The sequence below is a fragment of the Panthera pardus genome, unplaced genomic scaffold (assembly GCF_024362965.1).
Source record: "Panthera pardus isolate Hobbes unplaced genomic scaffold, ASM2436296v1 HiC_scaffold_11, whole genome shotgun sequence".
NCBI classification, from domain to species: domain Eukaryota; kingdom Metazoa; phylum Chordata; class Mammalia; order Carnivora; family Felidae; genus Panthera; species Panthera pardus.
The window spans coordinates 17708013-17780101 of NW_026526666.1; the positions used below are offsets into that span (position 1 = coordinate 17708013).

Here is a 72089-nt window from a genome sequence, read left to right on the forward strand (position 1 = left end):
GTCTGGAGATTCTTTTGTATAACCTTTTAACAAGTCTAAACACAATTGAAACTACTTACATAATTTGATATCTACTTGGGTAGTTTAGGAAACTAATATACAAAAGGTAGTAAGTTAACTTATTCAAGATCGCAAATGCAATAACAAATGAATGATATATACATTCTAGGCATATTGACCATTCTAGTTTTGTTGCTGTTATCTTTATATAGTTCTTGGTTGAACTAATTACCTGCAGTCTACTTTGGAATACTAATCTCAATCATCTGAAATGATGTGAGAAATGTTATGTATGTATACATAATCAAAATATTAGCTTCAGGCAAGGTTTGTGGACTATAAGTAACAGAATTCAAGCAAAGGTAAGGAAGGAAAACATATTGAAATATCTCTCATAATTCAAATATAATAGAGTCTCACAAATGACAAGAACTAGAAAATCATCAGAAAGCCAGAACCCAAGCTTTTTTCTCTTTAAGGATTATGTTTTTATTTCTACTTTATTATTTCTCCCAGCATTCATGATGTAATTCTTCTCCTTATACATGGGAAAAATGTAAGCAGAACATAGTGTCTGGTAACAGTCCCACTAGTTTTTATCATCAATTTCTGCAATCTATCCCAAACCAATTTCAAATTTCCAAAAGAAAGAATCTGATTTGGACTGGCTCAGATGAGATAACTTCCATGCTCAATGAATTGCAGCTAGGGAGTTTGCTGTAAGGTCTAAACAAGATAGTTCATCGAAAATTCATAGTTTGCTGTCTGGTAAAAAGTAAACATTGGGGATGAGGGTGGAAAATGAATAGAGAAAGAATAGGATTTTTAGAGCAGTGGAAATACTCTGTATAAAATTATAATAACTTTTCATTATACATTTGTTCAATCCATAAAATATATAACACCAAGAGTGAACCTTAAGGTAAACTATAGGCTTGGTGTGATTATGATGTAAATCTAGGTCTATCCTCGGTAAAAAAAAATATAATAATGTACCATTCTGGTGAACGATGTTGATAACAAGAGGAGGTCATGCTTCTGTGGGGGCAGAAGCTGTAAAGGAAAAATCTGTACCTTCCTCTTAATTTTGTTTATAAACCTAAAACTGCTCTAGAAAAATAAAGTATTTAAAATATAATTAAAAATGAACCATAAATCCTCACTATTATCATCTTATTGCCACCATCATACTCACACCTAGTTAGAGGCAATCCTTCTAACTCTAACTTATGAGTTTATTTTAAGGTACATATGCAAACCCAGTATTCTAAATGGTCTCAGAAATAGAAAAATCCAAAAGGTAATACTCCAGTACTATGCTCTAAAAAGTGAACTCTGCAAAACATGTTCAGAAAAATATCTCAATAATGATCAAATGTAGATAATTTCAATTTATCAAACAGATACCAGTTACTGCTAGGATCATATGAATGTATAATCAATAATATCTATCATCCTTGAGGATAGGAATTCAGTCTTGACTTTATTTTCTTCTTACTGTCTGTTATTTGGTTTCTGACTCATTACAGTCTTTGGAAAAACCTTAGCAGAAGTGTTTGTACTTAACCCAAAATAAGATCTGCATATCATAAGTGTCCTAGGCAACGTGCTGTTTAAAAGTTAAAAGATGGCTAATTATTTGAGGATGCTCACATGGTTGAGTCTGAATGTGAAAGTCAGTGCTGCTGCTCCACAAAGCACTGAGACAGTATGAACAATTTTGAAGGATAGAATTGGAGGACCCAGAGCATTTGCAGCCTAAGGCTATGGCACAAAGCAGCCACAACATTACCTTGCCTAGAAACCACCAAACAGTTTAAAGTATTGTTGTGGGAGTATGGGGAAAAAGTGCTTAGAAGTGTTTGATTTTTAATATTTCTGAGTACACAAAAGATAAAAAGTATTGAAATGCAGCATTACCATATCTGAATCAATTTAGTGTCTGTATTACAAAATCTCTTTGGGTTTTTATAAGAGAAACAGTAGTGGAAACATCAAGGGAAAAGAGTATCACTTTTTTTTCACATTAGAACATCCTGAGAGTTTACAACTGAATATGTATTTTTTTTTAAATTCAGAAACACATAGATACAGGGACAAAGACTAGCTAGTGCCTTGCTTTCAAATTTAATGGCATATTTAACAAAATCACATCCAGTAAAACAGGATATGAAGCTCCATTCCTCTGAATTGCATGATTATATCTCATTAAACGATGGAGATCAGTTATGCTTTTTTAGTATTTGTGGCTTCAGTCTTTTCAGTGAGTTGCTGGCACCATATAGTCTCTGTCGCCCTGGAAGCTTTCTTAAAATGATTGCAACTTAATAGCCCTCACTTTGGAGTTGTTTACTGCCAATATTTGAAATTAACTGTAGTGCCTGTTAGTCCAAGAGAAACACATTTTTTTAAATTAGAGCCTCAGCACTTTTCATTTCTCATGGAGCGCTTACATCAAACATATTCATAAAGAGGTATAGAAGGCACTGAGAGGTTCAAATTGCAGTCAAGTTTTAATAGGATACTATTGCTGTCTCCTTTCTGTAAGTAAGATTTCAACAGTAGCCAACAAGGACAACAACATTAAAACTCAACCCCTCTTTCATTAATATTCAATCTGGTGTGCAGATTGAATCCTCACAGGGCAGAACTTTTTTTTTTTAACTTAGAAAACAATGCTGGCAACTTTCTAGTGTTGAGTGAGAAAAATATACAAGATCTGACAGGCAGAGTTAGATGAAGCTCCTTTTGTTTATTACAGAAAAAAAAAATGATGCAGGTTCAAGAGGCCAGTTTTATTTTCCTAGAGAAAGACATACCAAATATCTCAAGCAGATTTGATACCATTAACTGAATCATTACTATTTGCTAGAAAAGATACAACCTGTTTTACCTACTTTATCTCCATGGGCTCTAATTCATCATTTCAGGGCAGGTTACGTACAATTACCTACATTTTATTTATTTATTTTATTTTATTTTATTTTATTTTGTTTTGTTTTGTTTTTTAAATTTTTAATGTTTATTTTATTTTTGACAGAGAGAGAGAGAGACAGAGTGTGAGCAGGGGAGGGCAGGGAGAGAGGAAGACACAGAATTTGAAGCAGGCTGCAGGCTCTGAGCTGTCAGCACAGAGCCCGACAAGGGGCTCAAACCCACCAAACTGTGAGATCACAACCTGAGCTGAAGTTGGACGCTTAACCCACTGAGCCATCCAGGTTCCCCATACCTCGATTTTAGAGATGAGAAAACTAAGGTGCAGAGAAATGAAATAAATCGTTCAAGGTAAGATACCCAGTTGATGGTGCAGCTGTGACTGGAACTCAAGTCCACCTCACTCTAAAGCCATAAAGCATGTGTTCTCTTTTTATGTCAAACTATTTTATATCAATTTTCTTCTATCAAAATAGCCATGTTTTGATGTATTTGAATTTGGTGTATTTATAGAATTCTAAAGGCATCACCACATATTACCAAAATCAAATTTTAGAACATCTCCATCATCCTAAAAAGAAATCTTGTGCCCACTTAGTATCACACTTCATCTCTACTCCTCTTCCTAGGTAACCATGTTAGACTTGCCTTTCCTGGTCAGTTCATATAAATAAAATCATGCAATATATATTCTTTCATGTCTGACTTCTTTCACTGAGCATAGTGCTCTAAGAGTTTTTGAAGGTTAATTTACTTTTACTATCTGTGCTTAAATATCTCATAGAGTAATATTCAAAAACTGAGTTCAGAAACATTAAAGTTGCAATCCTTTATGTATGCAGTTTTATCTCTCTAGGGATTTAAAATAATGTGTAGCATTAAAATTTAAAGATAGAGTTTATGCATTTTTTTCTCTAATTACATTCTTATAGTCAGTCATATTTAGCTGTTAAGACACTTGATTGAAGTGTACTAGAGACCAATGAAACCTAGGAAAATGAGAATCAATAGGATAGAATGAGCAGAAATTAGATAAAATAATCCTTATGTTCTTCTTATTACCATAACATATATAAAGTTTCCTTCTAATTATAAAATTATGTATTTCCTTAAAATATTCCTCTTTTGTTATGTAAGCTCTTAAAGTTACAAAACCTAAAAAGGTATCTTTTAACATTAATTTATTTGAAATGTATGTGGGTGGGACTGAAAACAATGAAGGTGGGTGGTATTGAGAAATTGGCATTTATAGCTATGTAGTAAGAAAAAAGCACAAATGTCAAAGCAATCTTGAAAACAAGGAACAAAGCAGGCTGGTATCACAATCCTTGACTTCAAACTATACTACAAAGATACAGTAATCAAAACAGTATGGTACTGGCACGAAAACAGACACATAAATCAATGGAATAGAATAGAGAACCCAGAAATAAACCCACACATATATGGTCAATTAATCTATGATAAAGGAGGCAAGAATATACAATAGGAAAAAGACAGTCTCTCCAATTAATGGTATTGGGAAAACTGGACAGCTACATGCAAAAGAAATGGACCACTTTTCATACCACATACACAAATAAATTCAAAATGGATTAAAGACCTGAAATGATTAAAATCTTAGAAGAAAACATAGGCAATAAGCTCTTTGACATTGGTCTTAGCAATGTTTTTTTGGACCAATCTCCTCAAGGAAAGGCAAAAAAGATAAACAAATGAAATTATATCACACTAAAAACCTTTTGTACAGTGTACCATACACAAAATGAAAGCAACATATTAAATGAAAGAAGATACTTGTGAATCATATATACAATAAAGGGTTAGCATCCAAAATATATAAACAACTTATACAACTTAATATCAAAAAACCCAAATAACCCAATTAAAATATGGGTAGATGAATTCAAAATATATCCCCCCCTAAAAAAAAACATACAGGTGTCCAACAGACACATGAAAACATGCCCAACATCACTAATCATCAGAAAAATACAAATTGAAACCGTAATGAGATATGACTACATCTGTCACAATGGCTATTATCAAAAAGATAAGAAATAACAAGTATTGGCCAAGATGCAGAGAAAAGGGAACCCTCATGCACTGTTGATGAGAATGTAAATTGGTGTTGACACTATGGAAAACAGCATGGAGGTTCTTCAAAAAATTACAAATAGAGCTACCATTTGATGCAGCAATTCTGCTTCTGAGTACTTAGCCAAAGAAAATGAAAACACAAATTTAAAGAGGTATATGCAGCTCTATGTTCACTATAGCATTATTTACAACAGACAAGATATGGAAGCAAACCTAGTGTCCATTGATACATGAACAGATAAAGAAAATGTGAGATATATGTAAAAGAAAACAGAAAAAGACAAATAACCTATGATTTAGCATATATGTGGACTCTAAATAGCAAAACAAGTGAACAAACAAAACAAAAATGAAACAGATTCATAGATACAGGGAACTATTGGTTACCAGAGTGGGGAGCAATTGGGGTGAGCAAAATAGATGAAGGGGATTAAGAGGTACAAACTAGTTATACAATAACAAACCAGTTATACAATAAGTAATTCACGGTGATATAATGTATAACATAAGGATTATAGTCAATAAAATTATAATAACTTTGTATGGTGACAGATGGTAACTAAACTTTCCATGGGGATCATTTTGTAATGTATCAAAACATCAAATCACTATGATGTACACCTGAAACTAATAGGATATTGTGTGTCAATTATACTTCAATAAAAAAGAAAAAAGGCATAATTGTTTTAGTCAAAAATATTGGTTAATTGTTCTTCATTAAAAATTATGAGTAAAGCATATTGGTTGCTTCTAATTCTCAATTCAGCAAAACTTTAATTAAATGGAGGTTGCAGTTCTGATAACTGCAGCCCCAAAATCATCACTGTTAAATACAAAAAGATGAAGAAAAATACTGACAAAGAAATATAAATATATTCCAAAGGAAAACAAAATACAAAAGACAAAAAAAGAGACATAACCATTTTCAAAATCAAGAAAAAGATATTCACCAGACAAAACAAACAAAAAAAAAATTAAGTGGAATGAAGCTTGAGGCCCCAAAGCAAACAGAGGTAGCTAAGAGCTAATGGCTTCATTGTCAAAGAAATAAGAAATGCATATAGGTGATGAAGGTTCACTGCAAGAAACTGGGACAGGACTCCTGTCCAATAACAAGAGGCCGAACGAAGCTGTGACCATAGCCTAGGATTACGGATTCTATAATGCTCCAATTTAGGGAGGGTACAATAACACAGACATGGTCTTAAAACCAGTATTGGTCAGGTGTCCTGGATTTAGGGGGTATCCTGTGGTGTTCAGTAGATTTAACTATAAAATAAATCTTGTAAAGCTTGCTTATTCTGTAGGAAGATGTATCAAATGAGATAAAATATTTTTTGACTTGGACTTCCAGGTATCAAAGGAGTCAGTTAAAACAACATGCCAAAGGGGCGCCTGACTGGCTCAGTCAGTTAGGCGTCCGACTTTGGCTCAGGTCATGATCTCATGGTCCGTGAGCTCGAGCCCTTCATCGGGCTCTGTGCTGACAGCTCAGAGCCTGGAGTCTGCTTAGGATTCTGTGCCTCCCTCTCTCTCTGACCCTCCCCCGTTCATGCTCTGTCTCTCCCTGTCTCAGAAATAAATAAACATTTTAAAAAATTAAAAAAAAAAAAAACATGCCAAAATGAGAGTTAAGCCTTTACTCACTTCCTGCAATGGTGTAGGCAAGACCCTTAAACCAAAGAACAGGCTCCTCCTATGCCATTTTTCCCCATGGAACTTTGCACTAGTCAAGCGTCAGATGAATCAGCATGGAAGTAGAGGTAAAAGAGTTATCATAGGTGTGCCTGGGTGGCTCAGTTGGTTAAGTGTCAGACTCCAGCTCAGGTCATGATGTCAAGGTCTGTGAGTTCGAGCCCTGCCTTGGGCTCTGTGCTGACAGCTCAGAGCCTGGAGTCTGCTTCAGATTCTGTCTCCCTCTCTCTCTGCCCCTCCCCCACTCACACTCTGTCTCTCTCCCTAGCTCAAAAATAAATAAACATTAAAAAATTAAAAAAAAAAGAGTTATCAAATACCATGCATACATCCAGATTCCCTTATTATGTTTTGGAACTTTTATGGGATACAATTGACAAATAAAATTGTATGTATTTAACACTTACATGTGAAGATTTGATATACTATGTATTCGTTGTGAAATGATAACCACAAGTAAATTAACACATTTATTAGCTCACACAGTTACCTTTTTGTGTGTGTAAAAATGCTTAAGATCTATTCTCTTGGCAAATTTCAAGTACAAAGTGGAGTATTATTAACTCTCGTAACTATGCTGTACATATTGAGGTTTTGACTAGAATGTACCTATGTGATATTCTGACTTCACCAGAAGTTCTGTTTTCATTAATTATTTAATCATCTCAAAAAGATTTGAGGAGAAAAATATGTGGTTTACCTTTTTTTTTTTTTTGCTTTTTTTTTTTTTTTTGGTAGCAAAACCGAAATCGTGTAGCTGAGACTCAAATCTAGAGCCATCTTCTTCTATTTACATGTTTTTAACAACTATAAAATAGCTTCCTCCTAAGTAGAAACACTCTCAGCTTTTTGTATAACTGCCAAGTTTTTTTTCTCTTTTTTCCAGAATACTGTATTTGCCACTACTACCTGGTAGAAAATAGGAAAAGAACATGCAGAGTTATGTGATAAAGGCACTGGATGTCAGAGCAAAGTCACTCCCTGGAGAGATTCATGATGGGCACAAAGCCCAGCAAAACGAAGAAGCTCATTCATTCATTTATGCATCCTTGACTATTTATTAGGTGCACACTAAGCATCATCTTGAGTGTCAGAAAAGTGTGAAGAGTGACTAAGCCATCTTCCAGATGCGCCACAAAATATTTAAAGCACTGCATGTCTGTCTAATTACTTTCTTCTAGTCTTCAGGCCTGCAGGACTATTTTCTGATATAATTAACTTTTAAGGAGAAAATATTATATTTCCAAAATTAGGGAGAAGAGATTATTATGAGATGTGTCAGGTCTAGATAAATAAACACTACACTTGTGTTTTAGTATAAATAAGGGCCATTAAAAAAGAAAATGGTTTGCTACAAAACACTGAATGTTGCATTCTTTTAAGCAAGGTTTTCTCTGGTTCCTTAAAGCATCTTAAAAGATTGTGGATTCTATTTATGTAAGCTGTTTCATAAGCGAAAAACATATGCACTGTTTGTTAGAATGATGTATGTCTTCTTCCTTGTGTATTTGTAGAGAAAATGTTCACAGTCAACAAATACAGTGTATTATAATTTTTTCTACCCCTAAAAAAGTTAAAGACAAATGCAACTCAAGTTAATGAGTCCCAAACAAAGAATACCCCCAAACAGGCCCTGGAAATGTATGCAGATTTTTAATAGTTCACTTTGAGTGTAAGGAGACTGATATCTAGTTAAAAATCTATGCGAGGTTTCTCAGGCCTGACCACAGACTCATACAAAGGCTTTCCGAACAGGCTTCCCAAGGGGAAGCTGCACATCCCACACCAGATCTGGTGCACAGTCACCCACTCGAGTCTCTTAGAGTCACAATCAAGGACACAGACCCTTCTGTGAATTTGTATATCCACATATTTGCACTCTTCACCCATGCAGTTTCATTCCTATGTCTCTTTATCTGGGTCCTCCAGAGGCCTCTTTGTGAGATGCAGGGAGGGGAGGAAATGTTGAAGATATCGTTCTCTTCTCTGATCCAGTACTCGGTACTTTCCCTCTCCAAGGCCTCTCCTGTCCCTTAGCCCCATCCCAGGATCCATAAAACTACAGGAGTCTTTTGTTCGGAATTCCCTGGTCAGTGAGAGGACCCCTACATCTGTGCTGACCCACCTGACCTTCACCTGTGCACTGGTTCATGTTCATGGGGTGGGGGAGATGGGACAGGGCAAGTAGGTACAATCTCTGGCTTTAGCTTTTGCTTATACTATCAAAGTAATTGATTAAAGTTTTGCTTGTTACTTTCATTTTAGATTTCTTTCTCTGATCAGCCACCTGAACACCTGAGAATTCAGCTCTTTTCAGTTCAGCAAAGCATCTCACAAAGTTATACACATATTCTTCAGAGGTTTTAAAAAGTCATTCTAAAAGTATCACTCTTGTAAGTTTTCTGTTTTCACTGAGCAGATATTTATTTATAGAGCACATCCTGTGGCCTGCACCCTGCTAAGTGCTGGACCACAAAATAGAAGAAGGCTATATCCCTACTTGGGAATTGGAAAAGCCAGTTTTCCCAACTTGGGAAAGTGGAGAAAAGTGGAGAAAAGACCTCACAAAGGAGGATATGCTTATAAACCCTGGAGCCAACTTATCCAAGAAAATGTAACAAAGAAGGAAAGTCAGATTAACAGTAAAGGGAATATAGTGCTGTTTCATAATTGTGATTGGGATACTTTTACCCAGAGAATGTTTTGCACATTCATGTTTTGCACAGGAAACCGACGCTGTCATACATGGGTAAAAAAAATCAAATGCAGACTTCTCTTCTGCTCCAATGCAGATTACACAGTCTCCATGGATTTTCTGACCTGTGACTTGAAATGTTTCTATAAAGATATTTATTCCTTCCTTGAATAAAGATGCTCTTCATTGTGATTATTTCAGTGAGGTTGGTCTTACTAAAATGTGTATAACTGGCCTTCACTTTATTTAATGTGAAGACATGTTTAATCAAATGAATACTAGTTAAGATAAAGGATTAGAACTATAGTCTGGTGAGGAGAAGAGCTTTATATCTGGATATAAAGCTGGGTGATTGTGGAAAGCTAGCATTGGATGAAGAGGGGCAAGGGAGTCAGCACTTGACCGCTGTTATTTGGAGAAAAGTCAAGGGGCAGCAAGCAAAGCATAGGAAGCATGCATGGAGAGGAGGCAGAAATCAAAGGGAATTCATTACTCTACAATTTTAATAGTCCCCATCTTGTTTGTAGCAAATAATATGGCCTCAAAATGCCAGTTACTACAGGGCTAAATCTAAGAGTTGCAGAGTGCTCACAGGAGTTCAGGTATTCAATGTCAAGTTTGCTCTAGTGGTTACCTACATTTATATGCTACACATGAATATATAAATATTATGTAGGTATGTATTCTTATATTCACGGGGCTGGGAGAGAAGAAACAGGGAAAATAGGCACAACCTCTGGTTTCAGCTTTTGCTTATATTATCACAGTAAGTTGTTAAAGGGAAGTTACACACACACACACACACACACACACACACACCACACACATAAATATTTAACTATGAGTAGCCATAAGGCTTATAATGAGAGTTACCCCAAAATAGCAATATCATACTGGCACCTTGTTTTCCTTACTTATAAGGAAAACTCTCTAATTGATGAGTCATAACCTGCTAGAATTCTCAGACTCATATGATCCAAGAAAGTTTTCTGGAGTTATGTGTTTGGGTGCTTATGCTGCCAACATTCACAGCTCCCGTTACAGCTGGTATATCCCAGCTCTCCCAGACACCCTGTCAAAATAATGAGATGGTGAAAATGCAAAGTGTGCATCTCAGTGTTCAAGACCCAAATCTGGCACTTGAGCTTCTTTGTGCAGGTGTCACAGAGAAGCTGTGTCCAAGGAATGATTTTTGATTTGACAGAAGTCTTCCACCTGCTTACCCATCACCACTTCAAAAGTACAAGACCACTCTGATGGTATATTTGAAAGTTCTAGGCCAAAGAATACAAGTTGGGTGTACCTGAATGTAGACCGTAAGTAAATGCCCATAATTTACAGAATGGAAAAATGCAATTTAAATAACAATAAGATATAGAGGAAAATTTTCAGCCATTAATGTACATTTTGGGAGGTATTATAAATCATAACACCACATGCCAAAATTTTACTGTCTCAGATTCTTACTCCTAAGAAATACATTTCCATATAATCCAAAAATATTTTGGAACTATTTTTAGAAGCATTCTATTTCTCTCATGATTTTCTTCCAATGAATTATTTCCCTCTCTCACATCTTTACAGCCCATAGAAGTGCTTACGTACAAGATCTTCTTCAGTAAGTCTTTTACAATTGATTTAGGTCTTCCAAAATTTGTCAAAAATCTATCTATTCTTGGTCTATGTCTCCTCACTATACTTTCAAAACTGTCTCTTTCAAAAACTTGGTTGTATTCCTAGCACTTTGATTGCTTTCTTGATAGTTACGCCTTGTCGTGGCCAACATTTAAAAAAAAAATTTCACATTCTTTAGCTTTGTCTTGATATTTAATGATATTGCAGGCACATCTCAGTCTTTCAAAAATAATATTTATTTTGCCCTTCTGCCTTTCCTCTACATGATGTGGATTCTCCTGTCCTTTAGGTTGATTCCCTGCATTTATTATTAGGAAAGGATTGGGTCCTTATTACCAGTCCAACTCTGATCACTGAAATGAGCCAGTTTATGGTGCAGCCACTCTGGAAAACAGTGTGGAGGTTCCTCAAAAAATTAAAAATAGACCTACCTTATGACCCAGCAGTAGTACTGCTAGGAATTTACCCAAGGGATACAGGAGTACTGATGCACAGGGGCACTTATACCCCAATGTTTATAGCAGCACTCTCAAGAATAGCCAAATTATGGAATGAGCCTAAATGTCCATCAACTGATGAATGGATAAATAGTGGTTTATATACACAATGGAGTATTACGTGGCAATGAGAAAGAATGAAATATGGCCCTTTGTAGCAACGTGGATGGAACCGGAGAGTGTGATGCTAAGTGAAATAAGCCATACAGAGAAAGATAGATACCATATGGTTTCACTCTTATGTGGATCCTGAGACACTTAACAGAAACCCATGGGGGAGGGGAAGGAAAAAAAAAAAAAAGAGAGAGAGGTTAGGGTGGGAGAGAGCCAAAGCATAAGAGACTCTTAAAAACTGAGAACAAACTGAGGGTTGATGGGGGGTGGGAAGGAGGGGAGGGTGGGTGATGGGTATTGAGGAGGGCACCTTTTGGGATGAGCACTGGGTGTTGTATGGAAACCAATTTGACAGTAAATTTCATATATTAAAAAAAAGAAAAAGAAAAAAATAAATATTAAATGTAAAAAAATAAAAAAAATTTAAAAAGAAAAAGAAATGAGCCAGTTTATCTGGTTTTATTTTTAGTAAAACATATCCAATCATGCGCCATTTGTGCTCTTTCCACATCTTTCCAGATGATCTTATCATTCATTTGTTCCAAGTGCTAGAACATGTTTCTGCCTCCCTATTATTTCCATGTCTTGGTACTCTGGCTCACCAGCTACATTTCAAGCCATGCCTTTTGGGTTATCAACCTTGGTATTCTTGGATTGTTTATTTTCTGAAGTTTTGGCTCACACCCAGATCCAGACAAGTCATTCTTCTTCTATAGATTTGGCTTTAGAGATCAAGAATGTGAGACATTTTTGAACACTGAAGGACTATCCTAAATGAAGACCACAAAATCTGTATGCCTACTTTAGTGTTTAATATGAGTAAACTTAAAGAAGTTCCACAGTATTTCTAAGAAGTCAGCTGCAGCACAAATTGTTTTGCTTTTGTTGCTTTCAAAATTTTCTGTCTCTGTCTTTCAACAGTTTGGGCTGTCCAGCTGTGTATGTCTTATGTCATCCTCTATGGTGTCTGTTGATTTTCTTAGATGTGTACATTAATGTTTTCTTCAAATTTAGAAAGTTTTCCATCATCGTTTCTTCAAATATTTCTGTGCCCTTCTCTTTCTCCTCTTCCAGTCTATCCACTATGGGTGTGTTGCCATGCTTCCTGGTGTCCCATAGTTTCTGAGAAACTATTCAGCTTAATTATTTCCCTGTTCTTCAGATTGCATAACTGCTTCTTGTCTGTCCTCAAGTTTACATTATTCCTTTGCCAGCTGAAATCTGCTGTTGATCCCCTACAGTGATTTTTTTTTTTAATTTAAGGTATTGAACTTTTCAACTTTAGAATTTTCATTTGGTTCTTTTTAACATAATTTTTGTCCCTTGCTGATATCATTAATTTCTTGAGTCACTGTCAACAAACTTTCCTTTAAATCTTAAACACGGTTTTCTTTGAATATATTTATAGGATTTTGTATTACACTAGTACTATATTATTTGTACTTTGAACATATTTATAATAGATGCTTTGGTTTCCTGCTAAGCCTAACATCTGGGCTTCCTCTGAACAGTTTTTCAAAAACAAACACAGATTTAGCTTAAAAAAAAAAAGAAGTGATTTTTAGCTAAAAAAAAAAAAAAAAGAAGTGATTTTAGAGATAACTAAATAAGCATAAAGTCATCTATCCTAAGAACTGAGATACAGGAATAGTGTGTTCGTAGGGAAAAAAACTTTTTTTTAACCATTTTAGGGATTTTTTTTTTCTCAGCACATTTTTATGTATTCACTTTCCTTTTGTGTACCATTGAAAGAATCAGAAGAAATAGAAAATCTTTAATCTCCTCTCCACAAAACTGTTCCTGTGACGCCTTCTACTTTTTTGCCATTCTGTGCTGTGAATCATGCTATGATTAAATATACAGATTTGTATATATCCACAGTTTCTAGATACCTTATTTTGGATCAGGCAAACATATAATTGAAAATAAGAAACAAACTAAAAAATATAAAATGTGTAATGTGTAGATATACGAATGCTTTATATATTATAAATAATTAAGAATAAGCCATGTGTTTTGTTTTCTTCTCTGGAACTTACCTTATTGGACACCTCCTCCATAACAACTCAGGATGTCAGCTCTTCAAATGTGCTTCATTATGTACCGATGAGCATCATTACATTCCGTCTTCAGGTCCACTGCCTGCCTTCAGGTACAAAAGATACAGCCTGTCCTCAAAATCATTTTGTCCAAGGCCAAGATTTTTGTTTGTGCCTCAGTTCATCTATTTTTTATGGTAAGTCCTCTCCCATGAATTTCTTCATCAATTGATTTCTGAAAAGCTGGTCTTAGAATTTTTTTCTGAACTCTGAATCCAAGTGGTGGATATCTCCTTTTCAAATTAAAACTCCCCATCACATAGATCTTATTATATTTTCATATATAAATTTCTTTAACCTCAATTTCTAGGTTGGTACTATAATCGAATAATACCTGAATTTAAAATGGTGAGCACTTTTAAAGCATCCTTTATAAATATCTTAAGAATGTAAATTGAGCTACAGGTATAGACAGGATAACAGAAGTTTATAAACAATGTGAATTTATTCACTGGCTATAATGAGCACTTAATACATTTGATTATTTTAAATTTAAAAAGCAATTTTGGTCACCATTAACATTTTGTATGTTTCTTTCCAAGAATTGTTTTCCTTAATGCATATGTATGTGTGTATATATGTATATGCATATTGTATGTATATTTACGCTTATATAAATACATTTCTATTTATGTAATTGAGAATAAGAAGATATATATAGTTTTGTATCTTTGCATTTTCATCTGATTTGTGCCTTCAATATTTTACTCATCATTAAATATTAACCAAAACTTGATTTCTACTTAATATGTAACAGTTCATATACGCAGCACATTAGTCAAACATTTCCACATTGTTCACTATTAGTTTTATTTTTCCTTTGGAATTTTTTTTTCGCATAAATATCACTCTGATGAATCTTTAAAACAAACTTTAGCTTGTATCCCTGATTATTTCTAGCATTACTTCCAGGGAAAAGTCTTGATTCGGTAGTTAAGGCTAAATAAAGGTTTCTGATGCATAATTCAAATGTGGTCAGGTAATATTTCGTACTCCCAAAAAATATTATGCAGAGACTCGTCCTTCTCCTAGTTTTCCAAAGTGTTTGGTTTTTACATAATAAAAAAACAAGAACAATAAAACAGCTCTACATACTGTTTACTTGGATTAATAGTTTTTTCAAATCAACTCTGTATTCTCCGCAAAAAAGCATGAGCCCAAGAGGTGAAGAAATTAAAGCTCAGATTATTAGTATTGCTTTCCAAAAAAGCATTTAAAATTCTCTGCTATTTGTGTTTATATTAGGAAACATCCTTTTTAAATGTCAGTGAGCATGCTTTCCAAATGCATTTCCTTAAGCTTCCCTATTAATATTTCTCATCTTATTTTAATAAAACATATCTAATCAAGATGTTTTATATTTAATCTAAATATTGTGTATAAATCAAAATATATTAATCATGTGCATGCAATCAAAACACTAGAAATTGTAGAGCTACATAACTTGATTTATTGAGATATGTCAGCCACCAAAAGTAGCAAGTAATGAGGTGAGTACAAATAATTTATGCTGGGTAAATTCTAATCATATTTCTTAAAAATTATTGTGTAGGTAAATGAACATGCACAACTATGATGAACTAATCTCTCTGAATGGAACAGTCTCAGAGGTATTTAAGATACTGATATTTTTATCTAAAAAATATTTATAGTCCTTCTTTAAGAAAACCTATTTTAAATATTGTCTCATTTCCAAAGGGAAAAAACAAGGAAATCATCAAGTGAGATTATTTCCATTATCATTCTATTTTGCTGATAAAATGGCAAGAGACATATTAAGCTTAACAAATATCATAAAATAAGATATGCTTTTTGACTATATAGAGATTTTTTTTAGGTCTTACCTTTTTTTCTTGGGTAGCAATGGGGCTTCATTTTGGGGGACCAATTTCTAACTCCAGAGTTGTATACATTTATTTCTAACCACAGAGTAATATAGTGTATATGTGCATATATATTACACATTATGGACACTTAATATAATATGTAATATATCTATACTGCATATATTTTATGACACATATATATATATCTCTTATGAAACTTAAAGTGGTAAAAAAAAAAAAAAGGAAATGTTGATTGAAGGCAAATTATCTTGCATTTTATAATAGCATCTAATTTAAAATCCTTACTTTGGGTGGTGCCTGCGTGGCTCAGTCTGTTAAGTGTCCAACTTTGGCTCAGGTCACGAACTCATGGTTTGTAAGTTCGAGCCCCACATTGGGCTTTCTGCTGTCAACATGGAGCCCCCTTTGAATCTTCTGTCCTCCTGTCCCTTTGCTCCTCTCCCACTGGTTCTCTCTCTCTCTCTCTCTCCCTCAAAATAAATAAATAAATTAAAAAAAATAAAGAAATAAAATCCTTACTTTGGGGCCTAAATCAATATTTTGAGTTTTAATTGACATTAAATAATATATTCTTCAGCATGGTAATATGAGCAGATTCAAATTTAATATTGTATTTCCTAGAAAGCACATATTATTCACTCTTATGAGTATGTCTGTGAAAAATAAGAAAAGTTGTGTGATTATTTAGAAATGAAACCAAAATGAATGTGACTCATATCAAAGCATGCCAATAAATTTTTTACTTTTTTAAATTCATGGTTCCCATGTGAGGTGATTAAGGTAGAATTCAAAAGACATATGTTCTATTTTTTTAACTTGTAAAATATTATCTGACTTAAAAGATGGCGTAAAAGTAATAAGAACATTTGTAAACATTTATAAAATGATTTCAGCTAATGTTATTGTGCCTCTATGTATTAAAGGAGAGTGTATGTAATGAAGCTGTGATATGTATCTTTTTATATTTTTGGTTTTCAAGGTGAATATAAGGCACATAGGAGAAAGACTGATGTGGTAAATGTGCATTATTTTAAGGATCATAAATTTCATTATCCTCATTTTCTGCCTCTTCTCAATCACACATATCTTTTCTGCCATTATGATTAATTTTGCAGAAACACACAAGATTGACAGTGAATTAACCACAATTGTAGGTTTTTCAGTTACACAAAGAAGAAACCAGACAGTACTTAAACACTCCAACAATACATCAGACAGACAAAAAAGCCAAAGCTTATATTAACTACTTTGGTATCAAGTTGATGAAGTAAAAAAAAATAATCATTAATTGGTTGAATTTTTCAATTATTTGTTAATTATCTTTCCTTTTGCTTACTTTGTAATATTTTTAAAGGAATAATTTTATAATATGGCTGTGTAATCAAATAACATGCATCTTTTGAGTGTTCATAATGACAATATTAATGTTACAACAGTAAATAAATGTAAAAGCATGTCAAGTTTTGTGTAGCAATTCCTAGTTTTAGACTTTTCACACATTGTATACAAGTCACAGTTCTCCAAAATGCTGTGAAATTAGGTAAAAATTAACTTATGAAAAATATATAAGACATAAAGATGTTTACTTAATTTAGGTAGAGTGAGCCTAATAGACATAATGGAAAACTCAGAAAATCTCAGAGACATGACAATGGACACTGCCTTTCATGAGGAAATACTTCTTTCTAAAATTGTTGTTTCCTTACCAGTTACCAGATTACATATACTTTATATGAGATAAACAGGAGGAAAGAAAGAACAATGAAATATACGAGGCTTTTATAATTGTATGTTAAACTGAGTGATAGTAATCACAAACAATTTTAGAGAAGTGGGAAATTTTTATGGATTGAAGTCAGTGGCGACATCTTTGTGGAGCAGAGAGGCATTTGATTTTGTAGAACATATGGTGATTTGCATAAGTAAAGATCAGGGAAGTACTGTATCAGTAAATGTAGAAAATAATTAATGGGTACATGAGGAAGTTAGTTAAGGAACTAGTTTGGGACATATGAGCTGTGGAGTAGAGAAAATATAGATCAATAGGCACATAATGGGATTAAAGGTGTACTCATGAAGTAATACATCTGCAGATAAAAAGTACCTTTATATTATGCGTAACTGATTTGATCTTCAAGGACAACTTCAAGGCAGTGGGAATATGTAATTTTACTCTAGTGCCTTAAATACATTTATTTTAAAGGTTGGTCAAAGCAATGTTTATTCTCTTGAGTTCTATCTCTCTCTGCTCCTCTCCAAGGTGATGTGGAATATTGACTTCTCTGTGCTATTAACAGCAGAAGAGAAAGAGTACCTGAAAACCTCACAGTCTGTTGCCTGATCTCTGCTGTGGAGTCACTGGTCTGATCTACTCTGTGAACTGGTAACCACTAAGATATAAATGGTCTTGATCACAAGCCCTTTCCAGGGGTTTTCTGCTGAATCTGTGAATATTGAAATCTGTGGACTTGTAACTTTACACAGGACTAATGCAATCCATGGCTGATTGGGTCTTGCTTTAGTTGTCACATGTTCTAGGCATTAGCCAGCTCTTTCCCATGTTGTAGGCAGTCACTGCTTCCGGTCTCCTAGCCTAGGCTCCTTCATATGATCCTTGTTTTAGCTGGCCTCATGCACTTTTGGTGGTTTTAATTTCTGCTATTTTCTGTATTATTAATTGGAAGCATTTGGGAAACTTTGGGTCTTATTCATGCCAAAGAATTTGATGGTGATTCCTAAAAATGATTTAGTAGTTGCCTTCACTCTACATAATGATTCTATACTGCCAAATTAACTTTGAGATAACTATAAAGAACCTATCCCAGGTCACCATTAAGAATGAAATGTTATTTCTTCATAGAGTCAAATTACACTGAGGCAAAATTTTCATGTTCTCTATATTCCCTTCATTTCACCTAAAACTTTCCTTCAACCAAAAGCAAGAGAATGGAGAGACAAAACACATCAATCTGTCTTTACTAGTTCTCTCTCTGTTTTTCCCCCCACAGTTCCTTTGGTGAGAATGGGCACAATAGCTCCCTCCCAGTTCCCGTATTCTGAGGAACTTTCTTGTATTAATTTCATGTTAGGTCATCAAAGTTTACCCTAATAGATTAATCACAATTAGTGATTAAATTCATCTTTCAGGTAAAAACTTTAAAGATCATGTATTGCTTCATAGTTCTATTTATAAAGTTAGTGCTGTGTTAATTACTTTTTATTACTTCTTTTTATTTCCACTTTAACAATTCTACTGGCTTCTCTACCTCCCTCCATTTCTCTCTCCCTGATTCCAAAGCAGACAGACATCTTTAATTAATGGCAAAAATATGTACACAAAATATGGAAGATAAAAACACAATGATATATTTAAAATATTATTCAAGTTGCAAGATATTACTGTTAGGGTAAACTAGGTAGAAGATATGCAAGATCTCTTATTCCCTACAATTGTATGTGTATCTACAATGATCTTAAAATAAACCATCTCAGGACACCTGGGTGGCTCAGTCAGTTAAGCATCTGACTTCAACTCAGGTCATGATTTCAGTTTGTGAGTTGGAGCCCCACATCAGGCTCACAGCTGTCAGAACAAAGCCTGCTTTGGATCCTCTGTCTCCCTCTTTCTCTGCCCCTCCTCCACTTCCTCTTTATATATAGATATATGTACACACCCAATAAGATGGTTCCTGGGAAAACAAAACAAAAAAAAAAAACAACAAAGAGCAACAAATATTGGTGAGGATGTGTAGAAATTGAAACCCCTGTGCACTGTTGGTAGGATGTACAATGGTACAACCACTGTGGAAAACAGTATGGTAGTTCCTCAAGAATTAAAATAGAATAGCCATATGATTCAGCATTTCCACCTTAGGGTATGTACCCAATAGAATTGAAAGTGGGATCTCAAAGAGATATATGTATACTCGTGTTTATAGGACCATTATTCACAAAAGCTAAAATGTGGAAGCAACCCACGTGTCCATTGGTGGATGCTTCTATAAGAGAATACTATATATATACATACATATTACATATATATATATATATATATACACACACACACACATATATATGAAATATGTATGTATATATACACATAATACATATATATGTACACATATACATATATGTGTGTATATACATACATGTATATATGTATGGAATATTATTCCACAATGGAATATTATTCAGCTTTGAAAATGAAGAATGTTCTGCAATATGTTACAACATGGATGAAACCTGAGGACATAATGCTAAGGGAAATAAGCCAGTCACAAAAAGGCAAACACTATATGATTCCACTATATGAGGTACTTAAGAGTAGTCAGAATCATAGAGACAGAAAATATAAGGGTCATTTCCAGAGACTAGGGAGAGGAAAAATAGGGAGTTATTGTTTAATGGTACAGAGTTATTGGTACAGTTATTGTTAAATGGTACCTTTTATAAGGTAAAAATACTATGGAAATGGATGGTGGTGTTGGTAGCACAACACTGTGAATGCATAGTACCATTGAACTGTACACTTAAAAATGGTCAAGACGGTGGTGGAAGGCGCACCTGGGTGGTTCAGTTGGTTAAGCGCTGACTCTTGATTTAGGCTCAGGTTATGATCCCACAGTTCATGGGTTCATGGGTTTGAGCCCGCAACGGGCTCTGTGTTGACAGCGCAGAGGCTGCTTGGGATTCTCTGTCTCCCTCTCTCCGTCTCTCCCTTGCTCTCTCTCGTGTGCTCTCTCTCTCTCTTTCAAAATAAACATTTTTTAAAATGGTCAAGATGGTACATTTTAGGTGATGTGTGTGTTTACAACAAAAAAAGTTTGTCTGGAATATCTTTTACACAAAGCAACATGAATAAACCTCGCAAACTTACTGCTTAGTAAATTAAGCAAGCCAGCAACACATAAAGATTCCAATTATATAATGATCAAAGTAGGCAATGTAAACTATTGTATTTAAAAATTGCTGTGTCTGTTGTAAAACAATAAAGAAATGTAAGGAAAAATGATTATAAATATTGTAAGTGAGATCACTTCTTGGGTACAAAGAAGATAGTTAGGAAGAAGAATGAGATCACCTTCATGGATGCTGGCAATGTCAGTTTTGTTTTATTTTTTTTATCTGATCGGTACTTCCATTGGTGATTGCTTTATAATTTACTGCTCAGCTGTATGGACATTTCAATTTTCTTCGACTTTTCTGTATGTGTGTTTGTCCTGGGTGGTCTCTTGGAAGTTCACCATCACTTTACGCTCTTCCAGAATTTATCAATGAGAAGTAATCTAACAAGATTTGTACACGAGGAAGAAAGAGGTGTCTCAGGCAGATACCGATATTAAGTTCACAGTTGGTTATCTGGATAACTGTTCACTTTTGTGGCCCAAACCACAAAATTTGTGAAGACTTCCCAAAGACCCTTGTAAATTGCAGCAACTTTTTAGAGAGTTATTAAGAGTCACCTGTCTTCATACCACTAGCTGAAATTGTTGGTAAGTGACTCCTCTCACCTTTGCTATTTTTGTAATATATAGTCTTCTGCATGCTTGAAGAAACCTTGACTGATCTATATCTGTGTCTGTATCTGTACTGTCCATAGCTACATATATCAGGGTATTTATAAATTATATTTCATATTAAAGTATATGGAAATATTTGTAGCATGTTTTCTTTTTGAAAATCTTGACAATTACTGGGAGAGTGAAAAAGAATAATTCATAGCCATGTGATCTTCTATATGGGCTTTCTTGTTATATTTTAATTATTTTTATGTATGTATAAATGTACATATGTATATATTTTTACTTAATTGTTTTAGCATTAACTGGACAGACTGAATCTGAAATTCACTGATGCTTACTGCATTTAAAATGCCTCTTTATATCTTTAAAAGACAAGGATAGCATGAATAACTGTGACCATGAAAATGTTAAAGCATAGATTCCTGAGATGGTTCTTCCAGGGAAGATATTTAATAGTGTGACACAAAAGGCACCATTACATTCATGTTTCTTGCAAGGGAAAATCTATTTTTAACCAAGACCTAATTGAGATGTATAGGATGGAAAGTAATCACTCCACTGTTTCATCATCAGAAAAACTATGGAAGAACACAGAAGTGAGGTAACATGCAGAGGCAGCTACTGAAAGCAGGGTGGAGCTCAGGGGGTGTTGTGGGTGTGTCATTCTCACTGAAGAAGCACAGAGGCGGACATTCTCATCACTGCATCTGAAGCAGAGGAAACCTCTAAGAAGAGCTAAAGAAAATTATACAAATAAATTAACAATGGCTATATTTTAAAAGCTTTATCTTTGAATTCAGAATAGGAGGATGTGACTAAAGCGAACTAATAAAAAAGACATGACACAATAAGGGAACCATTTTAATTTTAAAAATGCAGAAAAAAGTCTAGAAACAAGTTTAACAGACACCAAAAAATGAGAGTAGAAAAAGACAATAAACTTACTTTTGGCACCACTGTTTAAGTATTTAATTATGTTGAGAATAAATTATAAAATATAAGAAACTCAGTACATATGATATTAATGTGTTATATAGCATTAAGCTTAAGATGGGGGGAAATTGTATATAATTCTCTTATATGTATGCAATAAATCTCAAGTCTTCCTCTACTTTCTATACGAAAGAGAACTTTCATTATATTGCTACAGATCTCTGGGTCCCTAACCCAGAACATTCATCTGATATAGACCAAAGTTTTAAAATACTGTCTCCAAGTTTGAGATATGATTGAAAAATCATCAGGTTACATTTTGAATACCAGAGGTGTATTTTATAGGACTTTCCAAAGTATGTGTCATCAGAGTAGGTGCTAAAAGGCTCAGCTTACCAAAAATAAATTCCATTTATCTAACTGTGTTAAATTTTTGCTGCTATAATTATTCTTTATACTTAATTCTATGTATTCATAGGGGAACCTATTTAAAAAGCAACTGTATTATTTTGGAAGAAGAAATTGTAAGCCATTAATATCCATTAACATATTTTTCCAGACTTTTTTTTTATATTAATGAACTTTAGAAACACTAAGGGACCTGAGGAAATAGATGTCAGGTAGGTATGTACTTATGGGGGTTATTGCAAAAAAGGCAAAATTATATCCACCCACCATACAGAGCAGTGCTTGAAAGTCTTGAATAGCTAAGGAGCAAAATGGCAAAACAGATGTCATGGAAGAGATGAACTGAAAAAAGATAAAAGGAAAGAAGAAACAAACACTTGACTAATTTCCCAATTTTTCCTAGGGCTAATTCTTACCTATCACTGTTTTTGGGTACCTCATTCCTTGAGTATTAGTATACAGAGTTATGTGGAATCTGAAAAAAAAATCACCAACAAAATCATAGAGACAGAGCTCATATTTGTGGTTGCCAGAGGTGGGGACAGGGGGATGGGAGAGCTGGTTGAAAGTGGTGAATAGGTACAAACTTCCAGTTATAAGATAAATTAATTCTGTGTATGTAATACAGTAAGACATAATGACTATAGTTAACAATACTATGTTGTATGTTTGAAAGTTGCGAAGACAGTAGATCTTGAAATTCTTGTCACAAGAAAAAAAAAAAAAACCGTTAACTATGTTAGGTAATCATTTAGCACTATATACCTATATCAAATCATTATGTCATACACCTTAAATTTACACAACATTATATGTCAATTATATTTCAGTAGAGTGGAAAAAAGTAAGATATGTAACACTATCATGTTTTTTAACACCTAACTATCTTAATTCATTTTGATCACCTTTCTACATATGGTGAACACCTGTTACATATTGTCACTTCAAAAAATATAAAGTAGTTCAAAACTTGTTACTTTAAAAAACAAAGATATATAGTCTGGTCCTATGAAAAACTCATTAGAAAGAACACGTACTGTAACTTTTTAAAAGTTATTTCTTATGTGAGACTATGTAGTTTAAACAGATTCATTTTGGAAGTCTTTGTTATATTACTAGTGACAAGGGCTGTTATGCAAAAGAATTGAAGGAATTGAAACAACAAAAGTCATATCTTTCACTCAGTGTTTGGTATGCAAGCCAAGTATATAGGGCAAGGTTATATAGATGTCCTTTCTGACTTCTGAAAACTATTTCAAAAGTTTCTCTCTTTCTGATATGTGAAGACTTGAGAATTTGCTGTCCTGGTGCTTTTGACACTAACCTAAGCCAACATTACAGGGAAGTGAACACATCTTTCATCATTGGTTAAGATTAGCTTAAACTGAATCTACAGGGTATCCGTTATAAATACATAACAGGTCATGGCTGAAAAGAGAATAACTTAACCCATTTTACTCACTTTAGGCTGCCCAACTATAATTAATAAAGATATGTTTGCAAGATTTTGGAACAAATATTAGAAAACCAAAACATCTGACTGAGAGTTAAAGCTGTTTAATAAATGAAAATCCACAATGGGAGCTAAAATAAAAATTGAACTTGGAAAAAATAATATTTAATCTCAGTAGATATTTTCAATTTTATAAAATGAATTAATCAAGCTAATGTCCTTTCTAATGTGTTGGGATTAAATTTACTGTTTTCTTATAATCCTAAGAACAAGATCCTTACTGCTTTCATTAATTTCTAGAATAAATACACTTAAAAGTTTATATGTTGCCATATGATACATATGGCAACACTTATAAAAAGAAGAAAATTATCAAATAATAAAGTTGTACATGAAAAAATATGTATAACAAAAAAAATCTCAAAATATCTTACTCATTTGAGGTTAAGAAGATGAAATGATATAAAAGAAAAAAGGGTTTACATTTTGTGTGTCAGAAACAGTAATCATTTTTAAAATTTCTACTTTAGCAATACAGGCATTTGCTTGAGAGCCTTATAACTTGTACTTAAAAATTCTAATCCCATTTAATTTTTATTATAAATCCCCTTGAATTATACCCAAGCTAGTACCTCTGTCAGGCTCCCTTCTTAAATTTCTCACTTGAGGAAACAAGAAAAATAACAACAGAACCCAGTGGTATATACTTTTGGGAAAAACTTGAGTTTTTCTTTCTTTTGAAATTTATTTTTCACACGTTTTACAAAGCCTTGTGAAGTGGCTGTCATTTGAACTGTGTTTCTTTATCCTTTGGTATTGGTGCCTGAAGAAAGAGCTTCAAAAATAAAATGATAAAAAATAAAAGATTCTCCCAAAGATTTGATATCTTTAAATACTCCCAATTCTCTTATGGCTACAAATTGTAGTTCCAATATGCAGTTGCTGTCTTCTACTCTCACAATTGTCTTTAGGTATTGAGATACTGAATGTAAATGCAAAGTTTCCTATTGTGTTCTTAAACCTTTTTTTTCATAGTTTCTACGGACTGCGCCATCCTTTTGCTGCATGATGTAGTAGCTAGCAACATTTTAGAGTTTGTAATTAAATATTAAAATTATATATAATTAATGTATAATGTACAATAATATTAATATAATTAAATATTAAAATTATATATATTATATATACATACACAATGTATATACATATATAATACATATACATTAAAGTTTTTTTTTTTTTTTTTTTTTTTGAGATCAACAGTGAGTAGGGGAGGGGCAGAAAGAGCAGGAGGGAGAGAATCCCAAACAGGGTTAGCACTGTCAGTGTGGGACATGGGGCTCAAACCCACGAACTGTGAGATCATGACCTGAGCCAAAATCACGAGTCAGGCGCCCAACCGACTGAGCCACCCAGGCGCCCCTAAAATGATATTTTTTTAATGAAAAGAGACATGTTCCATCATCAGCAGTGCTTATAAAGAACTTGTTATATTTAAATGAGGGAATAATGGTTAATATATTGAAATATTTTGCTTATCTTCAACCTCAAATTGATAAATTTATCATAGGTAATAGATCACTTGAGAAATACATATTTTAAACATATTATGACATTTAAAACATGTTTGACCAACTCTAGTACCTTAGGAAACAGGTAGGTAAAAACTGGGTGCAGAAATTATTCATAATGGTAGCATGGTATTTAAGTGTGGCAGCATCACTGGGGGTCGGGCATTAGCAGTGAGAGTCTAGTGCCAAGTGGGAATCAAATGTCTCATATGAGCAGTTGCAATGACTAGTTTCTGACTCTGGATACCAATCCCTTTCTCTTTGGGAGTTGCTGTGGTTGGTGCTTGTTATTTATTTATTGACTTCGATGAACTTAATTTAGTGAAGTCTATTTTTCCCCACAGTGTGAAACCTTTGATGCCAATCCTCACAGAGGACAGTCTTATCACACTAACCATGGAATGACAGTGTTTTTAGCAGAGTGTTGTCTCTTTCCTTGATCTTTCTGTTATGTTGTCTACTTCTGTTGGTATCACATCCAACTGTTAAGACTCCGCTAATTGCCAGCTGAGCACTCTACTGTTTTTGACATAATTTGGACTCAGGTTAAAATAGGTGCCTTTGCATGTGTATTTCGAGGTCAATTTTTCTTCTGACCACAGGGGGCGTCTTTTTAGCTGTCTCTTTTCCTAGTTCTCTTTTGGTACACTAGTAGCTTATGATTAATTTATTGCTGTCATGAAACTAGCAGCTTTATCTTCATGGCTTATTGTCAAAATCTATACCTTTTCCCCCCCTTTCTTTATAACATCCTTATGCTTGAACTTTTCCAAACTATGTCCCAAAAATACAGTTCCCTGGAGGAGAGTTCTGGTGTTCTCTGTTCTTCTAGCTTGCCTCTTTCTCTGAGCAAAAAAATCTCTGAGTTTCTGTTCTGGAGCTGAGGGTAGGGACAGTGGCTTACTTCTCTTGGAATGACTGGGTGTTATACAGAGGTGGTTAAGCCTGGTCTTCTCCTCCTGCATCTCTCAAGGTGGAACCTGTACACTGTAAGTGAGCTGGGGTGAGGGAAATTGGGGCCAAAGTATTTGCCCCTGCCACACCTGGGTAAGACGCTCACCCTACAAATTGGGGTAGGGTGGGACAAAGTGGCCCCCAATTTATCAGCTGCAGTTGACTGAAGTTCACCCTGTGCAATTTCATCCTTCTGCAGTTAGCCAAGGTGGGGAAGGATGGAAAATGTCTGACTGTCTCAGAGAGATACCACAGCCCTTAACTAGGAGCTGGGAGAAGACATAGGCCCCAAGGGCCATGAGGTCTAGTAGATTTTTTTTTTTTAAAAAACAGTTTATTCATTTTCTCCATGTTCTTAGGAAAATTTGCAGAAACTTTACAAGGTCACTTATTTTGTAATTTTTATCTGTTATGGTTATTCTGCTAAGATAAAGGCCATAGAGCTCCTCACACAGCTGTTCTGGAGTAGAGCTCCCTCCAATGCCATTTTTATCACAGGACACTAATTATTTGTAATTCTGAAAAATACCACAAAGTTTGAAAGAGTTTCTAAGTTTTATAACAAAAATTTAAATGCTTAAAAATATGGCTCAAATTATAGTATATTTTTTGACATGGTACATTTTGAATGCATAGTATAAACATATATGAGTGTGCTTATCAAGGAAAAAAGAAATATAATCTTTCAATTAATCAGTGAGGCATCTGACAGGCATTTCTATTGCTTCATATTCATTTCTGAAATGAACTACTTTCACCAAAATCTTGGTATTTTTAGTATGGGCTTTGAAAATATTGATGTTAATATTAAAAAAAAAAAAAAAAACACCTGTTGGGATTATGATAGTAGTCCTATATGATGGAAATGGTCTTCTATAGCATTCTTATTTTCCACATGTTGATTTGACTTAGTTTATCACAGGTACTTTCTCTAGAATTGTATCACCCTGAAGTAGTTCAACATGCCATCCCCAAATATGCCGCTATGATAGGTTGGTAATTTGGAGCTAAACAGACTTGAAAGGCAGTAAATGCAGGAAGACCCTTTCTCTGAACTCCCCTGATCTGCCTGAAAACCAGATCCTCCAAAGGGAACTCAATTGTCTGAAATCCCCTCCCCAAGAGTATCATCTAGCCAGATGAACCCCTTCTCTCAGGAGAGGGGACTAGAAGCGCACACAGCACCCAGACAAACTTAGTCACAAACCATCATACCTTCCATCTGCTGGAGAAGTTCAGGGCAGCTGCTCTTGACAAAGGTCCATATCTGAGAGGAACAGAAAATATTTCAACCCAGGAGTCCCTCACACAGATGTACTTGTCTGCCTAGAATTTCGGGGAAGTTAGGGTTTAGTGTCCTTTTCAAAGCTGCCTGACTGAATTGTGTTGGGGAGGGGTTTGAGGAGCAGTCCAAAGCTGGAGGCCTCAACACAGTCCTCCAGAACGGCCCCTCCCACCCTGCAGCGTCCAGGGCTCAGGGGAAGGACTTCCCCATATATTCTGCGCGGTAGGGAGTTGCTTCTTAATGCCGTGGGTGTGTGTGACAGGAGAGGAAAGTGGCTGTCTGGCCTCTTCCTCCTTTTCCCATTCCCCCAAAAGAGAGCCCCAAGCTGGCCCTCCCGGGTCTGGCACACAGAGCCACCGCTGATTCTTCCCTTCACCCCTCTGGGCGCTCCAATGCCGCACTGCCACCTGTTCCCCACTCTCCTTACAGGCTCCGGTCCACCCAGCTTAATAAAATGGTTTAAAAAAAAAAAAAAAAAAAAGGCAGCACTCCGCCAGCCTGGGGTTTGTCTCTTGCTTCGACAATGCTCCCTCTTGCTCCGGCAATGCTGCCAGGTAACAGAGGCCGAGACTCCCCTTCTTCTAGCCTCTGACCAACCTCTAACCTCCTGTCCAGTCACAGCCTCCCAGACCATCTTTTCTGCTATCATCTGCCGTTGGGACCAAACCACTTTGTTTATTTGCGCTTAATTTTTTGCTGCCCACCAACCAGGAGCTCCCAGATTTCTCAGAACTACCTGCACTCAACTAGCTGGCCAACCTGCATTTGTAGGCCTCCTATACTTACCTTTCTCTGGGCTTCTATCTGGCCTGGAGGGTGTGGCTCTGCAGGGCGTGGACCACTTCTGCCCGTTGGCGAGGAGAAGCGAGATCACCCAGCTTCCCTTGAAAATGCAAAAGCAGCGTGGGAGAGGGGGCAGCTGCGTGCCCTTTTCGGGAAAGTACAGAAGCCGTGGCGAGAGGAGTGGGGGTAAAACCCTGGAGGCCAAGGAAGCCGCCAAGGTTCTGGGGAAGATCCTGAACCAAGCCCTTCGGGATCTGCGTGCGCGTGGAGAGAGCCATCTCTGTGACTTCCTGGAGAACCACTTCCTACAGGAGGAGGTGAGACTTTTCGGGCTGGGCTGGAGGAGGGTCTCCCAGGAAGGTTCACCCTCAAGCGTGACTAGGAGCCTCGGGAGCCCAGAAGTTTTTGAGGGGCCCTCTGGCATCATCGCCTGAGGTGTCCGGTCTTCTGTCTGAGCCTCTCCCTGAAGCTCTTGCTCAAGACCTGGGTCAAATGAAAACAATAAAACTTTCTGAAGAAAAGAAAAAAAAAAAAAAAAAAAAAAAAAGCCTTAGAAAAGGCCCATTCATTTTACCTAAACACCCTTCACTGTCTTCTAAGTTGTTTACATTCCTCCTCCTCTTCCCTTATTGAGATGCTATATAAGGTCTCAAATCTCACCATTATTTTGGGTATTCACTGTTTTTTCCTGTGATACCCCATGCATGTAATACTAAAAATTAATCAATTTATATATCTTTTCTCCTGTTAATTTGCTTTTTTGCTAATTTCATAGACCCAGTTATTGAACTGAAGGAAAACAGAATATGCCACCCCAAAATATGTGATTTTGGGGTACAGATACTTTGCACTGAAGGCAATTTAGAAGATATAAGAAATGCCCCTCTCCTTATTAGCTTAAAAGCAAGACATAAATTTTCAAAGATGTCCCTCCACCCATCTCTACCAGGAAGAAAAAAAGTTAATCACCCCAAAAGTTAGACACTATCAGCCTGAAGAAGGTATCAAAGGAATTTATACAACAAACTTGACTAATTGGCCTCTAGCTCATTCCTTGGAGGCCCCAAACAGATTTCCTGTGTCCTGTCCTTTCTCCACAAGTGTATTATTCTTTGTTGAAGATGCTATGTAATCTGGAATTCTAAGCCATCTCTGAGTTGCTCATTTTCCCTGGGTATCTCCCACATATACTTGGAGTAAACATGCTAATGAACTTGTTTGTTTTCCTCTTGGTCACCTATCTTTTTTTATAAGAGTCTCAGGAAAAACTCCAAAAGGTAGAGGGAAATCATTTTCCCTCCCTTATAGAAGCTAAGAGGGTAGAGGAAGTCTTTCCTCCCCTACACCCTCTGTGTATGAAGATTAATGCTCAGGTTAAATCATAGCTGTTCTTTTTAGATGCACAAGTGTCTAACAATTACTAATCTACATGTGATTTTCTTAAACACTATTAGGAAGATCTGAAGAGTAGACCCTGTGAAGGAAACTAAAACCAAAACCAAATCAAACCAAACAGAAAGATACGTTGGAAGGATATGTGAAAATCCAGCCCTCCCCACCCTCTTCGACACACACAGTCATAAACACACACATGGTTTCAGGCACATGTGTACACAGACACGTACATATTAAAAGAAGTAAGATTATTCCAGTGTGTAGCATGAGGTATCTCTGAAAAACTTCACTACAACAAATAGTAAATTTAAGAAAACACTTGATTTTAGAGTTTTATCTGCTTCGAAGTAGCAAATATTTCATTCTCAGATTCTTTATTCACAACTTTTTAAATACATAATCTTACTACAGGAGGAAAATAGCAGTCAATAGTGGGCAAAATACAAAAATGCTGGTTCTGATTAATGGGGTTCTGATTAAGTTACTTGCCTAACTGAAGAATAATAAGAAACAAATTGTAATCATTCCTGTTATTTGTTACAGCACCAAAAAATATTTTGCTAAAGTATCCAGAAATTATCCTAATGTGCTCATTTTCTTTCTTTTTTAAAAATATAATTTATTGACAAATTGGTTTCCATACAACACCCAGTGCTCATCCCAACAAGTGCCCTCCTAAACGCCCATCACCCACCTTCCCCTCTCCCCCACCCCCCATCAACCCTCAGTTTGTTCCCAGTATCCAAGAGTCGCTTATGGTTTGCCTCCCTCCTTCTCTGTAACGTTTTTTCTTCCCTCATGATCTTCTGTAAAGTTTCTTAAGATCCACCTATGGGTGAAACCATATGGTATCTGTCTTTCTCTGACTGACTTATTTCACTTAGCATAATACCTTCCATTTCCATCCACGTTGCTGCAAATGGGCAGATTTCATTCTTTCATTGCTAATGTGCTCATTTTCTAGGGCTGCCATGACAAAGCACCACAACTGGGTGGCTTAAACAATTGACTGTCTGAGAGTTCTGGAGGATAGATGTCTGAAATCAGTGTCACCAGGGTTGCTTACTTCTGAGAGCTGTGTGGTAGAATTTGTTCCATGCCTTTCTCTTAGTTTTGGTGGTTTGCTGGGAATCTGTGTCACTCCTTGATATGTAGATACGTCAGTTCAATCTTATCTTTACCTGGTGTTCTTTCTGCGTGCATATATTTTAGTGTCCAAGTTTCCTCTTTTTTTACAAAGATGCAGTCATGTTCGATTAGGGCCCACCCTAGTGACTTAATCTTAACTTGATCATGTGCAAAGACCTTATTTCAAGAAAAGGTCACACTCATAGATATTGGTGGGCTGGAATGTCAATGTCTTTAGGTGGACGCAATTCAACCTGTAACACGTAGGGACTTTGACACCAATAGTAAAAGTGAATGTGTATGAAATGTGAGAAAATAAATAGGAAAAGAAACACAAACATACTGGTTAGATTATGGGGGGCTTATGGGCCCCAATGACTCTCAAATTTCTTTATAAATATCTATTACTAATTCATTTGTAAAAAATGTATGTAATTTATTTGTGATACAAAAACGGCATTTCATCAATTCTAAGACACACTTTTTTCACATTTTAAAATCTTAATCATGATGCATATTAAAACTTGTGAATATATGTAGTTATAATTGAAAGCTTTTTTCCCTTTATTAATGGTACTAAAAATGTCTTAAAATAGATAATATTGTAGATTCCATAATATATAACAATGTTTTCTCTAATAGCATAAGCTGAACCTTGTCACCATTAAGTATAACTGTACTTACCCAGATCAGATTTGTATTCTTTCTTTGCCTAGCTTATTTTAATGACATTTAATACTTTAGGAAAGAGACATAGTCTTTCTAAATAGATATGAAGTTAGAAATCAATATGTTGTGTGCACATAATTTGACTACAAGTATCCTTCTATCAATCAGGTAAATATATGATCATTGACTGTAACCAAAACCTCTAACTGCTTTAATTATGCCTTTTTTCTTTGGTCCTAGTCACCAGTCACCTTTCAAATTTTTATTAAATTAATTAAACTTCACAATATTCAACCCCTTAATTAATTGTCACTAGTAGCACTAGAATTGTCACCACAAATCAGCTTTATGTAAATTCTTCCTAAACGAGTTTGTAGATTGCTTATTTTTTTTTACTTTTTTTAAAGTTTATGTATTTATTTTGAGAGAGAGAGAGAGGGGGAGAGAGAGAACATGAGCAAGGCAGGGGCAGAGAAAGAGAGAGAGAGAGAGAGAGGGAGAGAGAATCCCAAGCAGGCTCTGTGCTGTCAGCACAGATCCTGACATGGGGCTTGAACTCACTAACCGTGATATCATCACCTGAGCCAAAACACAGTCAGACGCTTAACCCACTGAACCACCAAGGTGCCCCATGGGTTGCTTATTTTTAAGAACTGTATGCATCATTTGAATTATGTGCACCACGAAAGCTATATAAAAATGCAAAGACATGGCCATTATTTGTGGCCATTTTTATGTAATTCTTTGTATTACAAACACATTTTATTTCCAAATTATCTTCCCCAAAATATTTAATCAATCATTTAAGCATCTGACTCTTGATTTCGGTTCAGGTCATGATCCCAGGGTTGTAGGATCCAGCCCCATGTCGGGCTCCATGCTGGGCATGGAGCCTGCTTGAGATTCCTTCTCTCTCTCTCTGCTCCTCTCCCCCATTCTCTCTCTCTTCTCAACAATTAATTTGACTTACAGTATTTCAAAATACTGCATTTTCCTCAGATAAATGACCTGTTGGTATTTTATTAATCACAATCTGACCTATCTGCCATGTTTCAGTTACAAATAATATTGGTGAATATTATTTCCACAAGCACCATTCCTTTGAGAGAAAAGCTTACAATTTTCACTATATTCATCAGCATTAGTGTTCATTTACAAAGACATACATGTGTTTATTTTATCTTGTTCTGGTAGATTAACATCATAAAAAGATTGACTTATGAAAAGGTTGGGTCATATTTAGTCAATACATTTCTCTTAGGAACACTTTATTCTTAGTTAAGTGAAGAACAAGAGGCCAAGGGCACTCTGTTTTTTTGTTTATCTCTGTTTATTTTTGGAGGGTTTCACCATGGTTGACTAATGTTCCACTGTAGTCTCATTTTTATTTAGGGCTGAAATTTTAATTAGTCCTTTGAGTTTTAGCCAGTTGTCTTTTGGCAACTCAATGCACATGTCTCCAGTCTCTTTGACACTTATGTCCTGATACTCTCCTTCCTAATTAATCCACTTACATAGCTTTAAATAATTAACTTACTACTGTGAGGCTGTATTTATAAAATATTTTGAAGTATCTTAAAATTTGTCGTTTCTATTGTTATTGTTACTATTTGCTATTAAACTTTGCTAAATACAGCTCAAATGCATCATGCTTCATTAGCATTATTCAGCCAACTATTATTTCATGTAGTGCTGTACTGTTATGCTTGTTTATATAATTTCCCTTCATGATATTTATTGGCATATAAGGAAGGCATTTTTAAAGCACTTTACCAATAATATTACTACTATTAATAGCAGTCAATTTCAAAAATATTATTACAACCTTTAAGATAAGAAAACTGAGAATTGTAGCTTGTAATAGAGAATTTTTGTTTGCTAGAAGGTGCACAAGTACAAGAAGTTAGGTATTAGCCTGTGGTCTAAAAAGTTGCTAGAGATTAATGATATGATTCATTTTCTAAGAAAAATAGAGGCTATTTAGTCAGTTTCTGAATGAAATGGTACAATAGCTAACATACCTTTCTGTTGCTCACTGACTGAGTCCTGTTCAGAAATAATATTTGATTCTTACAAAAGACATAATTAGTTGAGTTGGTCTCCAACCTGGGAGTAAATTAGTCAGTGAAAAGTCAGCTGAATGTCTACTATTAACAGCTTTACTGGAGATGCACCAGTCAGAAACAGTGTGATTCTGATTCACAGAAGAGGAGATACACACACACACACACACACACACACACACACACACACACACATCTAAGACCTAGTCTGTAGAGGGAGAGCTATAGACAATATTTTGCTTATTTAGATACTGCTTTTTGATACTAAGCTGTACCCAGAGGTTTTCCTTGAAATAACCTATAAATAAACTAAAATGGGTATGGTCATGCTATAGTCCAAGACAGGAAATATACACTGAACAAGAACATCTGAAACATGATTAAATCCTAATAGGGAATAAGGGTTAGAAGGAAGGGAAACTGGCAACTTATTTCTTCTCCATTTTTGCCATAAGACCCAACTAATAAACTAATTGTCTTCCTATTGCTTTTTTTTTTCCTTCAAGTGTACATTAAACTTGAAGTTATAATTCTTCAGAGAAACAGTAGCAGAGGGATATAGAATTGTGAGGGTTAAGGGTTCAGGGGTGGCAAGTCCATAATCTATAAGGCAAGCTAGATTCTTGGCCAGGAGCTGCTATTGCAGCCTTAAGGAAGAATAAATTATTTTTAATTAGGGCTTATTTTTAAAAATTTTGAGTTTAATTCAAATGTGTATCATTACTTTTCAGGGGTGCCTGGCTGTCTCAGTTGGAGGAGCATGTGATTCTTGATCTCAGGGTCATGAGTTCGAGGCCCACATTAGGTGTAGAGATTACTTAAATAAGTAAACTAAAAAAACAAAAAACAAAAACCTTCCAAAGGGATATTCAGGACTCCAGGGCTGGATAGGAGTGTTACTAGATTATGAATGTTGTACAGTAAGCTTTGTTAATGTTGCCAAAAATTTCCCTCATTCGTAGTTTCTTCTCACATTCCTTCTCTTTCTCTTTCATGTCTCTCATTTGCTATGAGCCAAAATGGTCTGTAAGTGGTCACAAATTTGACCAAGGCCTTGGGAATTCTAATAGCTGAATATTTTCCCATCCTGGTGAGTTCTTCAGTGAGGAAAAATCAGTTCTATTCTTCCCCAGGGAAACCCCTGTTTTGTTCTAAGTGCTTTCAACTGATTAGATGAGGCCCACAAGAGTTATCGAAGATAATCTATTTGAAGCTAATCAATTGTAGATATCATTTACATTCCCAAATTTCTTCATAACAACTAGATTAATGTTTATTATTTTTTTAAACTTTTTTTTTAATGTTTATTTATTTTTGAGACAGAGAGAGACAGAGCATGAACGGGGGAGGGTCAGAGAGAGGGAGACACAGAATCTGAAACAGGCTTCAGGCTCTGAGCTGTCAGCACAGAGCCCGACGCGGGGCTTGAACTCACGGACCGCGAGATCATGACCTGAGGTGAAGTCGGCCGCTTAACCAACTGAGCCACCCAGGCGCCCCTAGATTAATGTTTAGTTAAATAACCTCATACTATAGTTTAGCCAAGTTGACACATGAAACTATCCACCACATTTCACTCCTTGTCAACTTGGCACTCATACACGTGTCCTTAAAACATACTTAATCTCCAAAGACAATGACAAAGTCATACTTCTACTTACTATGACATACTTATCCTGTATACAACCAAAAACTGTTAACCTTTTCTCCAGAAAAAGACAAAAGTCATTGGATAATATTTGCTCTTCTCCTTGATAATTCCATAACTTAAAAAATGTGATATGAAATTATTATTAATACATACTATTTTTAATGATAAGGAGAAAAGAGATGGAATAAAAATATTTGATAAATAAATATTATACACCCACATATCCATAATAAAATAAAGGAGAACTACTTATAACAATTACATAATGACAATCCACGTTTCTTCTATTGGTCACAACATTGTAGCTGGTGTTTATAACTACCTTCTTCTACTACCCATCCCATATTTACTTTGTCCCCAACAAGCCACTCAGCTGATCATGGCTCTTTGCTTAGTATAGGGACCTAGACCTTCATTACTGAAGGGTGTGGGGCATTAGTTGTCCTGCCTGGATTGGATTGCCAGAGTTTTCCATTGCCTCTCATTAGAGAGCATGGTAGTACTAAGACATGCCCTAAGTGATCTCTTATATACCAGACATACTCCTCTTTACATCCATTGTGTAGCAGCAGCCCAATTTCATCTTAATAGTCAAGGCCAATCACCCAAGACAGGATTAGACACCCTTCTAATCCTGATTCAGAGACATGAGGAGCCCAGAGTGGCCAGGTGGCTGTCTTAATCACCAGTTCAGTGGAGTCATTGTGTGTCTCTTGATGGAAGCATTCCGTCCATTGAAACTAAGACCTCTCGACCAGAAGAATAAAAGTTTGCAGGGACAAGAAACAAAATTTTTGCTAGCGGTTCACAAGGAATAATGGTGAGCATCACCGCTCCCATTTTCACCTCTTGAGTACTGAGCCACAAAATCCTGGCTATGGAAAAACTAGCACCATATATAGGATACATGTTTAGAGCTTATGCATATGGGGAGTGTCCCAAAGCCTTGCGATTGCCACCTAGCTGGTGCATATACCAATTTAAATTTCTTACTTTTGACAAGTCTTCTGTGGCATTGTAAGATGTTAACTATAGAAGACACTGGTACAGGATATTGGGTAATTGTCTGTACTATCTCTGCAACTATAAGTCGCCACGTTGAAACGTAAAACTAAACACCATGAAGTATAAATTCTCAACTTGCAAGTATGAGGTAGGTGAACAAAGTCCTCACACCAGTCTAGAAATCATTCTGAAGCAGAATTGTAGTATTATCTAGACTCACTTCCAAGTGTAGGATGTGTGGGGGGAAATCCCTATTCTATTAGTTAGCTGTTGTGAGAATTTCAGCAAATTACTTAATCCCTTTAGCCATCAATTATCTCATCCACAATACGGAAATAATAGTTCCTACTCCATAATGTTGCTACATGGAAGAGAATTTAGAATAGTTCCTGGAACAGAATAAGTACTCAGTAACCAATATTAATATTATATCACAGCATAAACACTTTAAATTCCACAAATGAAAAAATATGGAAAACACACAATGGAGTGGAACCTATATGCACTTAGCAGGGACAACTACCCATATCTTTCATAAGTTAGTTTCATTGCTTCTGTAAAGCAATGTTAACAATATTCATCTCAATGGATAATAAATAAAACCCAAATATATTTACATCCATGCACATATGAGTGTTATGAAAATATAGTCTTAAATCATATTATAATATATGATTATATGACAAATTTTATTTGTTTAATTTATTGCAAGTAAATTCTATAGCCTATTTCAAGCTTCCTTGGGAAAGATTTTATCTTAAATATGTAGTCAAATAATTAGCAGTACATTTTCATTTTTATATGTTAGTATTATTTTAAAATTTGCCTTATTCATGGATGAAATATTTTAAGGGAAAAACGCCCATACATATATATGTATAAATGTAGCATTGTACATTCTAGAATTGCAATCACATTATAATCAGTTAACCTTGCTAAGGAGATCCATTTCTTCTCATAAATAAGAGCTAGACATTTTTACTTAAGCTCATGGGAACATATTTAACAAGAGAAATTACTTTGAGAATATTTCTACACAATGCATATAAAGAGCTTCTTATTGAAAAAAATTAATATGGTATAAATGGGTTTATTCCCAAGTGCATATGGTGATAAAGGACAAATTTACATTAATTTTTGGAGATAGGTAAAAGGCATGTATCATTTACTTTCTACATAGTTCATTATATGGAAATGCAAATATTAATCTAAAACAGTAATACCTTTCTACATACTGTCTGAATATGCTCAAAAGAGCAATGAGATTTTTTGACCTCTTTTTTAAAAGCGTAAGTCATATTGTTTCAGGTGTCCAGCATGCCATTGCAGTACATATATATATTAATCTCAAATTCCCATGAATATTTAACTTTGCAGCCTTTATCTTATTACTGCAAATATGCTAAACTAAAGCAGCTATATTTTGATCATTGGTTAGGCTTTTTCCTTTTATTTTTTTAAATCAGTAGGTTTAGGAATCTGGAGAATAATGGGTCACTGACCATGTGGGAGGATGAATTCTTTTTCTTTCTTTTTTTTTTTTAAGTAGAAAATGATAGAACCATTTGACTCTCACCATCAAAATGTTGTCACATCCGTTACTTCTTGCTTGTGTCCTACTCCTATGATTAAAATACTTAATACTTGTCCTTTTCCTCTTTTCATTGTATATATTTCATTATATATATGAAACTAAAATCATGAAAGGTATTACACTACATAGCTAAATTTCAAGCAAACATTTTCCAAACCCAAACATATAATTTTATCATCCTCAAAGAACAAAATGTCCTTTGAGAGAATAAATACAAGGAGAAAAACCTCATTAGTTGTGTATAATCCCCTCACTGTTGGTTTACAAACTCCTTGGGAGCCTCCCTGGTATGATCTGAAACCTGCTCTTGTATGCAGAGGGAGGATAGAGATGGAAGAAAGAGGCAGGACACTGCAGATTGGTAGGTGGCAGTTATAATGAACACGGGAATTTACAAGGCTTGTCTTGGGGGTCTGCAAGTCCACTACATTTCCACACCCACCTGCCAAATCCTAAAAGTTTATACTGAGGCCTTAATCGAGACCGTTATGTACACTGTCCAGAGGGTCTCGACACCACATTTCCATTTCAAGGCTTTGTCCTTGTGGCAGCTTCTGGGAGCAGGGAAGGCAAGCAGAGAACATAATTCAAGGACAGGAGAGAGGATGAGGAGCCTCCCATTTCCTAGGTTCCTCCAACAACCTCCTGATGACCTCCTCCCACACTCCACCCACTCCACCCAGTGTGACAGGCTCTTACAGTCCCACAGGCTCTCCCTTTTTTCTGCTGTGTGCCCTGAGCAATCAGTAAGGGGTTGCACTAGCATGAAGGAGGCACCTTTGGCTGCTCTCTAGCTACACTAGAGACAGATGCCACAACAACAAAAGACACATGCAAGAGGAAACACGGGTTAAGACAATAATTAGCCAAATTAGGGGCACCTGGGTGGTTCAGTCAGTTGAGCATCCAACTTCGGCTCAGGTCATGATCTCATGGTTTGCAAGTTCAAGCCCCGCATTGGGCTCTGTGCTGACAGCCTAGAGCCTCGAGCCTGCTTCGGATTCTGTCTCCCTCTCTCTCTGCCCCTCCCCTGCTTGTGCTCTGTCTCTCTCTTTCTCTCTCTCAAAAATAAATAAACTTAAAAAAATAATAATAATTAGTTAAATTAGCGACAACTTTTTCCACAAAAAATGGAAAATTACTGGAAATGTTCATTTACTATGTCCCTTAAGCTGGGAGTTGGATCACTCAGGGCACTCACTTGTGCCCTCATGCAATTTAATTTGACCACACATTAACAGACTCATCATGTGTGAACACACACCATTCTGATTGGATAATAGCACAGGTGCCTCCTTGACAGGCTGTAATAATGGCCAAGGCCATTCTATATTGGAGGACAGCTTTTCTTATTAGAGACATTTCTGTGTTCAGTGAGGATAGGCTCTGTTGGCTGTTATTCAATGCTTGCGGGGTGAATTTAGTAAGGTCCTCCAGACCAATGGATGGAACAGAGAGAGCAGCTAAATGATTGTACCAGTGAGAAATGCAACATGCCCATCCTCCTGAAGAGGAGAGGAAGGCTGGCAGCTTTAGGAACATGATCTGGTTGTACATACCATGCATGTTGGCTGGGGAAGTGGCACTGCCAGGTGTGAGGAGATGGGGCAAGATATGGCAGACCAGAACCTTCACTTTCTCCCCTCTTTTAATGGTGCATGCTCCATTGTAGGCATAGTGCATTTTAACAGGTCAGACTTGTAGCAGGACAACAGGATCTCAGTGGAGATTGAGTAGTGCCCCCTCACCACAGAGTGTGAAGTAGTTCATCCATCCCAGTCAAACGTCCCATTGTAAATTCCAGTAGATAATGCCTTTCCCTGACATGATAGGGCTTGGTGTTCTCAGCAGCATAGAATGTTGATCCTTGGTGAGCGTCTGAGAAAAGGGTGTTTCCTGCAACTTCCGTACCTTTATGGTGTTGGGTGCCTCAGCAGGGGTCCCCAATTTGGCATATGAGGCAACAGGTTCTGTTGGCTGAGCATCCAAATATATTAAAGTCTGGGACTGTACTTTAGTCCATTTGGCCAACATGGTTTTACCTATTAGTAATTTAGTTTTTCCTTTATACCAACCCTGGTGCTTGTGAATTAAAGGGAAGATGGAACCTCCATTCAAATGTCACATTTTTTTGACTAGTCTTACATATCATGACTTTTGAAATGTGACCCTAGATCACTCTCCATTTAACAAGGGTATCCATCCATATTTAGAACCCTCATTCAGAGGGAGAAGGTGAATATAATCAATTTACCAATCCCTCCCTAGTTGGGAACTTTAATGCATGGCCCCAACTCTTTTGATAGTTACCTTGGGTATTTGTTTAGAACACACATAACCTATAGCCTGCTATTACTGCATTAACCAAGTTACTGTATTTCAAAGGCAATCCGGCATCCTTGGCAATATGCCATCCCTCCAGGGTTCTGTGGTGGCTGCTTTTTTAAATGCACCCAATCTGCTTTATCTACTGACAGGCCAGTTGCTAGGAATTGTATCTGAGCTAGAACAGCAACTTCCTGATTGTCAGGGGGTATCAATGCCTTATGAGGCAGGATGTAGAAGACAGTGAGGATTACCTCAGGCTCTTGCAGATGAACCCAATGTCCCTTCATACATCCTGACCCCACAAGGGCCCACTCATGAATTATATACCCCTCAGCTTCTAATTGTCCAGGACTTCAGGTTAATCTCATTAGAACAACCCAACTGTCAGTGCAAACGGTTAATGGCCAGAAATCATAAGTGATCACCAACCAGACTGCTCTGCATTCATCCCTTTGGCTGCTGTGGTTCATTCCTTCCTGACAGGGTCCATCTAGAGGAGCACTGTACATTGCTAGGAACTGTTGTTCAATGATAGTATATCACATTTCTGCTTCCTTCCAGAGCTGGGACCAAAGTCCTATGGTCACTCTCCCCTTCTGTTGTCTCTGCCCCAGTGCCCAACCCATGCCTCCCAGAGTCACAGACACAACTCATTCAAATGGTAGCCCTGCTTGAGATGTCTACAGCTTGAATCTCTTTCACTAGTAATTTTGCCTTCTCAAAGGTGGCTTGTTGTTCTCATCCCCAGTCCCACAAATGCCCTCTCTTTACCAGGCAGCATATGGATGGAGGCACCATGCCAGGTGGAGGATAAAAATTCTCTAAAACCCCCAGAATCTCCACAAAGGCTTGTATTTCCATTACATTTTTTGAGGTTGGATAAGTTTACATTTATCAAATACAGCTTCTGGGACAACATATGTCTTGCCTGACAGAATGACTCCCCAAACCTTATGGCAATGTCTGGGCCTTAAATTTTCTGTGGGTTCCCTGCCCATATGATTCTTCACAGATGTTCCAACAAAATCTGCAGAGTGTCCTGCAGCAGATGCCAAGTCTTCACATGTTAACATTATGTCATCAGTGTAATGGACCCATTTTACTGATGTGGGGAAGGAGAATAGGGACAGATCTCAGGCTACCATCCCATGGTATATTATGGCACTGTGTAGGTAGTCTAGGGGAATCACTTAAAAGGTTCATTATTGTCCGTCCCACAAGATGGCAGATTGATCTTAGTTATTAGAAACCAGTACTGGTCAAAGTCTTTTTCATGATTCTTGTTGAAGATGAACCACTTTGGCAGAAACTTTTTGCCAAAGCATCAGAGTAAGATAATAGCTGTCTACAAAGATACTAAAGATACTATGAGAGTTTATTAAAATGCCGTTGACAAGGGAATTTGGTTATTTCTGCAACATACCTTTTTAAATTATGACTGATAACATTATGCCAAAACATCAGATTTTGGGGAATTAAAAAAAATGAAATAGAATGAGTCAGTGCAGCTCCTGGGTCAACTGGTGATCATGTTTCTCAAAGACCTACCCCACACTTACTAAAACACAAAAGGATTAATAACACAGTTTCTAACAATGCAAGTATTTTTTGAAGCACATATGTGTTTAGTATGTAGTGAGACATTGTGGTGGGGTGCTAATGATAGAGAAGCAAATGATAATAGAATAAATAGGTGTTACTCATGGTAATGCTCTTGGAAGGACTTATAATAATATACAAAGGTTAGATAGAAACACATGTATCCAGAAAAACATATAAAAGTACTGATCCTATTAAACTAAAACAACAGTGCTTCTGTGTCTTAGTTCAGAGAAAACAGAGATAGCCTTGCCTATAGAAAGATGAGAAGCAGGAGGAAGCAGGAAGTTATTGCTTGCATGCATAGGGAAAGGCAGAAGTTCACCTAGAAGGATAATTATAGTATATATAATAATTACTTTTCATTTTATTATTATTGTTATTATTTTAATTTTAGAGACAGAATGTAAGTAGGGGAGAAGGGCAGAAAGACAGAAAGAGAGAGGGAGAGAGAGAGAGAGAGATTGAGAATCTCAAGAAGACTTCATGTTCAACACAATCCCGATATGGGGCTTGATCCCACCACCCTGGGACCATGACCTGAGGGGAAATCAAGAGTCGGATGTTCAACCAGTTGAGCCACCCAGATGCCCCTAACAATTACTTTTAAAGAATAGTTAATAGAGCTGGGGCTTTGCATGCAAGTTATTTTAACTTATATAAACTATCATTTGTGAAACCAGAGTGGGAACTCTTCTAAGACTGATAAATCACTTACCACATTTTGTTCTCTTTAACCAAAGAGTAGTGTTTAAAGTGGGAGAGAGCAATTGCCATTGGGCAATTTTACTGCATTCCTCAGCAGCAATAAAAAATAATAGAAACATGACTGTGCCTTCGGGGAATGGAAATATTCATATAAGTTTTGCCCAAACTTATTTTACAAAACACAAAACCAAATGCTATAAAAAATTATTTTTTTTAAAAAAATGGGAACACTGCATAGTCTATTTTTTTAAATGAATCGTGAGATATATGGGCATATTAAAGACTTAAGTTCCACAGTAGAGAATTCTATTATAAATAATTTAAATAATTATTTTCCAAGTTTATTTGACAGTGGAATACATGATCTATCTCTGTCTTTATGACCAAGCAAAAAACAGTATATGGTGTCACTATCATACCTGTTTATCTAATAAAAAAACACACTTTGGGGAAAAAAAACAATATCAAAGCAAGAGAGCTTCATTGATGACTATTCCTGGAAACTAGAGATTAATTAACAGTAGGCATACACAAAATAGGTGATAGATGATCCCTAATTTACAGACTTTCATATATCCTTAAATTATACTCCAATTTGAGTTAAGAGAGTCACATGAAAGAATTTCAGCAGCACCTAGAGCATAATTTCTTCCTCCCTCCTCAGTTTTACTAATTATCAGCTAATGATAATTACCACTTTATGGCATGATTATTCTATTTTTATAATATTTTTGTTTATCAACTTTATTCACATACAAAATTTACATATAAAAATGTACTGATTAGTTTTGGCAGATATATACATTATGGCATCCACTACCAGAATCAAGACAGAGAATATTTTCAATGTTCCCAAAGGTCCTTTTAGATCCTAATGAAATACATCCCACTATCATCCCAGTCCCAGTTAATCACTGACCAGGAAAAAAACTAAACAAAAACAGTAAACACAGTAGTTAAGACATGTATCCGTGGTCTATATCTATTACAATGACAAAATAAATAAAGTGATACAAATACTGGCAAAGTGTTGTATCAATTTCTATACAGCCTTGCATAAGATATCAGTCTCTCTGGGGAGTTTTGAGTCTATGAGGATGATGTCCTCATTTTCATAGACTTAAAATTCATCTAAAAGTGGGATCTGTAACTTCGTACAATCTTCCATTTGGAGTATATTTTTCTCTTTATGTCTGAGAAGGGCAGGATCCAGACTGAAATATTTTCAGGAAAAAAAATGTCAATCACGTGTTAACAAACAAATTCGGCTAAGAAAGTTAGAAATTTTATTAAATGGGAAAGCAGGAGTATGATAAAGTTTCTTTAATGGGGGATGAATAAATGAAGCATTTATGTGTGCTAGTTACTTAAAGATTAAATAACCTCTTCCTTCTCCTTTTGTTAAAAAAATTAGGCTGCTTATGATTTTTGGTTTGCTTGTTTTGTTTTATTTTTCTTTTCCCAGGTAAGGAAATTTTAAGTACAAACTGCCTCTCTATACCATTTAGATAATTTAACTATTATATGTGTCCCTATATTTCATTATCCTCTAGTCTTGAATCAGGTGTTATTTATACCTTTGGCTATGATTCTCTTCAGTCTCTCATATCTGTCATTTCTTTGCCTTTTGATTTTTTTTGGCTTTCTTACCTGTTCCCATATAAATGATTGAATTTAATTGAGCAAACTAATTCACCTTGATTTTCTCCTCAGCTAATGATGCCATTATGCATATTATTCACCTACCAAATATAAACTAATTTCGAACATAATGACGGTATCAACTATTGTGGGGAGGTAGATGATCTCCGAGTCATATTAGATTGTGCTCCCAGTAATTGTATCCCAGGTGAAAAATTTACTGTTAGGCAGAGCTCTACTGTTTTTGAACATAAAGCAATAGTGAAGGAGTTATCTCTGTTTCATATCTTGAAAATAATGAGTACACAATTGCAAATAAGCAAATTTGCAAATAAGCAAATTTGCAAATTTGCAAATAAGCAAAATTCCTGTGCAAATAATGCAAAAGCAGTGTAACTTTTACACTGAAATACTCGAATTTTGAAACAAAATTAATAAAATTTTGAGTGTGGGAAATGCATCCACTAACACTCTATGCCTAAGCATATTTAAGAAAACAGTATGAAATTGCTTAGACTGTGAAAATACAGACTTCACAATTGATATATTTATGGTCTCAAAATGCACTTTTTCCTGAAAAGAATTAAGTATTGATATTTGCTTAAATTTATATGAGATGGAAAAAGAATGTGTGGAAGAATGCACCAAAATTTGAACATCTGCTATTCACAGAAAGTGACATTTGCAGGATGAAGTAGAGATTAATTTTTTTAAAGAATAACCTTTTGTTTTATCTTTATGAAAAAGTTATAATAATAGTACACATATTTCACATATATCCCACATCTACTTTTTTCTGTATTAACATATTACATTACTATGGTAATTTGGCACAACTGATGAATTGATGTATTGATACATTGCACAATAATGTATTGAAACATTATTATTAACTAAACTTCATGCTTTTTTTCAGATGTCCTTAATTTTTTATCTAAAAATTTATTTATTAAAAAATATTTTTAATTAACTAAACTTCATGCTTTTTTTAGATGTCCTTAATTTTTTTTATCTAATATCGTTTTCTCTGCCAGGGTTGTTTCCAAGGTAGAAATAAATATTTCTGGATGTATCCATCTGTGTCGGCACTAAGCTAACCATGAGTTCACATTATCTTCATCTCTAATCCATTAACATATGGATCATTCTAGCTTTCTCACCTTGCTTGTCTGAAGCTTCCCACTCCAACGGTGAGAAACCTGGCTCCCAACATCTGCCATCCATTTATTTCATTGTCGAATTCTACTATGTATGTATGGTAGATATGATGGTTTCAGAACAATTAACACAAATCCCCATAGTAAAACAACTTTACCAAATATAATACAATGACTGTGTGTAGTTTCATTTATTTGAAGTCTTATAGTCTTCATTCATTTTCAGTTACTACTCCCTTAAGTTTGGTTATTTCATGCATTTATAATACATTTAAATTCCTCTATCACAGTCTGTATTCCATACATTTAAATGATTTTTAAAATTTGCATACATTAAGATTCACTCTTTGTGATGTAAAATTCAATGGGTTTGACATGCAAAGTCTCATGAATCTATCATTATGGTGTTATACAGAATCATTTTGTCACCCTAAAAATCCTGTATGCTTCATCTATTCAAACCCCACCTGCAACCCTAGGCAACTATGATCTATTTTTGTTGTTGTTGTTGTTGTTGTTGTTGTTGTAAAATTGCTTTAATTCGGTTCTTTCTGGATTACAAACTGTTGTGATGGGTGAAATGTGCCATGCTCCCCATCACAATTCTGAACCTGTAATTGCAATTATCAAAATATACATCTGTGTCACCTTTATAAAAAAAAAAACAAAAAAAAAACCACACTTGCTGCCCCTTGTTTTACAACAAGCACAAAACAATTATAAATTTTTATATCCTTGTTCCACCCCAACATGGGTCTGTGCCCAAGGGAGGGAGGAGCTGGCCAGCATGGGTCTGCTCTCAGGGGAGCCCTCTGGACCCATGAGAGCAGGATATTATACAGAAGACAGTTAAGACTCAGGGGCCAGGGTCCCACTTTCTGGGGCCCCAGCAGTAGAAGCAGACATGAAACAAAACTTTGGCCCAAAATTTACAGGAGAAAGGAAACCCTGAAAGTTTAAAACTGCTTGTCTCCTGGACAGAGAACAGTTGGTGTGAGTAAGGCATCTTGAGGTGTCAGATGAGGCCAGCTTGTACTCCTCCAACTACGATCTATTAATTGTCTTGATCACTTTGTCTTTTCCAGAATGCCATATAACTTGAATCATGTAGCATATAGCCTTTTCATACTGACTCCTTTCACTTAGCATTATGCGCTTAAAATTTATCCATGCGTATCTTTTTGTGCCTTGAAAGTTCATTTCTTTTTATGGCTTAATAATACTCCATTGTATGAATGTACCACAGTTATCAGTTTATTTACCATTCTCTGAAGGAGATCTTGGTAATGACAAATGATGTTGAGTATCTTCTCATATGCCTATTTTCTGTCTGTATATCTTCTTTGGTAAAGTGTCTTTTCAGACATTTTGACTGTTATTTATTGTATTTTTTTCTTTGTTAAGTTTTAGGCTTTCTTTGTGTATTTTGGATACAATCCTTTATCACTTATGTGTGTTTTGTAAATATTTTGCAAATATTATCTCTTAGTCTGTGCCTTGTCTTTTCATTCTTTTTTTAAAATGTTTATTTATTATTGAGAGACAGAAAGGGACAGAGCGTGAGCATGGAAGAGTCAGAGAAAGGGGGAGACACAGAATCCAAGGCAGGGCTCTAGGCTCTGAGCTGTCAGCACAGAGCCCGATGTGGGGCTTGAACTCACAAACCGCGAGATCATGACCTGAACCAAAGTTGGATGCTTAACAGACTGAGCCACCCAGGATCCCCTTGTCTTTTCATTTTCTTAACAGTCTTTCACAGAGCAAAAATATTTACTTTATATTATTAACATTTTAAAATTATAATTCTATATTGGTGGATTCTTATCTTCATTATGTGTTATCTTTGTTCACTTAAAATAAAGCATACAATAAAATAAATGTTTAGAATTGCTTTCCCAAATGCTTGAGTTCTAAATTATATTTTTGTATATCTTTGTATATGATTTTATTGTATTTTTGCAAGTAATGTTTACAAAATGACTAAATAGTCACTCAATTGATGTTTGCTTTATAAATTCTCGTATTTTTCTTGTCATGAACAGAAGATTCATATGCAACATTGCCTTCAAATTTTTATAGTCCCAGTGTGCACATCATTCAAAACATATATTATAGCTTTTAATAAAATAACCATAAAATTTTATTAAATATTTTTTTCTAATTGGCACAACAAAATTTCAGAGATTCGAGTTTCAAAATATTTCTAAGCAGCACCTTTTACGTTGGAAGCTTCACAAATTTCAATTAGAAGTACTTCTAATTCTCTATTTGTGACCATTAAATATCATTTTGATCGTTTCAGTTACAGAAAATATACAATATTTCAAAATGGGATTTAGAAAGTTTTCATCATTCAACTTAAATGTGTTTAATAATTAGAGCCTTTAAATAGATTTTTTGAACTATAGCAATTTAGGTAAAAAAAACACTTAGTTTTCATGCTAGCTTAAAAGAAAATGAAGACATAAAATTATCTGTTCAAATTACCTTATTTTCAAAATCACAGATCTATCTTTGTGTTCTAAAGGCAGTGTTTAAACGTGCTCCTTTTATTCTAAGGTCTTTATAGATTTCCACTGTGTGTATGATTAAGGTGCATGAGTATGAGAGGTGAGAGACTTCTAGTAAATATAATTAACTGTGCTTGACAAACCTTGAAGAGCTTGAAAGTGTCACAGTGCTATAACCTCAGGTTGTAATTCTGACATCACAAATGTTTCCTGGGAGAGAGCAAGAGAGTAAGCGAAGTCTTATATACAGAAATTATAGGAAGCAATTGAAGGCTAGACTGAACTCTTCACTGAAGTGATAAAAAGCCTTCAACAGTAATTTTTGTTATGCTTCAATTACTTACATTTCAATTACACTTTCTCTAATACCAGATCTCCTCTTCATCCTGTTAAACACACATTCAATAGCTGTCCTTTTCTTATTAACCATACACTGGAAAAAGCAAAATATTTTCTCAAAGGCCTGTAGAGCTAAGAGGATTGATGATGGACATAAGTGATACTTACATTTAGGACAGTATCGCAAATCAGTCTCAGACTCATACAAATAGAGACTAGCTATCATTGCTTATGTGAAAGTTATTTTGAAAGATTTTTCAAGGGAAGCATTTGTATCAGTTAAGAATAAGCAAGCTTTTATCCAAAGCTCATTGCCCAGCAAAGCAATTTAAATTAAACCTAGCAGCATCACCACGATGGTCTGAAAATATTAAGAAACAAAGCTCACTCCGTTAAATTGCTATTTATCTCCTTTCTTAGTGTATATCTTTTTATTATTTAAATTCTAAGGTTTTACCTAATTTTGAAATGTGACCACTCATAGGAGAACATTCTCTACCTATTATTTATTTCTCAAGAATAGTCTTGGAACCCTCTGCATCTTTGTTACCTGGGGAAGATTTAATTTAAGGATACCTGTGCTTCGGATGCCTGGGTGGCTCAGTCAGTTAAGCATCCTACTTTGGCTTAGATCATGGTTCCTGGGTTTGAGTCCTACATCAAGCTCTCTGCTCTCAGCCCAGATCCGGCTTCAGATCCTCTGCTTCCCTCTCTCTCTGCCCCTCCCCCCAGTCTCGCGCTATATCCCTTTTTCTCTCTCAAAAATAAATTTTAAAACTTTAAACACATTGTCTACGAAAGCTACTTGAAAAATAGAAAACTTTCAGTTAAAAGAAAAAAAAAAGATGTGCTTCATCTCCACTGAATCAGAAGCAGGTGATGAAGTTATTGTACTCCGCATATTTACCTCTGTTTACAATTTATGTGTGAACAAAAGAGAATATCAGAACCAATCTTCTAAACAACTCTGCATTGAGAGCATATTGATTCCAAACTTTAATTAGTGAGGTAGTACAAACGTTACTTTCTTTGTTAATTCATTTTATCTTAAACGTAAATGAAGTAGGTTCTAATTTAAAAAGTAAAATGATTCCTTCAGTTAACCTTTTCTTACTGTGATATGCCCTGGGTCTGCTGAATATGAAACACTGATATCCATTTTATAACCTACCCCATATTGTTCTTAATTCTTAGCAAAGAAAGCATGTTTCAAGCAGTTGTATGATGCTTAAAAATGATTATGTGGTGGGTATATCCTAAGCTCCATTAAATTTTCTTCTGATTTTCACTTCTAAGAAATGTGCTACATCTTTAATAAAATCCAGGTTGCCCTAAAATGACCTCACAGATATATGCAAAATCTTTTCTAAAAGATTTGATAAAAATCTTCAGGCAGTGTATGTAAATGTGTACTATTTATGATACATAAATTATACATAAATAAAATTAATTTGACTAAAAATATAATTATTTTGTGAACCTCCACATCCCCAATTTCCTCTGTCCTTTCACAGGATGCGATCATATTTTGCATAAATTGAACATTAATTTAAAGTTTATAGTTTGATAAAATATATAAAATCTAAATATATTTGACTTCTGTTAAACTTGATACGTATCTACAGAATCTATATGGCATGAAATATCTTTTATTTTAAAAAAAAGTCTGAAAACTTCATTTCTGTTGTTAGTTTTGTATTTCAATTATGGCTAAGATATAATTACTTAATCTTTATATATTTTGAATATAATGGAAAATTTTAAACTTCCACACATTTATAGCCAACAAGATAATTTAGCAACACTTCAAGAAATATTAGCTACCAGTAAAACCTGTGCTACCAACAAGTATTTTTATTTTATAGTGGCCCACTTTAAAGTCTTGGTTACAAATGAGTAACCTGTCTGTGACTAGATTAAATATATATATATATATATATATATATATATATATATATATATATCACTTCAACTTACTCTAATTGTAATGTTCAGGATCCAAGAGATGGCAGCAGGGAACTGGGGATTTTTCTCTGTATGGGGATTTACCAGCAAAACAAGCATGTGTAGTCAAGACAAGAAGCAGTACAAGGTTGTAGAGTGGAGCCAAGAGGACAAAATTAGATCATGGTGGGCAATCTAGAAAATATCAGTCTGGAGTCCTTAAATAGAACATCCTAGAAACATATCAAGTTAGCACCCCAAAGATCAGTTACAGAGGCTAGAGGAAAAGAAGCTGATAACAAAGCAAGAAATCCAAATCCAAATCCTATAATAGTGCCTGACATTGCAGATAGTAAGGTTTAAAGGTATCCAGCAGCACCTGTGTGGCTCAGTCAGTTGAGCACCTGACTCTTGATTTCAGCCTAGGTAGTGATCCCAGGGCTGTGGGATCGAGCCCTGTGTCAGCTCCTTGCTCAGTATGGAGCCTGTTTGGGATTCTCTGTCTCTCATTCTGCCCCTCTCTCCTGCTCCCTCTCTCTCGCTCCCTCTCTCTCTCTCTCTCAGAGAGGGAGCGAGAGAGAGGGAGCGAGAGAGAGAGAGAGAGAGAGAGAGAAAGAAAGAAGGAAAGTAAGGGAAAGAAAGAGATAATTCAGACTAATTACTAATGTCACAGTTTCATTACTGTGACACCTTGATATGTGGTCTTGAAAGATGGTGGTTATCTTATATTGAGTTCAGCTGTGCTGACAGCTCAGCGTCTGGAATCTGCTTCAGATTCTGTGTCTCCCTCTCTTTTTTCCCCTCCTCCACTCATGCTCTGTCTCTCCCTTTATCAAAAATAAATAAACATTAAAAAATAAATAAAGATAACTAATAAGTCAAATTTTTCTTTAGCAAAAATATCTGAAATTTTAATGATTAGCTCAGTATTGTAATATATACTGAGGCATAAATATAGATAAAGCTGTGTCACTTCTAAACTAATAACTTAGATAAAAAGCATCAACAAGGACCTGGTAAGAATCTTTTGAGAGAAAATTGAATTTGTCAAAGAGCTCTAATGACTTTAAAGTATACACATCTAAAAATATAAAAATAATTAAAATAAGGATATAGGATGTTATAGGAAATAACTAAAAATCCAGCATCATTGTGTACCACTTTAATACACTTTTTCATCTATTGATAAGTTGAGCAGAAAACAAAAAGAAAATATGCAGAAAAAGTAACAATAAAATCAACAAGCTTTACTTATGCACGCATATGGAATTCTGTATCTACCCTTAATTAACTTATTTCTTAATAAATGTTAATCTTTACAAATCAGAGTGTCATTCTATAGAACTTCTGATGGTCTTCTTGATGTTTTACAAAATATCCAAATTTTAGCTATCAGTAAAGATGTTATCAATTGTAGGACACACCATTTAGGCTTCTATAATGAAAGGACACCATTCTCCTAATTCAAATATGATACATCACTGATTAAAAACCCATTCTGATTTTTAAAATGTTAAAAATTTGGGGCGCCTGGGTGGCTCAGTCGGTTGAGCGTCCGACTTCAGCTCAGGTCACGATCTCACGGTTCGTGAGTTCGAGCCCCGCGTCAGGCTCTGGGCTGATGGCTCAGAGCCTGGAGCCTGTTTCCGATTCTGTGTCTCCCTCTCTCTCTGCCCCTCCCCCATTCATGCTCTGTCTCTCTCTGTCTCAAAAATAAATAATAAAAACATTAAAAAAATGTTAAAAATTTAAAAACAAATTGATAAAATTGATAATACAGCATATTTATGCATTTATTTTGGGGGCTATCTTTTTTAATTTTTAAATTGTTTTAAGTTCATTATTTGTCAGTAACCAAAATATCCAGCCAGATATCCAAATACACACAATAAAAAATATTAACAGAATTAGTCTGTTTCAGATAAAATAAATCAACTGTCATTCATGTTTTTTTCTTGAAAGAGATAATGATGATCCAACAGAAACATTTAAATGTGAAATTCATAATCAACAAGTAGGAAAGGAATTATTTATGTATTTTCAGTGTGTAACTAGAAAAAAGTGATTGTAAAGAAATACTAGGAAGATCTCTAAAACCACAAATTTATTCAACAACTCTCTTACATTTATACCTAGTATTTATCACTCTCTTATTTTACATTTTATATGTGGATTTTTAATCCATAGAAATATAACATTTTATGGGAATGCAAGCTGGTGCAGCCACTCTCGAAAACAGTATGGAGGTTCCTCAAAAAACTAAAAATAGAACTACCCTACGGCCCAGCAATTGCACTACCAGGTATTTATCCAAGGGATACAGATATGCTGTTTTGAAGGGACACATGCACCCCCATGTTTATAGCAACACTATCAACAATAGCCAGAGTATGGAAAGAGCCCAAATGTCCATTAATGGATGAATGGATAAAGAAGATGTGGTATATGTATATAATGGATATTACTCAGCAATCAAAAAGAATGAAATCTTGCCATTTGCAACTACGTGGATGGAACTGGAGGGTATGATGCTAAGTGAAATTAGTCAGAGAAAGACAAAAATCATATGACTGCACTCATATGAGGACTTTAAGAGGCAAAACAGATGAACATAAGGGAAGGGAAACAAAAATAATATAAAAAACAGGGAGGGGGACAAAACAGAAGAGACTCATAAATATGGAGAAGAAACAGAGGGTTACTGGAGGGGGTATGGGAGAGTGGATGGGCTAAATGGGTAAGGGGCACTAAGGATTCTACTCCTGAAATCATTGTTGCACTCTATGCTAACTAATTTGTATGTAAATTTAAAAAAAAATAATTAAAAATTAAAAAAAAAAGAAATGTAACATTTTACATGGCAAATGGTCATTGGTAGTTGTATATCAACCACTGATTTTCCTTTTTTCCTCTTCCAAATAGCATCCACAATTTTCTTTGGAGGCCACCACCCTTATGCTGTGTTGCAGTAGGATATGTGTATGTGATTTGTCAAAAAAACCAAGACTGTCTAGCTGTTACTGGTGTTCACTGCATTTAGGAATTGATTTGGTGCAGTTCACTCTATGTAATTCTTGGAATTCAACCATGAATTCTTAGCTACTAAGACAATTATCTTTCTATGAGAAATTTGAAATAATTTTATCCAAAAAAAAGTTGCACTGAAATCATGGTTTTTTTGTGATATTTTAATGAGATGATTAATTTTTTTTAATGTTTATTTTTGACACAGAGAGAGACAGAGCATGAACAGGGGAGGGGCAGAGAGAGAGGGAGACACAGAACCCAAAGCAGGCTCCAGGCTCTGAGCTGTCAGCACAGAGCCCAATGCGGGGCTTGATCCCATTGACCGCAAGATCATGACCTGAGCAAAATTTGGACGCTCAACTGACTGAGCCTGAGCCACCAAGGCACCCCGAGGTGATTGACTTTTTTAATCAATATCCAGGTTTTGTTTCCTGTCCCTTATTGAAATTTTATAGCTTCTGAAGCTATTTAATTAGATTTATAGTTTAAATTATAGTTTCCTATAGGATTTTGGTTCTAAGTAAATTCTGAACTAAATTATAGTTTCTTAAATTATGCTTATAGAATTCTAAATGTGGAAACGTCTTTATAATACTAGAATATAATCTCTCTGACCATCCATATATTATCCTTTTGACACAGTGCTGAATTCAATTAGCTATTCTTTTATTTAGAACTATAACTTCTATAGTTACACATAAAAATCATCCCCCAGTTTGAATATATATATGTTTTACCATCTTGTTCAGGTTCCACTGCTAAGGTTAAGTGATCTTAATAAAAATATTAGGAGAAGTTTGCATATTTTTAAAGTCAACTTTTGTTTTAAGATCTGAGGAAACATCAAATATCATTGACTTAATGTTTAGAAACCTAATCTACTGCCTTCTGCATTTGACCATCTATTTAGACTATTTTATTATTCAGACTTAATACTTTTAATTGGGTCAATTTTGACATTTTATACTTTGATGGAAAATTATCTAATTTGTCTAGATTTTCAAAGTTCAGGCTGGAATATTAATGATGCACTAAATATCTTAAATATTTTCAGTATCTGAGTTTTTCCCATTTTTATTTAAAATGTCATGTTTTTATTTTTTACTTATATTTTCTAGGTTTTTGTATGTTTTAGTGTTGTTACACGAATTTTGAAAATCTCTTTGCTGTTTTTAAACTAAGATTTTTATTGTTTTCATGCATTATATTCAGATTATTATCAATTCCTGACTTCTATTTTTTATTTGATATTTTTTCCTAAGTTGAATCATTAACACATTTATTTTCAGATTTTCCTTATTTTAAAATACAAAATGCTTAAGGTAGAATGCTTCTTTATTAGTTTATTCTCATATTCACATTTTTAGTGTCCATTCATGGTTCTTGTTCCTCTTAAGACACCTACCCCAACTCATGAGAAGGATATACATCTACAAAGTGGTTTCATGAGTCAATCCTAAAGAAAAAAATGTAATACTGGTAATAATAATAATAAACATAGAAGTATCAGAATTGTGTCTACATGCCGAATACCACATTTTCACTGAGGAGTAATAAGGGTTATGCACAAAGGAAGCAGAGAGAATAAATTTACCAGAAAATCTGGCAGAATCTACTGAATAGAAGACTTAAAAAAAATTGATTCTTGACACTATTGAATTATTTTCTTGCTATCTGAATCCTTGCAAAAGAAAAAAAGGAGAGGTGGAGAGCAATCTAAGGATGTGACTCTCATGCCTGCTTGCCAAATTTGTTTGAATTATAGAAAAAAAAAAAGCCTCTTTCATATTACAGATGAAAGTCAAGTGGATTCTAAATCATTTGAATACAGTGGGCTTGAGTAGAGATCTTATTTGGAGATTTAAAAATTCTCTTATATCTTCTTTGTTAAACATGCAATTTTCTTTCAAAAATAAATAATAAAAACAACAACGTCAATGACAAAGCATACTATTTGACATATTGTTATTATTTTTTTAAAAGTCAGAATAAAGTCAGACAAATTTAACAATTATCAAACTGTAAATATTCATACATGAGCATAATTTAAATTTTATATTGTTGAATAGTGTGCAGAAGACTAGATTATTTCATAATCTAGTAAATAGTTTACAACTTGAGAGGAGTAAACTAAAATGCAAAAGAAAGCAGTGATTATAAATGTTTTAATTGAATAGGAAATATTTTTGTTTGAACTTATATATTTCATACACAGAGCTGTTAAATATATGCCAAATAAACAGAACATTTGGAGAGGGTGGTGTCCTGTCAATCAAGTGAAAGAAGTGTGTCTAGAAGGAGGATGTAACCAATTCTTCAAAAGCCGCTGCTCATCTTATGTGAGTAATGAGAATTTTCCATATAGGAAGCATAATAGTTATTGGCAATCTTGAAAGGGTCATTTTTGTGGAATTGGTGGTATATTCAAAATAAATACAGAGATGAGGAAGTGAAAACTGTAAATATAGCCAACTACTTTGAAGTTTATGATCTATAAAGAAGCTGGGGAACATTTCAATAGTTGGGGTTTTACATCTGGCCAAAGAAGGGATTTTTTTAGGAAAAAAAAAAAAAGAGATTTATATTTGTTTATGTGATTGTGATCCAGAAATCTAACAGAAGAGAAAAGAAATGAGTGCAGAACAAAAATTCCACAACTAGGGAGGGCAAAGAGGAGAAATTTAGTACACAGTTGGAAAACTTGACTTCTAAAAGGGAAGGAGACTGCTCATTGTGATATGAGAGAAGACGGAGACTTTGAATAGAGATACAAACAGTTGTTATTACCAGTTGGTGTGAAGATGAGAATCTTATCCTCTGTCTAAGTTTTCAGTGAATAAGTAAGTTAGATCATAACTGAAAATGAAAAGAAGAGAGGGGACATTGAAGTTTGAGTAAAGATGAACATGTGTGAAAATGCTGACAGTATTTGATGATAGATTATATTGGGCAATGGAGTAAGGTTTGTAGAAATTTCTGAGAGCCACTGAGAGATGTGGTTAACTTTAATTTTTTTTTTCTTTTTCATGTTTATTTATTTTTTGAAGGAGAGAGAGAGAGAGGAGACAGAGCACGAGAGGGGGAGGGGCAGAGAGAGAGGGAGACAGAATCTGAAGCAGGCTGCAGGCTCTGAGCTGTCAGCACAGAGCGTGACGTAGGACTAGAAGTCATGGACCCTGAGATCATGACCTGAGCCAAAGTTGGATGCTTAACTGACTGAGCCACCCAGGTGCCCCTGATGTGGTTAACTTATAAAATGAGATCAGCCATCATGTTTGGGTGTTTGATTTTTCCCTAGCCATATTGAGCTTGTTCTTCATGTGTAGACACAAAGTTGGCACAGAGTTCAAATTACTAAGTAGGAGGTATTTGCCTGGTGTGATTAATGGAAGAATAAAGAAGCTGGAGAGGTAAAAGTATGCAAGAAAGTGACAATATTCATGAAACATGAATACATGAGAGAGAACAAAGGGTGTGAAGGGATGAGAGGGGAAAAAAAAAATACCATGATCAAAGTGGATGGATTGAAAGTCCCCAGGAAGTCAATGAATTGTTACATAGTTGTTAACAAAAGGGAACTGGAGAAACAAATGTAGATGGGTACAAACAGGAGTATTAAAAATCACCAATCTGTAGGTGGTGCTCTTGTTGATAATGACAAAAATTAGGGTGATACCAATCTTGAAATGGTTCATATGTCAAGGTAGGACGATGTATCTAATTTCATTTATTTGTAAAATTGTATGGAGGTAAAAGTAATGACTAAGCACATATCTGTAACTAGCAGAAAATTATATAATTTCTAGCATCCCATCCAAAATGTTAAGTGAAATTTTGTTAAAAAGGTATTATTTAAAGAAAATAGAAAATTATACCAATTCATCAACATTTGCTTTAAGGTGGGCAATCTTTAAAAAAATTGCATTACAGTGTGTTTTCAAATTATGAATAGACAATATCCTACTTTCTGAAAGCTAAAATTAATTTTCTTGTCAATGTAAATAATAAATATATCAAATGTCATGAGTCCTATAGGAAATGTTGTTTAGTTTTATTGTTTCTTTTAGATTCATAGCAATCTAAAAAGGCAATGTTACAAGGAAAAGAAATTTTATATACAACTCTGACATAAACGTTTTAAAACATTTTATGCTTGTTTTGAATTTTTATCTTATATGCTTAATACACCCTGATATTTAAAAAGTTTAAAATAACCATTTAAATAAAAAGTAGGAAGAAGAAAATTATCACTAATATATTTTCTGATTATATAAGTTGGCTAATTTAGGAGTATAACAATGGACAAACCTGTATGTGCAAGAAAAATGAAGAGTCTTTCTTCACCTTTAGAGGATTCCTTCTTTGATTTATTTATTTCTTAATTGCATTTTTCATAATCATTTCCTAGAAATTCTGTTAGATGGATTTCAGAATTTCTGAATGATTTCATTTATTTTAATATTTTTCTTATAATTTCCTTATCTCCAGCAATTTGGTATTTCTTTGTGAAAATTGCTGAGCCCTAATGTAGTCACTCTCTTATTATAAACAAATGATCCAGTTATTATAGCTGCATAACAAATTATTCCACAACTCAGTGGCGTTAAACAATTATTTATTGTACTCATGGATTTTGTGGGTCAGGAATTTGAACAGATCATAACAGGGGTAGATTGTCTCTGCTCCATAATATGTGGGACTTCAAACTGGAAGATTCAAAAGGTTGGGGCTGAAATTATCTAGAGGCTTACTCATTCACATGTTTGGAGGATGAAGCTGGTTGGAGACTGATATTAGTTGGAGCTGCTGAACAGAGACCCTAAACCTGACGTCCTCATATAGCCAGGGCTTCTTCATTGCAGGATGACTGGACCACAGAAGTAAGTATTCCAAGAGAGTCAGGTGAAAGCATATTATCTTTTATTACCTATGGCCGGAGTAACATCACTTCTTACATTCTATTTATAGAGGTAGTAACAAAATCCCCCTAAGTTCAAAGAGAGGGGAAACAAACCATCTGTTCGATGGGACCAGTGACATTTTGGAGTGGGACTAGAAATATTGCTACAGACATTTTAAGAATATGTAATCTGCCACAACTAATCTCTTTCTATGAATTTGCTGTCAAGGAGGGAAGATAATCAAGTTGGTAGATGGAGAAGATAAAGGGTAAGGGAACATTCTTATTAATTTGAGGGATAATAAAGATTATTTTCATGCTACTCAGAATGATCCAGAAGAGTTAGAAAAATTGATAATAGCATACAGAATGCACGCAAGAATGAAATTCTTATAAATTAAATGGGATCTGGTCCAGAACCAACAGGTGAAGTTGGCCTTTAAGATCACTTTTTCCATTCTCCATTGTAATAGCAGGAGACACAGGGAATGTCATTTTAGTTACAGATAGGCATCGTTCCCTGAACAAACAATAATACTAGTTTATTATATATTAAAGCCTATTTTAAGCAGTATATATATATTAACTGAATTCTCACTACAACCCTACAAAGCTGTATTAATCCTATTCAGACAAAAACAAAAACAAAAACAAAACCTGAGGCACAGAAAAGAAAAACAAATTGCTCAAGGTCACACAACTAATGACTGGGGGCTGGCATTCAAACTCCATCAGGTAGGCTCCAGAAAAGACTTTATTAAGCGCTAGGCTAAACTGCATCTTCTGGCAGATTTAGTGGAGAAAAGATAAATGAGTTTCCCAAAGATTGTTTCTATTTTCTAGGTCATGTCTCAGTGTCATTCAAGAGCATCATAAACACATTGGCTTAAAGAGAAGTTATAACCTAACATTCATAGTGTTAGAGTGCACTCAACCCCCAGAAATCTCATTATTCCACAGCACAGCCTGGGCAAAGAGGTCTCATACCCAGCAAGGCCAAGGTTGCAGCAGGGAGGAAACTGTGTGGGCTGCAGATGTACCTATGACAGCGTGAACAAGCCTGTCTCACTATTATGTACTTATTGGTTAGCTTAAGCTGGACTACAGAAAACCTACATTTCCTCTAAGTAACAAGAAATAGTTCAAGGAAACTTGGAGTACAATGGGAAGGAGGCCCACATTTTGCGTACCAGATTCTGGCAAAACACTGGTCAGCCAGGAACGCTGACATCAGCCAAAGGTCTTCTCTGCTGTTCAGCTGATAAAACTGTTGAGCTGTCAAAAGGGAAAGGGAATGATCCTCCAGTATCATTTGGATTTGTCCATCATCAGAGGTGATACTATCCTCAGAAAACAGAACTGAGAGTCTATTGGGAAGTGGTTTGGGGAATGGAAAATGTTAAACCAAATCTATTAAGGAAATATGATGCTATAATTTATTAGTGTTGAACACCAATATGATGCTAACGGTCATGAGTTTAAAGAGAGCAACTAATGCTGCTTTGAGATGTATTCAGGTAATAGATAACTTCTTGAGAGTAGATTGCTGGGCTTAACTGAAGTTAGGGCTTTGTCAACTTGATGTGATTGATTAGCAAGTGTGAAAAGTATTAATAATGTTTGTAAGGGAGTGTTACATCATAGAATCTAATATTTATAGGCAAGGAAGAAAAAAATGAAGAGAGTGATGAGCAGAGAAAGAGAGAAGTAGTTTAGTCTAGTGTTACTGGTTTACTGTGAATTCATTTTGGCATTTTCCCCTTTAAAAGATCACAAAACTTAATTTTAAATAAGTATGCCAGATTATTGTCCACAAAAACTCTTCACGGTTATATTCGTAGACTTTAAAAATATTTGACTTTTTTAAGCACTAAATCCTGGTGAGTTTGCTATGAAGTTAGTACATTTATATATTGCTAAAAGCCATAAAAAAAACAATGTTCTTAAAATCTCACTCCTTGGAATCAATTTATTCCAAAACAATGATACATTTTAAGAAAAGATATGCATGGCAAATGCCACAGAAAAGCATGGATGTGCCTGAATACTTATTTAGAGCTCTAAGTCACCTCTCTAATTTTTTTTTAATGTTTATTTTTGAGAGGCAGAGAGAGACAGAGCAAGAGCAGGGGAAGGGCAGAGAGAGAGGGAGACACAGTATCTGAAGCAGCCTCCAGGGTCTGATCTGTCAGCACAGAGCCCAGCCAGGGCTTGAACTCAGGAAGCATGAAATCATGACCTGATCAGAAGTTGGACACTTCACCGACTGAACCACCCCAGTGCCCCCCTCAGTCACCTTTCTAGGCTTACAATAACCCCATTTCTAGTTTTCTCTCTAACTTGAATGGGAATGAGCATACATATTGCTGATACCTAGACTTTTCAACTAGTGGATAATTAGTAGAATAAAAGGATCAGCAGAAAGAAAAAAAAGGCACAGCCTACCTCTATAATTCTTCAATGGCCTGAAGTTGGAAAAGAAAATTCATCAGACACTGAATATTTCTGGATTCCTTTGATGTACAAACAATGAATACAATGTAACAAGTATTTTTTGACTTGGTCTCAGGTCAACACACAGGACTTCAGCAAGAGATCCCCTGTAGTCTGGGCTCAGGAGAATTTCCTGCCCCTCCTCCAGGGGTAAAGGGTCTTTTTCTTTTATCTTTTTTTAAATTTTTAAACTGTTTTTTAAGTGTTGATTTAATTATTTTTGAGAGGGAAAGAGCATAGGAAGGGTACAGAGAGAGGAAGACAGAGAATCCCAGGCAGGCTCCGTGCTGTCAGCACAGCCCTGGCGAGGCTTGAACTCATGAACTGTGAGATAGTGACCTGAGCCAAAATCAAGAGTCAGACACTTAACCAACTGAGCCACCCATGTGCCCCTATCTTTCTTTTAGATACAATGAGTTACCACATGTGTTCCTAGGCAAAAGCATTTTCTGCTCTTCTCTTTGCTATCAAGTAGGGTAACAGTGGTCCCTCCACTCATATAGCTCTGCATCACCAAGAAAAGCATTGTCTTGTATACTGCCTTGTCTAGTCTTTGTGACGATCCAGACCCAGTGTGTTCTATAGAAAAGAGCTCGTAAATGAGTGCAAACTCCCTTTGTGTCTACAACATTTTGAGATTCTATACCCTCATGCTATTTTACACTTGGCCTTTAGTAATTCAATAAAAGAACTGCTGAATTCTTCCTACTTGTATGGAGATCTTTGTCTATGTCCTATGCCACAGAGTAGTTAATGCTAAATATCCCATATTTCCTTTGAAACTGTATACTTTCTTTCAATTCTAGTCTTGTTGGTTATTCTGTGACTCCTGTTTTCTGGATTCATGATTTAGTATATTATTTGACTTGTTCTTGTTGTTAGATTAGATGTGACAGTTTTTCCAGCTTTTCCATCCAAGATAGAAGCCAGAAGCCTTGCATCATTTAATCTTAGTCCATTAGAAGATATATTTGGTTACCAGAAATGAGTTTTAATTAACAAAATTCTGAATCTATTAACTTGTGTTCATTTAAACAAAAATCTTTTTATCATTATTTAAAAAAACCTTCAAGATATGCCTTTGAATAGCCTTTGATAAAGAGCTGTTGTTATTTAGTTATATATTTTTAAAAGTAACACTTTAAAATATGACATTTATCCTAATTAGGGGGTGAAAGTGGTCAGAACAAATTTAGATGAAAGAGGCTGGAACCTTCTCAAAAGGTTCTTTTGACAGTTTTGGATACTGGAGCAATGTAATGATAGTAGGTAACATTAATGTTTTGCTTATTACCATGATATATTTTAACTTATTTAATCTTCAAATAATTTCATGAAGTAGTTTCTATTAATACCCTTATTTTAAAAAGACAAAATTAAGGAAGGTGGGCATCATTAAATAATTACTCAAGAACATCAAAATAACATCAGCAGTGCCAGCATTCAAACCAGGAAGTCTGGACCTAGAAGTTACGTTCTTAGTCTCTATGCCAACTGCCTTCTAAGATAAATTATTAGACAAAATAAATAAGAAGTATCCTTAGTGAATTTTGCTTAATCAGAACTTATAATGTAAATTCTGAATAGAACATTATCTAGAGAAACCAGTAGAGCTCACTTAACAACAGTATAAATTGGGAGATAGTTTAAAATTCGAAGCTCAGAATTATACTACAATTTGACTAAAAAGAAATCTTAGTTAGTTAAAATCTTTTTTTATTGGCTATAGAAAATATTTTCTCCTCTATTAATAAGGAGTAATATGTGATTTTATATTACTTAAGTAAAATATAATCTGCTTTTGCATAAGCCTCTAGAGATAGAATGTTTTATAAAATATGACAGAAGATAAAACTGGGTCAAGAAGTAAATTTTGATGGACAAAGTCTGCGAGACTTCCTATATACTACTTATTTTATATATGTATACTTAGTATATATACACAGTCTTCCTATACACTACTAATAAAGGAAGTCAATGATACCTACAATTATACAGAGATACGGAAGTATTTTTCTGAAAATACATATGTATTTGTTAGGCACGATTATTTATTTAGCAGGCAATAGAATAGTCTGTTCATACCATTATCTCAGTAAGTCTTTCCTAAGTGAACAGTACCAATTTCTCCATTTTATAGGTAAGGAAACTGGATTTCTTAGAGGTTAAAATCATTTGGTAAAGATCACAGAGAGATGATCTCATCTGAATTTCAGTATATATGGTTAACTCATTAATAAACAGACTCCAGACTTGTGAAAAGGAGATGTTTACATGTGTTAACAGGCATCTTGAATGTTAACAAACACTGCTTAAAGTAATAATTACAGTGTTAAAGGCCAGCAGATAATGCCTCTAAAAACAAATGTGAAAGCTCATTATTACCTTATTAATATTTAACCCTATTGTAGAAGTCTGTGCATGAAATTCTGAGATTACATTCTTTTATTTTAATGACACAGTGACTAGGAATAATACTATTGTAGTGAATATATGGGTGTGCAAAGTGCTAAATTATTTATTAAATATACCTGTATTAGTAATGCTTAATAATAGCTGGTTTCATGCTATTTAGTGGTAATAAAATAAGTAGATAGAAGTAAATATAAAAGAACTGTGGATGTACATAATATTCTTGGGATCAAACTCCAGAGATCTCAATCAGCTGTATTCACCCACTGCAGGGAAGCATCTGGTATTACATAGTTTTTATCAGATCTTCAAATTTGTATATGTCCTCAAATACCATTTAACACCCTTAAAAATATTATACATTTTTAAGATTCAGGATTCATATTATTGTACTAATTCAGCCAAGGTTTTGTTTTTTTTTTTTAATTACAAAAAATTTGCTTCCTATTTTTAGTATATGATTATGGGGAAGAAATTAGGTTTTGGTGATTTCCTGCTTATAACACATGGTTCTTATATTCTTCTAAATCACCTAGATAATATTGTGGAAAGAAAATGGAATTATTTTCCTTGTTAAACTTTCTCAGAAGCTTACCACTTTCATGGTGGCTCAGTTCTGTGAGCCTAAGTACAGTGACTTAGGCTACAATGTAACACGAGGAATAGAATCACAAGGTAATTGTTCACCGCAGAAGAAATTGGGAAAGATTCCACTTTTCAGAAGCTTGTGTATCTAGTATTTAACAGTTGCTTTATCATGGGCTTGGGTATGTTCTTCACAAATCCAAACATTTCAAGTCAGAACTAAACAGTAATACTGAAAATTTACTTGTAGTTATTAATTGAATGTTACTGATATTGGCAGGGTTTAGGAAGATTTCTTTCTCTTGATGTATTTTTCTTATGTCCTCAGGTCATTCGCTGCTTGCCTTGGGATAGTGTTCTAATCTTTCCAGTAAAATTTAGTCTCTCCTGATTAATTTTGTCTGCTATTCTTTTTCTCCCAGGATGCTCATATTTCTCTTTAATCTCTTTTCACTATAGCTAATGCTTCTCCCACTTAGCTGACTTAGATGATGGGTTAAAAACATTATTATTAGAAATATTTTAAAAATATACCACAGGGCAACTAATCGCTTCTTTGTACTCTGGGAAGGAAGAACAAAATATAAGAGTATAATAACTATACCTTCAGTGAAGCTTGGAAGAGCACATTTGTTTACAACACAGGCACTCATCCTATGCCTGCACAATAAGCAGTTAGTATGCTTTTTTGTGCTTACACTGGAGAGAAAGGATGCGAGTTATTGAGGTGAGAGCATTCAACTTCCAAAATTAATTGCCAGGTTGAAATTAAAAATCCAGTGTCTAGCTCAGTAAGGAAACCGTGGTGTTATTTCCTCCAGGAAGAAGAGATTTATATCTAAACTTCTCTCTTTTGCTGTTTGCAACAGTCCTAAATTCAAAATAGAACTGGGGAGATGTTTGCCTGACAACGAAACAAGACTAAGGATCAGATTCACCTCTGGAAGTAACCTATTGAGGAGCTTACTCTGAGTTTTGAGCAGAGCTGTGTGCCTCTGCTTCTAAGAACTCCTTGTAGAATGACCTTCATGCCAGAATTTCAGGGGTGTTGAGAGCATCAGTCTGTTACTATAATCATTAAATTCTTCCTCTGGAGTGCACTTCATATGAAGGATATTCAAGTGTAGGACAGACTCTCTATTCCTAATGACTTTGAAGCTCCAGCTTTATATTTTCAGATAAGATAAAAGAGACAGGGAGAAGTAAACAACAGTTTACTATGCAGGAAGGGTCTAACTTTGTTCAAGGCTATTTTCTTCTAAGAGGGATCTATCAGAAGACCACAAACCTATTATAATATGTGACATGGTGATAGGACTAATTCATTATATTTTTAAATATGCATCCCCTAAAATCATATGGCCTTGAGGGGGTCTAAAGAATTTCACATTCTGTAGGAAGAGGGCAATGAAATCTAATTGGCCACTCACTTTCTTTCTCGCGTAACAATATTATTCACATTAGAAGGCACCACGAATCCCTGTTGACTATAAAGCATAACTTCCTTAACGCCCTGCATAAAGTGCAGTCACTTCAAACCTTTTCCCCCCATTGTTTTCTAAACAGACCTTCTCCTGTGGGCAGATTAGTTAGAGACAGCACCCTTCACACCCCACTCCACTCATCCACTCCTGTCTCCTTCTCTGTTTTCTATTTCACTCCCTACTAAGGCATCTTCTTTCACTAAGTGACATCTACTACTTTTATCACTTAAATCCTCACACTTTTAGGTTTCTCCTATGTAATAATCACAATAGCCAACAATTATATAAAATGATTATTAGTGGCTAAGTATAGTACATGCATTGCTTCTTTTAATATTCAAAATAACCCTCAATGTTAGGTAGTATTATTTCCCTACTAGATTATAACTCCATGAGAACATTGTGAGTGCCCAATAAATATTGAAGGAATAATTTTCATTTTATACATCAGCAAACATATGATTAAAGGTATCAACTGATTTGGCCGAAGCATGACAACAGCTTGTGGCAGAGTGGGGTCTGGGTGACTATGGGGACAAAGTTCTTATTCATGATGCTGAGGTAATCCTTTTAGCAAGAAATATTCTTCACACATTATTTCACTTTATCCTAAGAAAAAAAAATCTGAAAATGGGGATTATTATCTCCATTTTCCAGATGAAGACACCAGGATTCAAAAAGCTTATGCCTAGTGATAGAATCAAGATTTGTATGCAGAGAAATTCAATTTCAAAGTCCAATTTGTATTGATTTTGCTATTTTATAGCTCACAACATAAAATAAATAAACAAAATAACCTGTGGTACTTAAATTACTCACTAAAAATCTACCACCCTATCTCTGGGTATTAGTTCCATACCCTAAAAATATGATTGTACAATCAGAACCATGTCGAAAGGACATAATACACTGGCTGCAAAAGAAACCATCAATCTGTTGCTTCATGTGGCTTAGTGATTGAATCAAATCAACTACAGACGTTGATCACATTGATAATGATAAAAGGAGTTATTATGAGAGAGGAATAATATTAAATAGCAAAACCTCAGTTTGGCAGCAACTCATATGTAATCTGGGTCTTTTCCAATAATATTTAGAGAACATTTTCCTTGCATTATGTATGTTTTGTGACAATTATCTTTCTTATTGTATTATTGGAACAAAAGACATTTCTTTCTGTTGCCATGATGCAAATTTCCTTAGTGAGTGATTAGGTTGATTTGCCGGTTATATCCTTTTTGCTAAGTGATGGCAAATGGTAAATTAGGTTCAGTAAGGAAATGGGAGTAAAATACATTGTGTCTTATTCTATAGCTGAGATAATCAAGAACATATTGTTGAGAAAACAAATAAATCATAATGTTTGCAGAAGAGATATCTTTCAGCAGTCTTAGCTCTGATGATTTTATCACCTAGCTTTTAATTGGTGAAATTCAAGTCTCTGAATAATAGCAGATGGTATGGGCAAAATCTGTTCCATTATCAATGTTATAATTTCTGAAAACTGCCAATGTAAATGTTCATAGATCTAAATAACTGCATTTTGTAGAAACTGCTGGCCCCATATTATCAAGTACATATTCAAATAACTGTAGATCAGCTGACTTTCTGTCAATGTGGAATCTCCATTAATTGGCAAGAACGTACAGCTATAATGTATTGTGAAATAGTTTCAAATGAAGGATCCAATGCACCACAAGAAGCTGGAATGCATTCTCCTGAAATTGAAATTTAAAAAATTGAATTTGTGTTTTAAGTTGAGAAGTTCAGTATTTAACCTGTGCTCATATTTTCTGAAATCAGAATCTTACCATTTCCATAATATAGTAATCTTTCCTCAGATAACATAACCCACCATATAAAATTAGCAATTGCATGAGTACCTTTCTTCTTAAATATTACACTGTATCAATTGCAAATTCAAACATCCCTTATATATGACCCAGTAAGTGTATACAATATATATTACACACACACACACACACACACACACACACACATTTATATACACAGGGCCTGAATCATAATTGTTAAGCTTTCTTCTTCTTCTTTTTTTTTTTTTCTGTATTCCACCTTCCAGAAGACTTTTTAAGTGCTAAGACATAAAGAGTTGAGACTTCAGTGGTAATCTCTAGGCCTTCCCTCAAAGACTCAGAATCACAGCATTCTGGGTTTGTTTTTTGTTTTTTTTAGGTCACTTTAATTATCAGAATACCTGACTTGTCCATCTTAGGATTTTCATCTTCCTGACATAGAACTTCAAGGACACTGTTATTCTACTTCACCATTGCAAGTGTTCTTAGCATTGACTAATGTCTCAATTTGACATTAAATCAACCTATTGAAAAGGGCCTTCCTCCTTAATTTAATTATTTTACTCTCATGCTTGAATAATTATGATTAGCTCTGCACTAATTTAACATTCTCTAGCTTGTGGTCCTTCCAAAGCAATTTCCATATGGATCTGATCACGTCAATTCTTTGATTTCCTCTGTACTTCCAGACCACTTGGCACCTTCTTCTGGTTTAGTCCTTATTATGCCATTGCACCCTGGAAGTTGAGATTAATTATTGAATTTTTTGTCTATCTCCAGTCACAGCATAATAAATTATACAGGTCATAGTCCACAATTATTTATTGAAATTGTATATGAGAGTTAAAACCAGATACCTATAAAACTGCTGGCACTTTAAAATTTTTTTTTTAACGTTTATTTGTTTTTGAGACAGAGAGAGACAGAGCATGAACGGGGGAGGGTCAGAGAGAGAGGGAGACACAGAATCTGAAACAGGCTCCAGGCTCTGAGCTATCAGCACAGAGCCCGACGCGGGGCTCGAACTCACGGAGTGCAAGATCATGACCTGAGCCGAAGTAGGCTGCTCAACCGACTGAGCCACCCAGGCGCCCCAAAACTGCTGGCACTTTTAACTGAGCAATTAAATGAATCATGGTGCCATTCTTGAGTTAGGAGAAATTAAGAAATGAACTTACAAGTTTTGAGAGGAAATCTAGAATCCTTCTCTTCATGCTGAGTATGAATTGCCTATTAACATACAAGTGGAGATGAAGTTCAAAGGCAAATCAGGTTTGGATTATTGTTAGGATTGATTCATCCATTTATGCATCTATTTCTTAATTATCTGCAAAGAGCTATTCAAAAATTGCTACTTATTTTTGCTTCATAAAGGACAACCCCTTCTGTGTTTGGATATATAAATGTACATTGATTTTTTCAGCAAAATGGGCTCATTACATATTTTGTTTTAAATTAACAATGTACTCTGATTTCTCACTCCTTGAATTAATTTATTGGTCTGACTGAAATTCAGATTTTTTAAAGAGGTATTTTTTTAGTTAGTTAGTTTATTTATTTATTTTGAGAGAGACAGAGATAGTGAAAGTTGGGGAGGAGCACAGAGAGAAGTCGAGAGAGAGAATCCCAAGCAGGTTCCATGCTGCCAGCACAGAACCTAATGTGGGACTCAAACTCATGAAACTTGAAATCATAACCTGAGCCAAAACCAAGAGTTGGACGCTTGACCAACTGAGTCACCTAAGCACCCCTGATATTCAGATTTTTAAAGCATTGACCTTATTTATGTATTCATTCTGCTCATTCAACAATACAAGCAAATATGAATAAGGTATAATTCTATGCAATCAAAAACATCACTAATTAAAGGTGAAAATCAATGATTGCCATATAAGGGGATGAGTTAAAGGAAATTATAGAAATGCTTTGAAAACGTATAAGAAAGGTATTTAATAAAACAAGTATTAGTAGGAGGGAGAGGTAATTGAAGAAAATAAGCATTTGTTTTTCAACTCTGATATCTGAGCTGTAGAGTTGGAGTTTTTGGTGATGTTCTCTGGTCCTTTCTAGTCTTTGTTGCTTTTGGTCTTTATTTATTTGTTTTAGTTTTTTTTTTTTCCATCTTTTCTCCCCTCAGAGAATCCCCCTTAAAATTTCTTGCAGGGCTGGTTTAGTGGTCACAAACTCCTTTAATTTTTGTTTTTCTGGGAAACTTTTTATCTCTCCTATTTTGAATGACAGCCTCACTGGATAAAGAATTCTTGGTTGCATATTCTTCCAATTCAGCACATTGAATATATCCTGCCACTCCTTTCTGGCTGCCAAGTTTCTGTGGATAGGTCTGCTGCAAACCTGATCTGTCTTCCCTTGTAGGTTAGAGACTTTTTTTCCCTTGCTGCTTTCATGATTCTCTCCTTGCCTGAGTATTTTGTGAATATGACTATGATATGCCTTGTTGATGGTCGGGGTTTTTTTAAATCTAATGGGGGTCATCTGTGCTTCCTGGATTTTGATGTCTGTGTCTTTCCCCAGGTTAGGAAAATTTTCTGCTATGATTTGCTCACATAACCCTTCTACCCCTATTTCTCTCTCTTCTTCTGGGACCCCTATGATTCTGATGTTGTTCCTTTTTAATAAGTCACTGATTTCTCTAATTCTTACATTGTGCTCTTTTGCCTTAATCACCCTTTTTTTCCCCCTGCTTCATTATTCTCCATAAGTTTGTCCTCTATATCGCTGATTCTCTGTTCTGCCTCATCCATCCTTGCCTCCATAGCATTCACTCGAGACTGCAGCTCAGTTATAGCAGTTTTTAATTTCATCCTGACTAGCTTTTACTTCTTTTATCTCTGAAGAAAGGGATTCTGATCTATTTTTGATTCCAGCTAGTATTCTTATTATCGTGATTCTGAATTCTGGTTCAGACATCTTGCTTGTATCTGTGTTGGTTAAGTCCCTGGCTGTCATTTCTTCCTGCTCTTTCTTTTGGGATGAATTCCTTTGTTTCATCCTTTTGAAGGGAGAAAAGGAATTAATGGGGTAAAAAAAAATTAAAATTAAAAAATATTAAAATTAAAAAAATTTAAAACAAACACACACACACACACAAAATCAAATAAATGATGCTAGATCCTAGGTGTGTTTTAGTCTGGGTGTTGAAAGGGGCTTGATATATTAGAGAAAAAAGGAGAAAGAAGAAAAAAGGAATCATTTGAAAATTTGAAGAAATGAATATACTGAAGTAGACTAAAATGAAATGATGGAAGTAAAATCGAATTTGAAAAAAATTACACAAAAGTAAAAAATATAGTAGAAAAAATTAAAGAAAAAAGTATTTTTTTAATTAAAAACATTTTTTTAATGTTTAGTTAGAGAGAGACAGAGCATGAGCAGGGAAGGGGCAGAGAGAAAGGGAGACACAGAATCCGAAGCAGGCTAAGAAAATATTTTTAATAACAATTGAAAATAAAAATGATTTTTTCTCTTTCTGTATTCAAGAAAAAGAAAAGAAATGAAAAAATTAAAAAAAAAAAGAAAGAAAATTGAATAGATGGACCAGTGAACAGACTGAAATACAACTGAAATTACTTCATTTTCCTTAGAAAATGGTGAAGTGGTTTATAGTCTATAAGCTAAGCAGGTGGAGAGACTTATGTTCCTGAAGAGCAAGGTTGGCCCAGTTGGGCAGGGCTTAGTGTAATGGTTCCATTCTCCACTAGATGGCGCTGCTTACCTTACTGAGGTGGATTTTTGCGGGGCCTGTAGGTGCCTATGTGCATGCGCGGGAGCGGTGAAAATGGTGTCACCGAGATACCCAGTCTCTGAACTCTGTTCTCCCCGATCAGCAGTTGCACACCCATCCTTTGTTTTTGGCTTCCAGCCACTGCCCGCTTTTACACAGTCCGTGACCAAGCCCCAGGCAGCACCTTCCTCCTGAGTTTCGTCTCAGATGCGGCTGTTTTTCCGACCTCTTACTTCTGAGGGACTGCGGCTTTGACCCGTTCTGCCCCTTGGCAGGATGGTCTCACCAAGCAATGGCCACATGCTGGCCACACCCAGGAACGTTTTTGCAGGACCATGCTGCTATTGATTCTCAGAGGCTGCAGCCAGGTGCCAGTCTGCCCCAGAAAAAGTTTGCAAGATAGTGTAGCAGCAGCATTAAAGGGATTATGGAAAATCACAACACACATCTGGCACCAGGCTTCACCCTTAACAACCTTGTTCCAGCACCAGTGAATGTGGTTGTTCTCCTGGGTCCGCTGGGGCCTTGCCTTTGGGTGACCTACACAGCCTCTACCAGGTGTCCCTCCAGCAGAGGAACCGCCTCTCCCTGTGTGGCTTGAAGAACTCCGGATTCCACTCTGCTCCTGGGGATTCACCCTTCCCACCAGAGCACCACCAGGTATTGTGCTGTGGAGTTTCAGACTCTGTGCTCCCCCTGTTTATAGTCTTAATGGAATTTAAACTCTTTCCTTTCTCCTTTCTCCCTTTTAAGTTCAGTCCCTGTGGCTGTTTCCACTTTTCCACTTTCAGGAGAGTTCTGAATCTTAAGCAAATTTGTTTTCTAGTAGACATCAGTTTGTAAAGAAATAGTTTATAAAATTAAACATAATTAATGATTTTATTATATCAAAAGCAGATTTCTACTTGGTCAATTGGAATATAATTAGCTTATTATACAATAACTTTAATGGTGTAAGAATTCCACTTAGTGATTTAATAATGCATGTTTTGTTTGTTCAATGATAAGAAGCTAAATGTTTGACAAAAAAGAGAAAAGAAAAAGAATCCTAACTTCGCACCTAAATATTTATTTGCTTAAAGTTGGATCTTTCATTTTCAGCTTGTGTGATTTATACTCTTTGAGAGCATGGAAACCATTAATGCCAAGCATGATTAGTTTTCAATCCCTTTTTCCCTTCTAGCCTGATGATGTGCTCTATTTCCTTTAATTATGGTATGAAGACTGGTTACTTGCACTGTTGCTGTTATGAACTGAGTTAACCTCTTGGCCTTTTATAACTGATAATCTGTCTTTTTGCCTCTCAAGTGTGTTTTTCCTCTGTATATAGCACTTAGGATTTATCATGGTGCTTATTTATTTATGTAGTTATTTTT

At 35.2% G+C, this 72089-nt stretch overlaps 1 long non-coding RNA gene across 1 annotated transcript; it reads right to left on the reverse strand.

The window, feature by feature from the left end:
• Positions 1 to 21624: 21624 nt before the first annotated feature.
• LOC128772941 (uncharacterized) lies at positions 21625 to 48073 on the reverse strand. The gene is made up of 5 exons (XR_008417053.1): positions 47951 to 48073; positions 28529 to 29036; positions 27673 to 27783; positions 22747 to 22821; positions 21625 to 21873 (listed from the first exon to the last, which is right to left on the reverse strand). It is a non-coding gene; the product is annotated as an uncharacterized LOC128772941 (long non-coding RNA).
• Positions 48074 to 72089: the final 24016 nt, after the last annotated feature.